This window comes from Pteropus vampyrus, unplaced genomic scaffold, assembly GCF_000151845.1.
Source record: "Pteropus vampyrus isolate Shadow unplaced genomic scaffold, Pvam_2.0 Scaffold8, whole genome shotgun sequence".
In the NCBI taxonomy this organism is placed as follows: domain Eukaryota; kingdom Metazoa; phylum Chordata; class Mammalia; order Chiroptera; family Pteropodidae; genus Pteropus; species Pteropus vampyrus.
Genome location: NW_011888789.1, coordinates 14496027 through 14568115, shown reverse-complemented (window position 1 = coordinate 14568115; position 72089 = coordinate 14496027). Strand labels below are relative to the sequence as shown.

The 72089-nt window shown below is 38.4% G+C and overlaps 3 protein-coding genes and 2 pseudogenes across 5 annotated transcripts in view; 2 read left to right on the top strand and 3 right to left on the bottom strand.

Moving 5' to 3' along the window:
• The window catches only part of GPAT4 (glycerol-3-phosphate acyltransferase 4), a 34090-nt gene extending 18999 nt beyond the window's left edge, over window positions 1-15091 (bottom strand). Inside the window, exons 1-2 of one of the 2 annotated variants that reach the window (XM_011372719.2) lie at window positions 14963-15091; window positions 1226-2238 (exon numbers count right to left, since the gene is read on the bottom strand). In XM_011372719.2, coding sequence (XP_011371021.1) covers window positions 1226-1390 — 165 coding nt within the window. In that variant the 5' untranslated portion in view covers window positions 1391-2238; window positions 14963-15091. Of the gene's footprint in view, window positions 1-1225; window positions 2239-14962 lie in introns of those variants that run through there. The other variant, XM_023519733.1, reaches the window with a different exon arrangement.
• Window positions 10708-10826, top strand: LOC111729248 (annotated as a pseudogene).
• A 14285-nt stretch (window positions 15092-29376) lies between the features above and the next one.
• On the bottom strand, window positions 29377-29946 carry MBD3L1 (methyl-CpG binding domain protein 3 like 1). Its single transcript, XM_011373473.1, has one exon. The coding sequence runs from the start codon at window positions 29944-29946 to the stop codon at window positions 29377-29379; it is 570 nt and encodes a 189-aa protein (XP_011371775.1).
• A 14808-nt stretch (window positions 29947-44754) lies between these two features.
• Window positions 44755-44873, top strand: LOC111729308 (annotated as a pseudogene).
• Window positions 44874-50023: 5150 nt separating this feature from the next.
• On the bottom strand, window positions 50024-63680 carry GINS4 (GINS complex subunit 4). 2 transcript variants are annotated; one of them, XM_011372708.2, is made up of 8 exons: window positions 63490-63680; window positions 62507-62621; window positions 57936-58022; window positions 56826-56939; window positions 54443-54540; window positions 54191-54279; window positions 51125-51215; window positions 50024-51030 (listed from the first exon to the last, which is right to left on the bottom strand). In XM_011372708.2, the coding sequence occupies exons 2-8, from the start codon at window positions 62600-62602 to the stop codon at window positions 50934-50936; spliced, it is 672 nt and encodes a 223-aa protein (XP_011371010.1). In that variant the 5' UTR covers window positions 62603-62621; window positions 63490-63680; the 3' UTR covers window positions 50024-50933. The 2 variants fall into 2 exon arrangements, with proteins under 2 accessions (XP_011371010.1, XP_023375496.1); XM_023519728.1 differs by lacking the exon at window positions 63490-63680 and adding an exon at window positions 60809-60948.
• Between the last annotated feature and the right edge of the window lie 8409 nt (window positions 63681-72089).

The following is a 72089-nucleotide window of genomic DNA, read 5'->3' as shown; positions in this document are numbered from 1 at the left end:
ATAAAACGGCGCTTTTCATATGATTCCATTTATATGAAATATCCAGAATAGGTAAATCCAGAGATAGAACATAGACTCCTGGCTGCCAGGGGCTGGTAGAGGGGGAAATGGGGGAGGGGAGGAACTGCGCAATGAGTATGGGGTTTCCTTTTGGAGTGATGAAAATGTGGAGCTATGTCCAGTTGGTGGTCATGTAACACTGAGTACAGTAATTGCCACCAAATTAACCACTTTAAAATGGTTAATTTTATGTAAATTTCACCTCAATTTTTTTAAATGTGAAAAAAATCATTCTTATAGGAATATTAAATATCAAAAGATAGCACCCAAGATTCAATAATATACATAAAAAATTTCCTACTGTAATATAACATTTCATATAGCTCACCATCTTTCTGAGTCTCTATTTCTTCATTGATAAAATGTAGATACCCTGTCCACTTCAGAATTATAACAAACCAAAGAAAAATGAATGAAATGATTCTGAAAACCATTAGATACTATATGAACAAATAATACTGTATTATTTTTACTATTATGAATGCATTTCTCAAATTATACATGGTCTCAATTGTGAAAAAGAATTCCTGAAGATTTGGTGGTAACTAAAAATATTGTTAATAAATTACTCGATCTTTGAATAGATATTAGGTTTTGGGGCACGGACCAACTTCCAGGAAATATCACTTCTCACGCATGCCTTTACATTACAACCAGTTCTGTTTAGCAGTATAAAATAGTTCAGTTCTAATGCATGTTAAGAAATGTATTCTCCTTCTCTATCTTTAAAAAAATAAAACGATTCATCGAATGCCCTTTTCTGTTCATTCTTTTTGTCTAAAATTCAAGAACCTATTTAAGATAAATGTCTGAAAGAGATAAAAGACTCTTCCATATTTCTCAGTGAGGGAATATTTCAGCAGCAGCTTTGTATTTCAATATCTGTTATGCAAGAATAAGGAGGGTCTTGTAGTGACTTTTTTTCAACTCTAAGCCCCTCTCTTTGAAATAAACAGGCAAAGTATGGAGTCATATAATAGGTTCCTTTGATGAGAATACTCAGACACACAAGTACCTTAGCTCAAAAAGATTGCTAAAGGCTTTCGCAAGTACACATTTAGTTATTCTTTGTACTCAAAATACCAATAAAGAGATAACAATCAACCAAAGAACGACTCTTCTCTCTCCTCTCTGAAGCAACCATTTTGTAAACAGAACAACTCACCGCAAAGATTTTTAACAAAGTTTTCATGTAGAGCTTTCGGATACCAAAGGAAACTCCAAAAATAGCAGGGACTATGATGAAAACAAGGAGGAGGGTGAAGAGGACAGTTAGGGAGATGCCCAGAAGGTTGACAATCAGGCTATCAAAAGGCAGCAATAGGAACATGGTGGAGGATCCAGGCAAGGCCAATGCCCTCCTCTCCCCAAGAACAAAGCACGGACGTCAGATGGTCCTCTCAGACAGCACCCCCCTGAGAAAGGAGGCAAGTTCCCAACAGAAAATAAACTCCATTCCAAAGTTCATATCATTCGACAGCCTCAACAGAAAGCCTGGGAGTAAAATGATAAAAAGGGCCACAGGAGGCAACCCGAAAACGTCGGATCTCCCCGGAATAGATGGACTTTGGAGGTAAATGAGGCAGGGTCAATCTTCAGTATGAGCATCAGAGTCCAGGCTGTTTCCGTGACAGTGAGCAGTGAGGCAGGGATCTCTGCTCCGCTACCCTTACACTGCTTCCAGAAGTTTTACTTTTTTTCCTGCCCAAGAACATTTAGCAGATAAATCTGTTCTGATTATCTGTCATTGCCAAAAATACCAAGAAGAGTTCAACTTGGTGCCAGAAAAATGCTGATAACTCCTGTAGAGGGTGGGGTGACTGCTGGCACTTCACTCAGAAGGCTACTGAACTTGAATATGTCGGAATTAAATAAGTGTTTTACTTAAAATTTCTTCATAAGCTGAAAATTGTGTTCATTGTAGAGAGTTCATATCTGGCCCCATTTTTCCTCTGGAGAGGCTCCTGGTGCATGATGCTTCCAGGACCCTCCTACCTGGAGAATTACAGTCTTTGCCAATAGGACACAGATGCTGGCACAGAATGTCTCATGCTGCCTGCAGTGAGTATAATTCCAGACACTCCTGGCATTGGTTTCCTCTGGATATTCTTCTCCCTAAGGACTCTTCTCAGTGGTGACCTGGGTTCTTGGCAAGAAGTTGCTTACATGCTGCCAAAGCTGGGGGTGGAAACAGAAACACCATTAGTCACACAAATTAAGAGAAGAGACATTAATATGCTTTGGGGGTGGGGGACTGTTTTAGGGTAAGTCTAGAGTCAGTGCCATCTTCACAAGTCATCAAGGTCAAGGGGACCAGGCAGAACTACAGGTAGCAGACACAGATGTGGGAGGAAAATACAGAGATCTTTCATAGTTTTCAACTCCAATGATATGATCTGTGGCAGCTCAACTTTTTAAACAGAAAATAAAAGAATATAAGATCTATCTCAAAAGACAGAGTATACTGTGAAAAGGAAATTTCCCTCCTACTTATCCCCTAGCTATCTAGTTCCTGTCCACAGGTGCAACCATATTATCAGCTTCATATTCTTCCCACTATTCCATGTTTATATATGTAAATCATAATTGATCTTTTCTAACGATTCCTGCCCCGCTCCAACCTGGCATACCAGGAACACTGCTCTTCGCCTTGCTTTTGGTTTGGTTTGGTTTTGTTTAGCTTGACATATCATGGAAGAGGGTTCAATCAGCAATATATACTCCCTCACTTTTTCGGGTGCATAGTTTTCAACTGTAAGAATGTACCATGATTTATTTAGTTAACTGGTTTCCTGAATTTGGACACCAATATTTTCCACTTTTTTGTTGTTAGAAATAATATAATGAATAACCATATACATACATGATTTAGCATACAAAATGAACAAGCAAACATATTTTCAGGATAAATTCCTAGAAAGAGAATTGTAGGGGAAAAGGAAATATACAGTTTTAACTTTATAAGACATTGTCGCATTTTCTACAGAGAGATTAAACTCCTCCAGCCTATCTCCCTAAATGGGCCACTCTTTTAAAAAATTTTTAAGACTATTTTTTTTTTAGAGCAGTTTTTGGTTCACAGCAAAATAAAGAGGGAGGTACAGAGATTTCCCATATACTCCTTGACTCCCCAATTCACTACAATTCATTCTTGGTGCTGTACATTCTATGGGTTTGGACAAATGTAGAATGACATGTAACCACCATTACTGTAACATACAAAATATTTTCACTGCCCTATAAATCCTCTGTGCTCCGATTATTCCTCTCCCCCTGCCCCCAAACCCTGGCACTCAATAATCTTTTTACTATTTCCACAGTTTTCCTTTCCAGAATGTCATATCTGGAATCATACAGTATGTAGCCTTTTTAGATTGGCTTTTTTTCACTTAATGTGGCCACTCATTTTTTAAATTCTACTATTTCAAATATCTTACAAAAGCATTCCAGTTTTTTATTACTCATTCCTAACCACAAGTTTCCAGTTCAACTGGTGAACTTGGGAGCATCTTATCAAGTCTTTCTGGCAAACATTTTGGCTTCACACCAATCATCTTCTGGCTCTATTCTAATACACTCAGAAGTTTAAGAAACTGAACAAATGAACAGGTTACTGACGTTACCTTAAATTTTGTCCAATGCTTTATAGAACTTGAAGCCCTTCACATGTGGTCTCACAACCTGTCAACATATTTTATTTCCATCTGACCACTTTGGAAACCAAGCAAGGTAGACACAGACTCAGTTCTTCTGACTCCTAACCCATTAATGCTCCTTTTACATTCCCATACGACTAGTGATTAAGACATGATAGTTCAGTGGCACTGAGTCACAAATACTAGTTCCTGTATTTGATCTTTCATATCTTCCACTTTCACATTATCATGATTATTGCTAACATTTACTGAATGCTAACATGACTGACATTGAGTTATATAAGAAGCATTTTATCTGTACTATCCTCACTTAATTCTACAACAACCCTATGGTGGAGTTATCATCCTCAATGCTATTTACAGGTAAGGAAACTGAGGCTCAGAGGATAAAGTAAGTTACCCAGGATCACACAGCTATTAAGTGGTAGAGTAGGAATTTGACAAATACATTCTTCTCGCAGCCCATGCTCTTTAACCACCACTATGCCCTCCTATCTTCCAGACTACCTTGAAATAAACTAACACTTCCTTCACGCCAGTTCTGCTCTACAGTACTTCTTGTGACCAGAGAAAAACCACAGGGAAAATCTGGACTCATGTATCAGAATTGGTGTTTTTCTCAGAATTCAAGGTACAAACCTGCTCTTTCATTTTTTATAAACTGGCCAAACTGATTGCATATGCCAGATTTCTAACTATATCCCAACAGAGGTTCAGGAAATTAGATGTAGTTCTAAGATTTCATAAATTTAATTTGCTGAGTCACGGTATTCCTTAAATCTGTCTAATTCCAGCCTAATTCTAGGGCCACAGCTCCATTCCACTTTTCCGTCCCCATCACCTTTGGCCAGCACTTCTACGGGAAAAGGCAGCAAGATCCCTCTGTCCCACAGGACAGCTGCTGCCACACTGGCCAAGGTTACTTTTAGTCCCAAGGTGACTGACAGTGGGGTTACTTTGACTTTCCATGCCAGAGTTTCCTTGGATCACAATTAACTGAGAATTCCCGAGGTTATTACAGGTTCATGTCCCCAAAACGTTAAAGCAAACACATTTAGCAATACACTAATTTCTTTTCTAGTTCAGGGGTTGGCAAACTATCATGATCTATGGGCCAAATCTGGCTATGGCCTGTTTTTATAAGGCTCATGACCTAGGAATGGCTTTTACATCTTTGAAGAGCTTTGAAAAACAAAGAATAACAGGTGACAGAAACCAATGCCCCACAAACCTTAAAATATTTACTACCTGACCCTTTATAAAAGACAGGGTTTGCTACACTACGGACCCAGCTTCTCTTTCTCCCCTCAGAGGCAGTGAACTTCTCCTTGTTGTCCCGCCCCACCCTATTGCTCTGGTTTCCGAGTGCCAGACTCCAGGGCAGAGAACAGTAAACTAGCAAAGCAAGTTATCTGACCAAACTAAACAATCATCCTCATAGAAATTCTAAGTAGAGAAAAAGTGAGCAAGCTGCGGTTGTCAAACAGCGTTCCAAACATCCTGCTAGATGAACAGAGTAGTCATTAAAGCCAGAGGCGACTGTGTCTTAAGGCTCCCTTAACACAGACTCTGATCTCTGGAAATGTTGGGAAATTGCTTAGGTCATAACTCAATTACACCACAATTTCTAGATACCTGCTCATTTAAGAGAGGCTATCACTTTGCCTCAAGTAAACATAACCATGACTCCTTAAGCATGAAGCAGGGGAAGCCATTAACTCAGAGGAATATTACTCATTCTCTTCCACAAGTTTCAGCCAAACTCCTGAAGAGTCATCTGGACCGGCAGCCCAAACTGTCCAGAGAAAAACATAAAAACTAATTAGTTCTGACCCTTTTATGAGAGAAGATGACTTCATCCAAGGAATGTGACAGAACCCATTGCTGAGCTAACTAAACTCTTCAACCCTCTGAATGGCAGATCTGGGCTCTTAGGCCCCCAAATAACCCAATTTCCAATGTGCCTCAGTTCTTAGAGTAGTTCATTCATTCAACAAATATCACTGGGCACATATTGTATACCACACATTATGTTAGGTGTTTGATATTTAGTGAACAAATATGCCTAGAGACAAGTATTAAGCAAAGTATACACAAAGTCATAATTTCACACGTCAAATAATTAAAGAAAATAAGAGAGTCCTGGAAGAGAAAATAACAGAGGGAACTTACAAATTTAAATTGGGACAGCTAAACCAATTCTGATCCAATCACATGGCAGGAACTATTATGACTCCTAATTGCAGAATTAAATACTTTTTTCAGCTAGTTCTCTGTGACACATCCTACTTCAGGAGACCATGACTACCCGAATATGTCCAGAGATGCCATATACCAACTCAAAAGGATAAGATACGGCATTTTATTACAAATAAATGCTTAGGTTACACAGGGATAATAGATTTTTAAAGCACAAGCAGCACAATGTATATCACATATGAAATCTCAATAAATGGTATGTGTTGTCATTTCTTTATGATCAGAAGAAACTCAGAGTACCGTCCACAGTTCTAGCTACTAGACTTTAAGAGGGCTAGATAGAGAGGAAGGCATTTCAAAGTATGTCACAAAAACTCAAAGCCAAAAAATACTACATGCCTCGCAAGCACTAAGTGCTCAATAATAAAGAATAGTTGTAAAGCACAGAACTATGAATTAAAACTATGGTAAGATGGCAAAAATATAATTTTTATAAACCACCATTCTGGTGAAAATGAGAAAATACCTTCCATTACTGCTGGAGTGTAAAATGGTACAACCTCTACGGAGAACAATTTAGCAATAACCATCACAATTCTAAATGCACATAACCTTACATCCAGTAATTCTACCTCTAAAAATTCATTCTAAAGATAAATTAAAAGTGGTTCTCAAGCAGAGGCAATTTTTTTACTCCCTAGAGGAACGTTTGGTAATGTCCACAGATCTTTTGGTTGTTACAACTTGGACTGGGGGTGCTGCCGGCATCTATTACAAAGAAGTCAGATATGTGCTAAACATCCTATAATGCACAAGCCAGCTCCTACAACAAAGAATTATACAGCCCCAAATGACAAAGTCCTGAGGAGGAGATAACCTATACTGAAGCATGTGCAAAATGATATATGTGCAAGGTTACTGACTGCAGCACTGTTTGTGGTATCAAAAGAAATATCAATGTCCATTAACAGAGGATATAATGGAACACTATTCATCTGTTAAAAAAGAGACACATCTACATATGCACTGATAAGAAACAATCTTCCAGTTAGATGCAGAACAATGTCCACAATAACCAACCACTTGTGAAGGAGGGAGGAAAAGGAAAAGTATATAGTTCATTATGTACTCCAAAAGATAAATGTGTCTGGAAAGATGCAGATGTGACTGGTTAAGTAGCTGCCTCTAGGAGTGAAAGGGAAAGGCAAGTCATGTTTATTTTTTGGTATCTTTAAAAATCTATTTATTATTTTGAATAAGTAATGGTCATGTGGTTCCAAGATCAAAAGAAACACCAGGTAAATCTCTTTATGTTCAACAATACCTACTAAAAGTAATGTTCAAAAGATTACAAAATAACAAACGTTATGTAAAGCACTTTTCCAGTGCCTAGAGCAAGGTAAATGCTCAAAAAATATTTACTATTATTGTTACTTTTTCCTGTTACTAGGAATAAGGAGGAGCATCTGAAGGTATTTCCCAAGAAGTCATAACATTGCACTAATGATAAATCTGTTTTCAACTACTATCTGCCTAAAGGCGTTTATAATCCCCTAAAATGGCTAGAGCATGCTGATCCCATTCAGAAATTGCATGTGCCCTTCTTGACAGGGAGGCAAAACAGCCACAGCCAGCGTCAGCAAAGCACACTGAGGGGAAACAAGACCTCTGCAGAAATCAGAAAAAATGTTTGATGCTTAAAGATGGCACCCTGTGTGAGTGCTCCAAAAAAGACTAAGACTGTTACAGTAATTTTGAGTCAATAAAATTGATATGCACACCAGAAGGCTGGGATGTGAGCTGTGTGGGCCCTCAGAAGACCCAGCCAGGCCCATTCCCATGGCCAGTGCACTGGTTGCACTGATTCTCCACCCAGGATGCACATTTGGCTCCCCGAGGCCTTAGCTCTGGTAAAATCAACCAGAATCTCTGTGCATTTGTTTTTAAGAGGCATGAGTGGTTCTAATGTGTAGCCAGAGTTGTGAACTACTGGGATAAGGGTTTTTACCAGTTAACTCGGCAAAGAACTGGAACCTGAGAAGACAACCCACTATCTATCTTTGATTACAAATTATCCACGTCTCAGGCATATACCTTCTTTAGTAAAAGCTTTATTTAGCCCTGTCCATTATATTTATGCATCTAGGTTAACAGCCTTCTTAAATGCCCCCTTTCAGATCCCTCCTCTAAAGCGTGACCACCTTCGAGAAAGCACACAATCTTAACTACTCTGTTATCAGATCCCTGCCTTGTTTTCTCCGACCATCATTCAATCTTCATGTTCCCTCCTTAACCTCAAAGGCATAAAAGAAATTGCAAACTATTATTCTCTGAAGAATTTGTCTCAGTCTGTTGAGATCTTGCTTCCAGGTATATCCTCTGCTTGACTCAAACAAATTTTTATAAAAATTTTCAACAGGTTTAGACATTCTTATGTTGACAAATGGAATATTATTTGGCCATAAAAATGAAGTATTTATCATGCTACAATATGGATGAACCTTGAAAACATCATGCTAAATGAAAGAAGTCAATTATAAAAGACCACATATCACGTGATTCCACCATATAAATTTTAATCTTGAAGGATGGAAAGTAAGTAAATTAGTGGTTATTTAGGGCTGAGGAAAATGGGGGAGGTAGGGAAGGAAGTAATAACAAAAGAGTATGTATGAGGTTTCTTTTTGAGTTGGTAAAAACATTCTAAAATTGACTGTGGTGATGGTTACATTATCTGTGAATATAATAAAAACCATTGAATTGTACACTTTAAACGGGTGTATTATATGCAGTACATGAATTTTATCTCAATAAAGCTGTTTAAAAAAAGAATCTAAGACTGAGTTGTTCAAACAAGAATAAACTGTTTAGGGAGGTTAGAATAAATGTCCAATCCAAGATATCTGCCTATATGTCTTTACTTAGAATGTCCGAAGCAGTGAAGCATGATGGTTCAACATATAGGGAATCAGACAAACTGCATTCAAAACCAGTCTCCATTACTTTCTAGCTGTGTGACCTCTGGAAAATAAATAAACTTTCATGTTTGTTTTCGCATATTGCAGATACATATTTCTAATATGTATCCTGTGGTACTGTTGTGAAGACTGAATACAATGTATATCAAGCGATCCCTTTAGTGCTTGACACAAAGTGCTCAATAAACTGAAGTTACTATTAATTAGTCATCATTACAAAGCAGAGGCAATAATAAAATGATAAACTACAACTTTAGTAGTCAATCATTGAGAATTCTAGCCCAACTTTTTTTTTTTCATGGCTCAAATAACTGAACTTTGCTTGGAAGAGTTAAATAACTGCGAGAGGTTACGAAATTGGCCAGTAACAGAGGCAGAACTGTAACTCAGATCTGCTCCCCTGTCTAGTGGTCTTTCTGCTTCCCAGGCAGATCTCTTATTTGCTTTGGGGTAGGTTATATTTCAGAGGAAAGCTATCCATTTTTCCTAGTGTACTCTGTCAGGACACAGACCCCCCAAACGTCCCAATCCTGGTATGATGGTAAATAAATGTGCACAAACAACACAACAGAAATGTGTGCTGGGATGAATTTAACGTCAAGTGTTTCAGAGTAGGGGATTATAAGAAATTTGCTTGAATAGGATGTAGTTTAGGAGGAAAAGTGTACAAATGTTTCCAAGGAGATACAGAGCTATTAGGTTGAAGTAAAGCTAAAGTGCTGAAAACCCAAGAAAACACATACAGCCGACATCAATCCTGGATAAAATAAATGGTCCAAAACAAAGCCCAGATATGGTAGGCTAAAGGATGACTCAATCCATTAGGAAGAAGTCAGAAATATGTTAGTTTCAGGGTTTTGGTTTTAACTAAGGTCATTTGACCTTAAGTATTTTCCCCTTGCCTAGAAAGGCCTAACCTGAGTTAGAACTAGGTAATAATTGTAACATGGTATCAAGTTCGCCCAGAGCAAAATAAATCTTCCAAGCTGGGAAAGTAAAAAAAAAAAAAGACAAAGGGTATAGGATATTTTGATATTCTGCGGCCATCAGTTTAAGGAAGGACAATTTGAGTTGCTGGAGCTGTAAAATCCAAGACATTTCATTACCAAACCTGAACACTGCTCTGAGTTTAATTTTAAAATCTGTGCTTTTACATTTTGAGTATTACATATGTAATTAAAAGCAACTTCCCGGCCTTTTTCTTTAAAAATCTTTTTGTCTGGTTTATTTCGCTCATAATTTTTCTGAGAATCATTCAAGTTCCTACACATGTCAACAGTTCATCCTGGAGCTGTATTCTATTGTGTGGAAATACTACAATTTTTATCTATTCAACTACTGATGGACATTTGGGTTGTTCCAGTTTGAGACTGTTACAAATAAAGCTATCAACAAGGCTTTGTATGGACAAATGCTTTCATTTCTCTTGGGTAAATATCTAGGAGTGGAATGACTGAGTCTAAGGTAGGTACATGTTTAGCTTTTTATGAAATTGCCAAACTGCTTTCTAAACTGGTTGTACCATTTTGCATTCTTGCCAGCAGTGTATGAAAGTTCCATTTGCTCTACAACTTCACCAACACTTGACATGATCAGTATTTTAATTTTAAACATACTAATGGATGTGAGGTGGTATCTCATAGTTTTATTTTACATTTCCCTAATGACCAATAATATTGAGCATCTTTTCATGTGCTAATTTGCCATCTGTATATCTTCCTTGGTGGAGTGTTCAAATCTTTTGCCTATTTTTTAATAGGCTATTTTCTTATTGCGTTTTGTTACTAGCCACTTTTTAAAAATCAAGTTTTTTAGTCTATGGCCATGCTACCCTGAACAAGTCCGATCCCATCTGAGCTCGGAAGCTAAGCAAGGTCAGGCCCGGTTAGTACTTGGATAGGAGACTACCTAGGAAGACCAGGTGCTGTAGGTATAAAAAATTAAAAAATAGAGGATTGTAAGCTGATAAGGTCCTTGCAATCTGTGAGGTCAACCAAGGGTTGCCCCATCTAAAAAATAAATAAAAACTTAAAAAATAAAATAAAGTTTTTTTTCCCAATGACTAAGCAGTCTTATTTAAAATTAGAAAGCATTACTACTGAACTATATACTTAAAAATGGTTAAGATGATTAAAAAAGAGACTGATCCCACAAACAAAAGGATGAGAACGTATTTCATCATAAAAGCACAAAATTTATGAAACAGATTTCTTTGTTCAACTTGAAACTTGAAATAATCCTAATTGTGCAGAGAAAAATCACTAAGACATGAAAGAAAAAAAAATCAATGACCACAACCACAAACTCTAACCTCAGAGCTGAGCAACATAAAACGCTCCTTCATCTTTATGTTCAGCTGACAGAGTTTCTGTGCTGTCCAACGCAGCAGCCACAACCACATGTGACTCTTAGAGTCCTTGAAATGTGGCTGGTCCAAGCTAAAATGTGCTATAAACTACACATTGGATTTCAAAGACTTAGGATGATAAAATGAATGTAAAGATTTCATTAATAATGTATATACTGATTATATGTTGAAGTGATATTCTGGATAATTTGGATGAAATAAAATATAAAGTTATTTTCACCTGTTCCTTTTCACCTTTTTAAAAAGTGGTTACTATAAAATTTAAAATTATATATGTTGCTTATATTTCTATTGGATAGCACTGATCAAAGACACTTAAAGCAAGACCCTGAAAATAATATATTTCCAACCAGTAAGGAAAAATATATAAACGTTTTCCCTCCTTATTCCTCTGAGGTGTGAAAAAATGGTACAATGGAAGGGGCTTACACTTGGAACTCAGGAGTTGTCTTAAGTTTGAGCCACAGCTCTGTTACTATCTGGTCTATTAATTCGGCTTCCCTGGATTTGAGTTTCCTCACCAGTTTTTTGTTTTTTAATTCAAAAAGTCAACAAAAATGGATTATCCTCCTACTTTTTACAAAACATTATTCCAGTATTACAGAGCTTGAGCTTCTGGTTTAATAGGTGGTGCAATCCGAAAATACTAACAACCATTATACAAGACAAAATAAAAAGAGCCCCAAAGAGACTAAGCCCCTGTGATTGTGTGGCATGTGCATGTTGTATGCATGTGTTTTAAAGGAGAAAAAGCACCCTGAAGGTTAAGTCCAAGAACGTAACCTTCCTAACTCTAAAATTCTGTGCTCTTAAAAAGCATTCATCATGCTATAGTAAGCATTATGTTGTAGCTTAGTGATACATAATGTTTGTTCAAGTCCCCTCCATCAGCATGACATAGTAAGTAAATGATATGCCATGAGGTTCTTTATTTGAATAATTCCACAGTTCAGTTCAACTTAACCACGACCTAGCTTCTATCTCCAGAAAGTAAGAGATTTTTTAAAAAGGTAACCTTCTGTGACGTGCGTGCACACGGATCAGAAAAGTGGTTTACTCTTTAGCAGAAACTAATTAATAAGTTAGGCTAGAATCCTGAGACTAACTATAAAACTCTTTCTGACACCACAAAAACCACCACATAAAACACACGCCTTCAAGGGTGATTTACCGAAACAAAACATACACATGCTGTTATTTCAGTGGTACTTCTATAATCTAGATGTGCATTACAACTACTGTATTTACGTCATAAACTCACAAAAGTCCATCCTGAAAGTAAATTTATAAACAACTATGTCATGTGATATAAAGTGAACTTATATAAGTAAACTCAACTCTATATACAAAGATTCTCTTGATTACAGCATTCCTTGGAAGCAGACTATCACCATTTTAAGGGTAAGAAAACTGAGGCACAGGTACAGAATTTACCGGTCTTTTTTGAGATAGGAAAATTTAATAGCATAAAATGTGTTAGGAAATGCATTCCACAATTTTGTATTAAAAAAAAAAAGGCCCAGCCCACAATTCGTCCAGCCCAGGATTCTTATCTGTTAATGATGAGAAAATGTTTTATGGGAGAATGCAATTGTTCTTCCTGCTATCAGGAACAAAACTTCAGGGGTGTACTCCAAATTATTCCAGTTTTCTTTAGTAACTACTAAATAGCTGTCAATGTGATCTAAATCTTTTAAAAGCGTGTTCTTAATCTTAGTCTGGTATTCTACTTCTGGGGTCACAATTTCCCCATGCTTCCTAAAAGCTATGATTAGAGATTTGTCCCAAATGTAGTTTAAGGAATAATTTAAGGCATATTCTCTAGCTGTATTCCAGAATTTGGTGGAAAAGTTCATCCAAACCCTTCATTTAAGAGTTTTCAGTAATAGCCCATCCACACATTTTTTTTTCCTGAAGATGACCTAAAACAACGGTCCCCAACCTTTTGGGCACCAAGGACCAGTGCTCCTATAAGTATCTAATGCCTGCTGATCTGAGGTGGAGCTGAGGCACTGGAGAGGGGCTGCAAATACAGAAGATGATTCTCTCACTTGCCTGTCACTCACTCAACTCTTGCTGTGCCGCCTCGTTCCTGACAGGCCACAGACCAGCACCAGTCCACTGCCTGGGGGTTGGAGACCCCTGACCTAAAGACAAGCATTAAGGTACAGGAGAAAGACTGGACTTGAAGTTGGACGATTTCTCCCTAGTCTCTGTTCAGCCTCTTATTCCTTGTAGACCTAAACAAGTCACTGAATCTCACTGAACCCTGAGGGCTCATTAAAAATGAAAAAGTTAGACAAGGTGTTCTGGAAGTTCTCATTCAGATCTGAATGAGATCTGAATGTTTTAACTGTTCTCCAGCAGCTTGATCATTTCAGACACCCTTTTCTGGTCCTTCTCCAACATTATTATGTGTTTCTTAGTTGAAGGATTTACAATAGTATACTGTGTCCCCAAAAAAGTTCATGATGACTTTATTCAATAGTAGGATTTTTAAGCTACTTTTAACATCAAAGATTTATCCCAGAGATATAGGGGATTGGGTAATGGATGGGATGTGGATGGGACAGGCTTAGCCATAAGGTGAATTGTTGAGGAGGGATGATGGGTATCTGCTGGTTCACTATTCTACTTTGTATGTCTGAAATTCTCCATAACCAAAGTTGAAAAAAAAAACCAAAACTTCACTGTCAAAGTGAGAAAAGAATACAGAATTGGCATTATTTCAGGGCTCTTTTCTACAGAGCCCTTGGCATAAGAATAATTGCTTTTCACACCATTTCCCTTGGGTTGAGATAGAATCTACAAGACATGAAACTAAGCAGAGCTACTCAAAGTTCGGCCTAAATTAAGGAAAATGAACCAGAAAGGAAATTCTTCAACTGATCTGAAGGTTATCATTAAGATGATCCATATCATTAAGATGATCCATAGGGCCGGAGGGGGGCGGGGGGAAGGAGTGCGGGGCGATAATGAGAAGTGACAGGCACTGACATCTAGAACAGCATGGAACTACTTCCACTGAGCTATGCTGTTTCCTACGGCATGTTTTCCTTAACTTTTCAATTCCAGCAGTTAAAGCCCTATGTGAAACGGAAAGCGAGGAAATAAACAAGACTCTAGTAAGAGGATGCCTCGCAGAGCGTGAAATCAATAGGAAAGGCACGGAATTTCGGGAGAGAAGAAATCCTAGAGAAAGAAAAGAATGAGGCTCCTGTGGAGAACGAGAAGAGAAAATGCATCCCAAGGAAACCAAAAGACATAAGAAAAGAAATTAGAGGTGAAGGCGCTTCCTCGTGATGTCTAATACCCCTTCAGCCCTCATGAGCTGCATTCCTTGGCTCTAGAGACGGGAGGGCTGCAGAGACCCTAGGATTTGGGAAGATCGAGGAGTCCATCTCTAGAGGGGCCGGCCAGAGCCGGGAAGCGGGGACGGGGACGGGCGCCGAGCTGGGGTACCAGGCTCCCGGCACTGCGGCGGCGGGAGGGGCGAGGACTGTTCCACTGCGGCCGAGGGGGCGGAACGGCCGGGCAACCCCAGGAAGCAGCAATGGTGTCTCCTGACGCCGGCACGGCGTAGGGAGGGCGTCCCCGGACCGCAGGCCTTTCGCTGGGCGCCTGGCCCCGACCCCGCGCCCCGCTCCCGGCTCTCTTGAGGCCTGTAACCTTCAGGAAGGGGTCGACTCGGGCATACTCACCGACCGCGAAACTCCAGGGCTCCAAATCCCTCCGGTGCTGGTCCCTCCCGTCCTGGCCCGCCGCCTCCAGCCGAGGCGTGCGTAAGGACGTGCGCGCGCCCGCCCTTTGTCTACGCCGCTTTGACGTGACCCCTCGCGTCCCATCCCCACCCCTCCCGCCGTGTAATCTCAGGCCCCGCACTCTCGCTCCGGGCGCGCGCCGGGCTGGGCGCGAGCCCTGAGGGGCGAGGCGGAGTGGGGAGGCAGCGTAGCGGCAGCTGCCGCGGCTGGGCGCGCGGGGAACCGCCGTGTCGCCCCTCGGTAGGCCTGGCGTTGCAGAGACTGGAACTGCGCATCTTTGGCCCTAGTTGCCTCTTCTTCGTGGCACGTGGCCCTGGGATTCCTGCTTTGCTAAAGGGAGCTCTTCCTAAGGAGGAGTCTCCACATTTCTGAGCTGTACCAGGGCCCGAATACTGGCTACTCCCCATAGGTTCTGGAGAGCGTGAAATCAGCCCTTATTAGCGAGAAGAGGCTTAAGTCACTAAATTACCTGTCATCTTGGGGCTGTTGTGACTGTGCACTGAGATGCAATTCTGCATGTAAACTCATCCACCACCACCATGATCCGAGTCCAAAGAGTTGGTTTACACAATCTCTGTGTTCCCTTGAAGCTGCAGCTTTACAACATCTTCCTCAATTTGGAACCAATCTCTCCACTAAACTCTCTCTGGTGCTTGCTGGAGTTTCCATGTGAATTTCTCACCATCTCTTCCAACTTCAAACGCCTATCCCAAGCTTATAGGTACTTCTTTGAAACAAAATCAGCCCTTCTTCTTGTTCCTAAAGGACATTTTTTGTCACCAGTACCAAGCCCTATCCCCCTAGTTTATTTACATACTGTTGTGAGATTGCCATTCCATGTTAAATAATCTGATAAATTTTGAGGGTAAAGTCTACATTCTTAGATCTCAAAATCTGACTGTAAGAATGATGGCTGTACTCCAAAACACTGGACCACTCACTCCACGCTAAATGTTACCACACCTATTTGGGACTTAACCACATGTACATGAATTCCATTTATCCATCAGTTTAACGAACCTTCAAGCCTTTAATGTGTGGCTAGTTTCTACCAAGGTCTCAATGACACAAAGTTGAATAATGAGTGTATGGGTAGGTCTAATCTTGATCTAGATTAAATTCCATAAATGTAGAAATTGGACATCATATATTTTTGTATAGGGATGGTTTTTAAACTGGCTACCACCATCTTAAATGTTCTTTGGGTTCTTAAATCTGGTCTTTTTTTTCCTGTTCCATAGCCAGTGGAAACTTAGTAGTAGTTCATCATCTGCTCTTTTGTCCTTGTATATTCATGTTTACATTTTTTTTCACAATTTTTAGCATAGATTACAGTTCTTTGGATATAATAATTTTGAAATTAATAATTATTTCACATTTATTAGAAACTCAGCAAAAATAATGTGGGTTCTTTGCCCAACCAAATAGTATGCTCAGTTGTGGTGAACACACACACACACACACACACACACACACACACACACACACAGTATGCATGCATTCACTAGCACATTCTCTAAACTTTAGTACAGGAAGGCAAACTTCCCTCTGAAGAGTAAGCCAATGAGAACTGGGTTAATATAGTTCCTTTAGACTCCCGAGTTTTATTTGCAAAGATCAATGATCTGGGCGATCTCTGTCATATTCCTTCAAAGGCACGAATAATTTAAATAGGAGAGAAAATAAGTTAGACACAAAGTAGGTTTATCTATAAAGAAGGCCTACTGCCTAAAGCATAATGAGGCTTACAACCTACACCAAATTCTTGTCACTGTGAGCTTGGACTGTCTTTAGATTATTGTTGAAGGTATTTTCACATTCTGGAATAAAAATATTCTTGTACTACAAAAACTATGTGAATAATTTTTAAAGCCCAATGAAGGATGGTCCCTATAGAGAAGGGGATCACAGTGTTTAAGGCCTCAGTAAAAGGTTTAAAAACCCCATCTCATCCTAACTTTGAGCTCATTTCCCAAAATGTGCCTCTGCAATCATTGTGTTTGCTGTGTATGTGGCACACAGCGCCATGAACCTGGAAAGAGATTCCTTTAAATCTACTCCTTTCTCCAATAGAATACCACAAGTATGCTGTATAACTTCTTTCCCTTCCATACATCACCTTTTACATACACAAAGCCTTTGACGTTCATAAAGAGATGAATCCACAACTATTTACTACACAACTGGCAACACCAATGCTCATTTCCAAGCACCAAGAAGAAAAAACTAAATTAAGCAAAGCAAAGGTGTGTTCTTTTTTAAATAAATTAATTGTGGTAAAATACACATAAAATTTACCATCTAAACCATTTCTAGGTGTACAGTTCAGTTGGGTTAAGTATATTCAAATTGTTGTGCAACCAATCTCTAAAACTATTTCATCCTGAAAAGTGAAAACTCTACGCCCACTTAGCAGAAATTCCCCATTCCTCCTTCCCCCACACCAGGCAACCACAATTCTACTTTTTGTTTCTATGATTTTGACTACTATGACCTCATATTCATATCTTATATAAGTAAAATCATACCATATTTGTCTTTCTGTGACTAGCTTATTTTACTTAACATAATGTCCTTCAGGTTTATCCGTGTCATAGCATGTGTCAGAATTTCCTTCCTTTTCAAGGCTGAAAATATTCCATTGTATACATATACCACATTTTTTTTTACCCATTCATCCACCGATGGGCATTTGAGTTGCTTCCACCTTTTGGTTATTGTGAATAATGCTGCTATGGATGTGAATGTACAAATATCTGAGATCCTGCTTTCAATTCTTTTGGATATGTATCTCAAAGTGAGATTGTTGGATCATATGGTAATTCTATTTTTAATATTTTGGAGAACTGCCTTTTGAGATGCTATTCTTTGATATATGAGTTAGGAGGAGAGATCTGGGCTAGTGATATAAAATTGAGAGTCATCAGAATATGGATGATACACATGTTGGATCAGATTAATATAAGAACATTTAGACTTAAGAAGAGACTTTGCAGTTAAGAGCGAAATGGAGGAGATAAGTTTTTCAGTCTGTATCCACACTGTGGTTCTCAGTTTGAAAGAATACAACTCAATTTTGCCAGTTCACAGCAGGATGATCTGATGCTGGGACTGATTTTAGGTAATCAAACCTACAGGAGACCAATGAAAAGAGAGGGCTCAATTGATCATTTAAGAGGATAATGGAAAATGCAAAATTAACAGGAATAATAGAATCCATAGGTCAGCTCATACCCTTAGCAATGGAAAAGTCTACTTGGGAAACTAAATCAACATCAATAACTTGTTTGTTGACTATAAAGTTTTCAAAAAAAGAAAAAAGAAATGTACGACTGTAAGGACTCTGGCAATCTGATATACCCCCAAAGTTCTACTTGTACAGGATTCTGCCTACCTAGCAGTCAGAAAACACTCAGCTGAGCAGCACACCCTCTTGGATTAATATGGTAAACTAATTCTCTTTGCCCAGCTCTCCATTTTCTAAAATTCATTCCTACCTACCATTATCACCTCTCTTAAAACAATGGTTGCCTTCCTGGGATTCTCAAGGAAAGAAATGGGGGACTTCCAGTTACTTTAATAATAATTCAAAATCTCTAGTGGAAATTACAGATATGAAAAGGCCACTTAAACTAACTAAAATGTAATTTTATTCTTTTTTTGTTTGTGTTGAGGTAACATTGGTTTATCACATAAATTTCAGATGTACAACATTACAATTCGACATTTGTATCCACTACAGTGTGCTCACCACCTAAGGTCTAGTTTCCACCTGTCACCATACAATTGACCTCCTTTACCCATTTTGCCCTCCCCCTATTCTCTTCTCCTCTGGTAACCATCAGTCTGTTGTCTGCATCTATGAGTTTGTTTTTGTTTGTTTTGTTTGTTCTTTAAAAAAAAAAATTGCACATATGAGTGAAATCATACAATATTTGTCTTTACCCATCTGACTTATAAACTGTAATTTTTGGCAAACATGCACTCATCTTTTAGAAACTCACTTCAGGGTTTAATTCTACCAGGAAGTCTTCTCTGATTTCCCCTTAGGGGCTCATTCTTCATGTTTCCCTAACACTCTCTGGGGGACTCTAACATTATTTTTATGGATTACTTATTTATATGTTTGGCTCCCTTCACTGGACTGTGAGCTTTGTTTTATTCATCTTTCTATCCCCAATAATAGTTATCATAATGTCTGTCACATAGTGATTGCTCAAAAAATCTTTGTCGATGAATGAAACCTACAGATGACTACCAGAAACCTGACAAATTATGTATGTATTTAATAAAATCATGAAATGAACTAGTACTTAATTAGTATGAAATTTAGTAGACAATACATGGGGTATGTGAGAAAAATAGTAAAAGAGGTTCTTAACAGCAAAATTGGTATCAGAGGTCACTGAATGAAAACATTATCTAGATAAGGAAAATGTCATAAATTAGACCAGTTTATATTAGTCTGATGTTTCAGAGGTCAAGGGAGTCTTGGGCCACTTTTGTCTTTTTGAGATTATCACTATAAAAAAAGTTACAGGATTACAACTGTGGCATATAGTACACGTGTGTATTTCCAAAATTAATAATTTTAACAGAAAAAGAGGCAATAAACACTGTTGTGCTATTTACAAGATAAGTTTTATAAAAATATAAACTATTACTTCAAAGTGCACTACAGATAATGTGGTCTGACAATGAGACATAAGTGTGAAATTCAAAGATGACTAATGAACAGCATCTTTTTTCAATCCTGTTAGCTATCTCTGTGGTTGTACATGTAAACTTCATCATTGGAGATAATATCCAAAGTTTAGATTTCAGTCTTTGTGAGACCTGACCCATGTGGTCTTCCAGGACTTCCCCTTTCCAGGGGTAGGCCCTGACCTGAGTTGCATTTTTTTTCAGAGGCTCATCGAGATTTTAGAAACCCCAGTTTCATTAGAACTGCATTACGACTCACTCTAGGGGTAAGTCATCTTTACAGCTGATGACTCATGTTTTCTGTTGATTTTTATCAGCTTTAACTTTAGAGAGTGACCCCAAATCCTGACAGCATATCCTGTGGGGACCGCCCACCCTGTTCATGATCATCTCTTGATGGGGTCAGGACTAGAATGTGGGACACGGCTGGAGAGGAAACAGGAGTGGTTTCAATAGCATCCTTTTCAGATGAGGAAGCTGCCCTGTGCTCACGTTGTCCTTGGAAGCAGGTGTGTTTGGCTCCTTCTGTCTTTACCCCATTAACCATCTGGCAACACAGAGGGAGTTAGCTGGGACAGTCTCTTTAGGGAAAAATGAAATAAAGCAATGTTGCTTGTTTATCCACTGTGATTGCATTTATATAGCCTGCCACTTGCACAAACAAATGTAACCCAAGAAGTTGAGAATCCGAAGATACCAGACAGAAAAGGTTGAAAATCACATGATATCACTTATATGTGGGATATAAACTTAAAAGCAACAAATGAACAGAACAAACAGAGACTCATAGACATGGACAATGGACTAGTGGTTACCAGAGGGGAGGGGGAAAAGGAGAGGGGAAAAAATAAAAAAATAAAATGTTAAAATAATAATAATAATAATAATAATAATAATAATAAATTTTTAAGAAAAGAATCCGAAGAGATTTGAAAAGACAATTTTAAGCAACACTTTCATTTAAAATTTATCACCCATAAATAATAATCTCTTATTATTATTGAGATTATGAACAATCTATGAAAAGAGGTTAAAATTTTCCAAAGATTAAAGGTCTCAGAACATTGCAAAAAGATAGAGGCATACTTGGCACAAACACTCATGTTATTATTCCAACCCACAGGTTCTGTAGATCCCAAGGGTGACCAGCCTAGGGGCCAGCAGCATACATGTCAAGTCTTTGTCCCAGCCTTCCCAGGCCCGAGGGAGGCAAACTTCAATATGCAGTTTCAATACAGGGTGATAAATACAACAGGGAAAGTGTGGGGTCATAGGAACAAAGGTCTGGCTTCTGGGTCTAGGTAAATTACGCAAAAACAAAAATGTACCTGTAGACAGAGTTTTTCCAGACTCTTATCTGAAGAAGAAGGGAAAAAGTCAAGTGTTTGCAACATGAATTGTTGAAGATGTTTTAGCAAACATTTCTTTGGGTCAAAGTTGAAGACGCAAGTAACAAGAAGACTAGCTCTTTCCAGATAGAGAGGAAAGTAAAAGAGCACATTTCTAGGCTGCCTCTCTCCTATTTTAAATGTAAAGAAGCCCTCTGGACCTCTCCCACACGCCCACATAGTCCTTGTTGACACTCTGACAGGCCTTTTAAATAATCACACATAAAAGCTTTTTTTTTACCTTTCTTCTGTTTCCATGCTCCACAGGCTTCCCTGTAAACGATAAGGGTGCCATTTCTAAAGTAAAGAAGTGAGCCTGCCCATGTGCAAGGAGAAAGCAAGGCATTCAAGGCCTTCCGAGTTGCCTCAATCCTGTCTTCCCACGATGAATTCAGGAGCAAGAAGAGTCTGAACAAAGTTCTAGGAGGGAGGAAAAAATACGTACACTCTGGACAAGAAATTCAAGCGCTTGCCTATGCACAAAGAGTAACCCCAGAGAGTTCGCTCTATCTAGACCCTTATAGAGTTCAGTTTCACTCTGATGAGCAGGACTGTGAACTGTGTACCAAGCAATAGTTTTGTCTTTAATTATTGTCCCCCAAAAGCTGCTGAGCACACCCTAGAGAGAACAGAATTGGATGGTGCCCGCTGGGCCTGGCAACACCCCTGGAAAGGCAACACCCCTGGAAGGCAAAGCAGTCAGTCTCACCTCCGCAAGGACCTGGCATGAGAACACACTTCTTGGAAGGAGCCCCAGACGTCAAATGTGGTGTGCATGTGCACTGTCTTCTAGACTCCCAGCCCGTGTCTGCATCATGCCTTGCAAGAAGACCATCTGCACAGCACACTGCTCCAGGCACAAGCTTGGAGTCCCCTTGGGGTGTAGAGAAGCCCAGCGGGTAGGTGGTTGGCTCTGGTCAGTCGGGTGGCGTTGAGCCTGGGAAGCTGAACATGGGACAGAATCTTTGCCCACAGCATCTTCAAACCTGTGCACAGATGTCAATGCAAGCCCCTTCCTATCTGTGAACACCACTTGCTTCTTGGGTCTCTGGGGTTCAGGAGGTCATGCCACAGCTCCCCTGGGCCAGACTGCAGGAGCTGCCACAGGGATGAGCTGTGGATGAGGTGGAGGTGCATGGGGTGGTGCACAGGAGATATGCTGACAGCACTGGGACCTTTGACAAAAGGGAAGGAAGTTCTGACGACAGGGTAAAAAGAGCAGGATTCCCAACCGCAGCCTGCCACCTCACTGTACTTCCCCTCCCCTGGGGTCCCCTGCTTACAGGTGTCTAAAGAAAAGATAAAAAGCAGCACAGGCAAGAAGTCACAGTGGGTTGGGCGCCAAGGGAGAGCTGTCAACTCCTGGAGACAGGAGCACTGCCCCACTCAGGTCCAGGCAGCAGTGTGTGGCAGAGTAGTCAGCTCCTCTTGGCTGAGACCAAAGTCCCAAACAGGAATTATTTATATGCTCCTGACCCCCAGAGGTCCAGCAGCTGGAGGAACTTTCATATCTTAAACACTTGGTTGGGGAAATGGAAAAGATATGACAGGAAGTGTGACTCAGATGCTTTGCCCCAGGCCACCAGCTCTCTACCCTTGGCCAGGTATCTTCAGGGATCACTCCTGGGTTACCTGTGGTGCAGATCTATGATAAGGAGAAGAACAATGATGAAATGGAAAATCCTATCAGCTGTGAAACAGACTGTCTTCAAGGAATGAGAAGGTTCCCAACACACTGCGGGTAGTTTCCCCAGAGATTCTCAGAATATCTTTCTCTGCTTGTCTTGTGAAGGAATCTGCTTTGCTGCTTTTCCTTATACTATTACATGCTGCCCACTTTCTGTCTTCTTATCTCCACCTCGTGGGTTCTTCTAAGACTTCTGTTACTGCCTTCTCTCTGTTTCTGTCTCTGTATTATTACTCAGTATCCGTGTGTGTGTGTGTGTGTGTGTGTGTGTGTGTGTGTGTGTGTGTGGTGTGATCAAAAGTGGTCATTGGGTATGGCACTCACTGACCAATATAGGAGCTCCCATAGGTCCTTGGGTATGGCTCTCTGGTTCAATCAGTTGTGGCCAAAATGACAGGGTCACAGGATACAAAGTCCATCCATAAGGAATCCTGTCTGGTATGAGTACCTGGATGCACCCCACGGCTCGGTAGCCTGTGCTGGACATGATCGGATTGTCTCAGGAAGTGGACAACTTTCATGGTGCTCTTACTTCTGGCATCCTTCTCGGTCTCCTGTGCAGACCCAGTTTTCTCTATCCTTTAAATCTTAAGGCACCCCAGCCCTCAGCCCTCTGCATTTTTCACTTTATACTTTTTCCTTGGATACCCTTATCCAATGTTGACAATTATTTACTTACTTTCATATGCTAACTTTCAAGTCTGTATCTGTAGCCTAGACTTTTCTCTTGCCCTCCAGACTCCTAGATATTGTTTCTATTTCTTGATCTTGGTGGTGGTAACATGAGTGTGTTCCCTATGTAATTTTCCGTATGTATATTTTACATCAATCAAAAGCTTATTTCAAAGAGTAGCAAGGGGGTAAAATTGGGAATTATATAGTGATTTGGATATTTTATTCTTATAAAAATGGTTTCAGAAAACAAAATATATCGTGCATTTTTCACTTAATATGTAGTGGACATCTTTTTATGTAAGTATAGATATAGCTTATTTTTCATCATGGTGCATAGTAGTCTATCATATGGGTCGATTATATTCTGTATAGGCATTTAGGTGATTCTCAATTTTTTTTGCTAGTAAAATAGTGCAACTAACATTCTTGTATAAATATATTTGTGTACTGATGTGAGAATTTCTCCATGACAGATATTTAGAATGAGGACTGTTAAAATTCTGATAGGTATATATAGTGGGAAACCTTTGGAAGGTTTTACACTAGTGAATGATAATATCTGAATTTCCTCTGATTTCAACCCATTAAAGGTGTGGAGCCCCTCAATTCACCATGTGAAGACATGGGACAAGTTTTCAGGTGGGTAGGACTCTCCATATCAGAGCACCAAGCTAGACCAGGAACCCTCTATAGGACTGGCATTGTCCTCTAGTCACGTGAGACCTCCTAGGAGGCAAGAGACCCTGGGAACTGGGACTGACCTGGTGAATAGGTCTCTGATCCTCCCTGGGACCTTAGGCCAGTGATTCCACTGCAGGAATCAGTTTCCTTAATGTCAGATCCTGGGTTGAGCCAAATTGGAGATTTTCAAGTGTTTCCTTGATAGCAATGGAACTCTTTGTCAAATGGAAACCAGACTGGTCAAAGCAGATCTACTTAGTGGAAATGGGAATAAAGGATCCAGGTAACAACATGAGAGTCCCTCTCCCCAGTTCCATGGAAATCTCAGGGCTCAGGGGATCTAGTAAAAACACTCATCCAGTCCATTTGGATCTTTTGGGATCTCAAATAAAAGGTATTTGCACTCAACCCCCTTCACATTATTCCCAATTTTTTCTCCTCCTTTCTGCTCCCTTCAGGAAGAGCTCCTGAAAAGAATAATAATAATAAAAAAGCTGAGCACTAAAGACCAGTGGGTAAGCAGGAGGTCTGGAAGGAGGGGAAGAGAGACAGGGAAGGGCATGGTTTGGTTAGTTTCTCACTTAAAATTTCTATGAAAAATTCTAGTCTAGCTTGTCCCAAATGACAGAAAGAGGGTAATAGTTGGTACATGGAAAGGTGGGAGCAGTTTGTGGGGGCAGGCCCTGGTCATGGGAAATAGGGGTGTTGCTGGGCTGTTCTAGTGGGGTGAGAAGCTGCCAGAATTAGCTAGTCCAACAACTGGCACTCATATTCCTCCACGCTATTAGGGGCTCTCCAGCCCAGGGTTAAAGTGCCAGGAAGAAGAGTCCCCACAACTTCTGGCTGTGAAAACCAGCAGAGATTGTGGCTGAGTGAGACAAAGAATGGCTGGAGTTGCAGATGTTCCTCTTAAGGGGCCTAAGACGGGACTTGCTTGCTGATGGACTCATTTCCTCTGAGCTCCAGTGCTGAAAAGCACCAGGGACATACTGGGAGAAACTGAATTGTCTGGCTTCAGGGTGAGGACTAGAGAGATAGCTTTCTCCCAGACAGAAGTGCTGGCAGAATCCACTGTCTCTTTGTTGAGCGCTCCCTCCTCTCAGCATGTAGGTGCAAGTGGCCACCATATCTGAATCTCCATCAGCCTGGCTAATACTAGTTGCCCTACCCTGGTAATTCCTGGACACCCTGCCCAACCTAATTTGTGGTCCCATCCCAAGTGCCTCCCGTGCCTTTCCCACACGAATGGCCTGTTTTGGCTCATGTTGCAGGCCTTCCTAAAATCTCTTAAAGATTCACAAAACCCAAACAAGCAGCATCTGGCTTTGGCGTGCTCTGTATCTCTTTCTGAGAAGCCCCAAGCCTGGCACTAGTGGCAGTTTGCCTTGGTTCACAGCTTGGCCTCTTAAGGCACCTCTAATCCCAGAATGGGTGGTGGCCATCTGCAGATCATTTGTTGACTCTTGCCAGATGGTAGACAGGGCACAGGCTGCAGTTGAACTTGGCCTTTGGCAGGGACCTTTTCAGAGGGCACTGGGGCCAGCATGCCTGGTGGCTAGATTCAGAGAGAGCTTAAGTACTACCTGGGCTGTATCCAAGGACAACACGCCAGAGCCCTGCTAAAGAGAATTCTGCTCCATAAGGTCAGCCCCTCACTGACCAGTTCTCACAACCAATCCGCCATGGGTAAATCCCTCCCACTGATGTGCAAACAGTAACAAAGGCTCAACTATAATAGGAGGGCACATGCAACTCACACAAGAGACACATTTGGAGCACCCGGCTCAGGTGACCAGGGGAGATTGTGTCACTGGGCCTCACAGGACACTTACTAAATAAGAAAACTCTACTAAGACCAGGTGACAGCTGTTCTATCTAATACATAGAAACAAACACAGGGAGGTGGTCAAAACTGGGAGACAAAAAAACATGTCCCAAATGAAAGAACAGAACAAAGCTCTAGAAAAGGAACTCAACAAAATGGAGATGAACAATCTACAAGATGCAGAATTCAAAACACAGGTTATAAGGATGCTCAATAAACTTAGAGGAAGAATAGATGAATTCAGTGAGAACAAAGAGATAGAAACCATAAAAAAGAACCAGTCAGAAATAAAGAATGCAATAATTGAAATGAAGAATACATTAGAGGGAATCAACAATAGATTATGTGAAGCAGAGAATCAAATCAGTGTTTTAGAAATAAGGTAGCAGAAAATACCTAATCAGAACAGCAAAAAGAAAAAAGAATCCAAAAAAATCAGGATAGCTTAAGGGGCATCTAGGACAACATCGAGCCAAACAACATTCGCATCATAGGTGTACCAGAAAGAGAAGAGAGAGAGCAAGGACTTTAAAACCTATTTGAAGAAATAATGACAGAAAACTTCCCTATTATGGTGAAGAAAACAGACATACAAGCCCAGGAAGCACAGAGAATCCCAAGCAAGATGAACCCATAGAGGCCCACACCAAGACACATCGTAATTAAAACACCAAAGGTTAATGACAAAGAGAGAATCTTAAAAGCAGCAAGAAAAAAGCAGTTAGTTACCTACAAGGGAGCTCCCATAAGACTGTCAGCTGATTTCTTTACAGAAACTTTGCTGGCCAGAAGGGATTGACAGGAAATAGCCAAAGTGCTGAAAACCAAGGACCTACAGCCGAAATTATTCTAACCAGTTAAGCTATCATTTAGAATCAAAGGACAGACAAACAGCTTCTCAGACAAGAAAAGGCTAAAGGAGTTTATCATTACCAAGCCAGTATTACAGGAAATGTTAGAGGGACTTCTTTCAGAAGAAGAAAAAAATATATCAAAAATATGAATAATGTAAATAACTACATATCTATCAACAATTACTTTAAATGTAAATGGATTAAATGCTCCAATCAAAAGATAGGGTAGCTGAATGGATAAGCAAACAAGACCTTTACATATGCTGACTACAAGAGACTCACTTCAGATTGAAAGACACACACAGACTGAAAGTAAAGGAACAGAAAGATATTTCACAAAATTGAAAACAAATAAACATAAAAAACTAAGGTAACAATACTTAAATCAGATGAAATAGACTTTAAAACAAAGGCTATAACAAGAGGCAAAGAAAGACCCAGTAATTCTATTTCTGGGTATTTATCCAAAGAAACCCAAAACACTACTTTAATGGAACGTGTGAATCCGTATGTGCTTTGCACCTGACTGATCATCTCTGAGCATGCATGGACATAGTCCTCACCAACTAAAATATTGAATGTTTTCAGTCTGGGTGAAAAACAGACACTGCTCTGAGCTTATCCCCAGGCTTATCTCTGAGCTTATACCCGCCCCATGATTAGGAGCTAAAGGGTTACCACCTGCATTTTGAACATCATCCGTTGGAAACATCCTGTAAGAACAAGGGGGACTCCAAATGGGTCTGAGCCATTAGTCATCCTGCCTGGATTGGTTTCATGTACTTTTCCCTTGATATTAATCACAGGGCATAGTGACATTAAGAAATGTGGTAGTAAAGAATCTCTTGAATTCCAGACATGGTCTTTCTAACTTCCATTGCAGAGTAGGAGAAGGAAGCCTGAATCCCCAAGTAATACCAATGCTATAAATACAATGTCTCTTTTGGATATAAAGATGAATAAAACTCAGGGAAAAATATCTGAGGGAAAAACAGTTCAGTCTTTTTTTCACCTTTCTCTGCACTAAATCCTACTAGACAGTTCTAGCAGAGGCTCTCCAACAAGTAGCCCAAAGCATCTCAGGCATGAGACAGGTGTACTGTTCTGCTTTGGGTTTGAGGGAATAAATTGTATGATTTCTATACATTTTGCAAATGACCACAGATGAAGATATCAAAGGGCTAAGAACTAAAATTACGCTAATGCTTCCCATTCAAACATTTTTGGTGTGAGCTTCACATCCTCAGTCTTAAGCATTCTCCAAAAATATACTCTCTAAAGACTGTAAGAATGATAACAATAGCTACCATAATTGACTACTTAATATCTGCTAAGCAACATGATTGGCAAGCTCTGCATGCATTATCTCAGTTATATGCACTATCCTTGAGTGCTTTATTCATATTTTATAACTAAAGATATAGAGGCTCAGAAGTATTAAATAACTTAATGAGGAAGGAAAAAAAATTACTAAGAACCTACATTAAATACCTAACTATTGTCGAAGAAAGAGTTAAAGACATCTTTAGACAGAAAGACAGACTCAAAGTTTACCTCCCAGTAAAGGACCAGTAAAGAATAAATATCAGGAAGAAGAAATGTGAAATCAGAAAAACACAACAGGAAGAAAAAAATAGTGTATCTAAATTAGTATTAGTTTTAAAGCAAGACAAGAAAATACATTCTGACTAAAATTCCACATGATTACCACATGGGAGAACACAAAAGATCCAATTAAAAACAACTCTTTTTTACGTAAGATATAAATACCATAGATGCTCTGTTATTGTTTAATGCTTCGTTCTCAGAAACTGATAGATATGCTAGACAAAAGTAAGTAAAAACAAAGAGGATTTGATAATACGACACGCTTGATCAGGCAAATAGGCAAATCAATTCCAACAAGCAGTAACTTATTGTTAAATAGATGATGCTGAAAATGGTTTGTCTTGATATCATGATCCTCTGAATGGCATGTGAACCTTCATGAGTCATATTTCAAAACACATATAAATCTAAAAAAATGAAGGAAAGTATGGCATTTCATTATATGCAACTCTGAATTAACATGCAACAAAGAACAGAAAATAAAAGGCCTAGAAGTATATGTCTTATTTGAGAATATAGATATAAAAGCTATTTAATAAAATATTACTTTAGGGACTACTGGAATATTACACAAGAAGAATAATCCATTCTAACTAGGTAGGTCTGATTCTGTGACTGTGAGGTAAAACACTAAATAATTCCATGACTTTGATGACTCTCTGTTGACTTTAAAATACAAACAAATAACATACATATAAAGGAAAGTGCGAGTTCAACATGAAGAGGAAAGATCTCCTCACCTAAAACCAAATTTCTCACCTCAAAAAGATCACTGTCTATATATTCTGTCATGCAAAGACGTTTAATGAAGAAAAGCATTGGTATATTTTCAAGTTTCAAGAGCTCAAATCAAGAAAATATTATGGACACCACAGAGAGACACTGACAAAGTACAACGTACCATTTCATCTGCACCATCTTCTCTTTATTCCCTAGTGTTTTTCAGGATGTCCTTCTTGGCCCCTCACTTTCTCTGCCTCACTAGCAAGTTTGTCTGCAATCAATGCAATGGCCAGTCTCTCTCTTGCCATCTTCATTTTCTTTTCCTGTTTCCTGATATCTTTCTCAGTCACCAGAAATTGTTTGCAGAGGAGCTGTGGGATACCCAGACCAGCTCCTGGAATCATCTCTGCCAGTTGTGAGGACCCAGCAGGGGTGGGCATGGAGCCACCTGTGAAAACACCTGGCAGGGATTCACCTGTGCAACTAGGCACAAGTTTTTGCAAGGCTTTGGCAAGATCGAAAGGACTTAACAGTTGTCCTGTGCTACTGCAGGCCTGGAGTCCTTGCAGTCTCTTCTGCCAGCACACCTGTTGGGGCTTGTCCAAAGTTTCCTCCCAGTGATAGCATCTGACCTCATTGCCAGGGTGGGATGTGATTCTAGTAACTGGTCTCTTGAATATGTAACTGGACATCCTCAAAGGGATGGAGATGCTTAAACCCAGCTTTGGTTTAGATGGATTTACCCAATCATGATGCTTCCTCTGTGGAGTCTTGACCATTCTTTTACTTTTACTCTATAAAAATAAATCATGAAATTGAATCCAAATGATAAATAAAGCCTGCCTTCTTAGGACAATTACCTTGACTGTCTTGTACTTCCACCCTCTCTGTTTCTCTGGGGCTAGACCTGACCTGAATCCTGGGATATCATCAAGCCAATTTAGGTCAATGACAGAAAGCTCAAGATCAAAACACAGAACCCACTCCAGATAATTTTTCCTCCAAAATTTTGTAAGACCTTCTCCTTTAGAATATGATTTTATTCTCTTTTTGTCCTTGTCACTCTTAATTGTACAAGTCTTGGTACTCTCTCATGACGCACAGTCCCCAGTCTTTTTCTAAATCCCAAATCCTACCATTCTTCTGTGTTATGTGGTTAACCCACTGACCATTTGGTTTTTATAGCTTCTTTAGAGCTTAAATCAACAGTGATATTATCAACTGACCCACTCTTAGTGACTCACTGCAAATTCCCAGAAGTTTACATCAACTCAAATGGTTATGTTCAAAATAAATAATTCAGAAAATATATTCACCCACTACAAATTTCTGATTTTTGACATTTTTCCCTAAACACTCATATATTAGATACCTGTTCCTCAAGATTACAAGTTATGCCAGATCACCATATTCTTATCTTAATTTCTCCCCTCTTAGTTCTATCAATGAGAAGGCAAGGTTCTTTGGAAAAGATAGTCATTCTGGGAAAAATACAAGGCAGCAGGAAAAGAGGAAGGCCAAATATGAGATAACTGACTCCATAAAAGAAGCCATAGGCTCCTGTCTATAGTAGCTGAGCAGGGCTGTTGAGGACAGGCCTTTATGGATATTACTCATTCACAGGGTTGCCAGGAGATGACTCAATAGCACATAATGCACACATTCCTGTAAATTCTAGATTCTATGGACTATGATCTCAATAATTCCCTGGAATAATCCGAAATTCCTTACCATTCATCATATCTGCCTTGTAAAACTTCAAAACAAACAATCCTGATTATTTGCCATGCCATAACCACTGCTGGTCTTATGATAACTACATGATATTTTGGTACCACTGTAAACACAAAATCATCTGCATCCACTGGGAAGTATCTATACTGCCTGGAAAATTTCCCTTCTTTTTATGTGTTGACATGTTTACTCCTTGATTTTTCCCAAAGCCTGTTTCAAATTTTCTCTACTTTCTTTTTCTTTCATATATATTCAATACCCCTTAATTTTGCTGATATGTCAGAAAAATTGTGAAATTCTTCTAGATTGAAATTTTACTGCTGTAGTTGCCAAATCTGCAAATTTCTCTGAAAAGCTTCCATCGATTCCCAATTTCCTCTAATTGTTTTTTAAAAATTATTTTACCTTCTAATGGTGATCTTGACCTCATTTTTCTTTCTTATTAAGGTAATTACCCCAATATTCTCACATTGCCCTGTATTTTCAAACTCTCTTTGTGAACTGAATCCTTCCTTTAGCATTTATGCATTCGCAAGTCTTTCCTAACAGAACTCCCTCACCTGCCCTTCCTGGACGGACTCCTCCTCAACACTGCTCTTTCTACTCCCTCCCCTTAGTCATGAACCATTGAAAAAGGTTATCTATATCATGTGTCTCTGGTCCTCACCTCCAACCGCCTCCTCAGACCATCCCACACTTCCATCTGCCTTCGTCATTCTAGGGTAAGGTCACAATGACTTCTTTGTTACTAAACCCAACAGGAACTTTTCATTGTTCATCTCACATGATCTTTAAGAGGAAGACTTTTAAATATATTTGGACAACTTATTTATTTGACAATTATTTTACAGTTGTGAATATTATAAAATCCAAATACTGATCAGATATATTTGATAATATTCAACTTACAAAGTGAGAGTGAGTTGTAAGTGGAAAGTACAAACTGAATTTCTGGAACTCAGTACAAAAAAAAAGAATGTAAAATAACTCATTAATTTTTACATTGACCATATTAAAAAATGATAATAACTTGGTTGTAATGGGTTAAAATATACAATTAAAATTACTTTCGCCTGTTTGTTTTTACTTTATTTAATGTGTCTACATTAAATTCTATAATATAGAAAATTAAAAAATTAAATTCTATAACATAGAGTGCTTAATGCTACTATTGGACAGTGCTGGTCAGGCCAAATGAAAATAGAGCGCACAGATAGTGGTCAGGAAAAATTTTTCCCAAGGCAAAGAGTCTTCCCTGACCCCCACCACAAGATGAAGTAAACACTCGTGCTCTCCTCCTCCAATGTCTCCTCTCCCCCTTTTCCCCCACCACACTCTAGCAAAACCATACATACTAAGATCATCCCAGAGTCCCACCAATATTTCTCAAATGTCATGAGGTTGCACTTGTACATTGTCTTAACTAGACTGATATCAAGAGAGAAGTCAGAAGTCAAGATGATTTACCAAGTAGGAAGAGCCAAAACTAGAGACTAAGGGTCAAGATTTTTTTGTGAATTCCCCTCTCCTTAGTTTCTGTTAAACATTCAATATGTTTGGAAAACTTTTGCAGGAAAGGTCATTTTAAAATTACTTTATCTTTACTTTGTAAAAATATATAAAATATGTAAAGGATAATTACTCTAGCCAATAAATGCAAAGGAGATGATAGAACACGAATATCATTATTACTAAACATTATTATTACATTATTATGGATTAGTGAGTCAGTCAGGATACAGATGATATTAATTTGGACCTTATTAGGCCGATCCCAATAAGAGTATCATCATACTGATTGCTTTATGCTACGATCTCTGAAACCTGCTGGCCCCTCCTACTATTTATCTATCAAGACCCATCAATCAGACTAGTCTTTGCTGACAAATCCCCTGGCTCCACCCCTTCTGATGACACCTGGAGAATCTTCCCAAATCCTACTTTGCCAGGGCACTCTTCTACCTGCCACTGGCCAGGAAAACATTTTCCCCAAGGCTCGTGCTCTGTGTGTGTCCAGCTCTGGGGGCGACACTTCTCCCTCAAGTAAAGAAAAATTGGGGTGCAGACCCTGTGGTCTTCAGGAATTAGCACAGGACTGGGGTTTGCTGACAAAGAGACAAGAATCTTTAGTGTGCACAGCTACCATGGTCCATGAAGCCCCAGTGATTCCTAGATAGCATCGAAGAGGAGGATGTAGGACAGAGAAGGTATGTTTGCGTGTGACTGTGCTTGAGAAAGCCTGTAACATGACACATGTGACACTCGTTATGCATTCAACAATGTTCATTCGCCTATTCTATCTTGTGAAATGTTTTCTATATACATTCGGGAACTAGTTACCCACACTTTGAAGCTAACAGTGTCAGAAGAATTTAAAAATTTTATTTGTAATATATGGATATAGCACCTGTGATATGTCAAGTGTTCCAAGCATTTTTCAAACATTAATATCTCCATAACCTTACAAAGTAGGTATGCTTATTATTATTGTCAATTGACAGATGGAAAAATTGAGATACTGGAAAGGGAAATAACTTGCCCAAGGTGAAATATCTAGGAAGTGGTTGAGATGTAATTTGAATGTCAGCTGTGAGCTCCATATTTTATGCCTTTAACTATTATATTCGCTCTCTAAAGACTTCACTTCAGTTTGGACTCAGAATCTGCGTTCTTTTCTGTCTGTTGGATGGGAACTCCCTCCGTGCTCTCCTACAGTGCCTCTACATAGGACAGCTCAAAATATCAGCACCTGCTCTCCCAGTTTCAGCAATATGGGGGAGAGAGGGAGAAGAAAAAGGAAGGGAAGGAGAGGGAAAAAACAGATGGGGAATAGGAGAGCGAACACAAAGTGAGTAAGATGAAAGTGACAGGCTTTTGTTAATTAAAACTTTGGTGTGATATCCCAACACTTGGCTGTATTCTGTTATTCAGAAGCCAGTTACTATGTAGTGGCTACACAAGAATGTGCACACCAGGAAGCAGGGACCACTGGGAACCATTGTGAAGGCTGCCATCACATAGACTGACATGATGCACTTGGGTCTGATTCTAGGTATAATAGTAGGCCACTGGAAGGTTTTATGCCAGTGGATGAAAATATCTGAATTTCCTTTCATTTCAACTCCTTAAAGGTGCAGACCTAAAAATGAGGCCAAGAGGAGCAGTGACTTTCCCAAGATCACATGGCTGGAACTCAGGCCCAATTTGAGTGGTATTCCATGCTACGTCCCATCCACCACTTTTTTGTGATTCATTCATCTTTGAGTTTGTGCATCAGATACGTGACGCCAGCCCACAGGTATTGTAGGTATTCTCATATATAGTAGTCCCCCCGTTATCCATGGTTTTGCTTTCCACTGTTTCAGTTACTCATGGTCAATCAAGGTCCAAAAATATTAAATAGAAAATTTCGGAAATAATAAGTTTTAAATTTCATGCTATTCTGTGCCACGTGACGAAATCTCCTGCTGTCCCATTCTGCTCCATCCCTCCCAGGACGCGACCTCTCCCTCAGTCCAGCATATCCATGCTCTGTATGTTCCCTGCCCATTAGTAACTTGGTAGCTGTCTTGTTTATCAGATCCACTGTGGTATCACAGTGCTTGTGTTCAGGTAACCCTTAGTTCCTTAATAATGGCCCCAAAGTGCAAGAATAGTGATGCTGGCACTTTGAATATGTCAAAGAGAAGCTGTGAAGTGTTTCCTTTAAGTGAAAATGTATGTATGTATAGGAAAAAACATAGGATGTATATAGGATTCAGCACTATCTGTGGTTTTAGGCCTCCACTGTGGATAAGGGCAAACAACTCTACTGCCAAATGGTCCCCAGAAAGGCCATACAAATTTATAATTTCGCCAATAACTTTTAAGAGTCGCCTTTTTTCCATCCCTTCACTACTATCACTACAAATGATCAAACTTGAAATTACCTGTCAATAAGACAGGTGAAAAACAGTATCTCATGATTGTTTTCATTATATTTTTTAACAAAAATAGTATGTAATTTTAAAAATATATTTATTGGCCATTTCCACTTCTTTCTCAATAAGATGCATATTCAAACTTTTTGCCAATTTTTAAAGTAAGCTATTGTCATTTTTTAATGAAGCAGTAGGAGCTCTTAGGTTAATAAATCATACTGGCACAGTGGGCTATCTATCTGAAAGAAAATAAAGGTAGACCCCTACCTGACACCAAAAATAACTGAAGAATTTAATTTAAAAAAAAAAAACCTATAAATCATAAGGAAGAATTATAAGAGAATATATGTATGATTTCAGGGTGAGAGAAATTTTGTATGGCTAAAGACACCGTAAACAATATCAACAAATGAAAGACTGGGAAGTATGTTTGTAAATATTTGAGCAACCAAGGTGATGTTACTTCTTGAGTCTGTTTTGATTCTTTGTACTTTCTTAAAAAAAAAAAAATCAGCCATTTCCTCTAAACTTTAAATTTAATGATACAGAGTTAAGCATAGTTTTTCTTAATTTTTAAAAAGCTCCATGTCATCTGCAGTTATTTTATTATTCCTAGTATTCTTTATTTTTGTGTTTTCTATTTTTTTTCATGGTCAGACTTGAGGTTTTCTTTTTTAATATGTTAGGTATACTGATTTTATTATTGTCCGATTCATTATTTTCTACTTTGATTTTCTGCTGCCTGCTTTTCATTTTTCTTTCTATTTCTACCGTGGAATGCTGTATTTCATTTATTTTAAATCTTTTGTGTTTTGCAAGAAATGCATTTAAGATCATAAATTTTCCACAAAGAAAACCTGTACATTTTAATACATAGTGCTCCTTTGCCATTTATTTCTAAATATATTCTCGTTTCCATTTCAGTTTTCTCTTTGACACAAGAATTATTTTTAAAAGTGTAATTGAAAATTATAAGGAATTATATTGTGAGAAGGATGTAATTTTCATGGGTAATCCTCCTTCCTTATATAACAAATACTTATGAATCCCTACTATGTGCTGAACAATGTGTTAGGTGCTCAGTTGGGCAGAGGTGCATAAAACTAGCAAGGTTGCTGACCATACGGGGTTTAATTTCTAGCATTTAGAAAATGTGATCTTTATTGCTTCTATTTAAAGGAATTTATTGAGATTTTCTTTGTTGGCTAGGATGTAAACAAATTTTCTTTAAAAAGGAAGCATTTTCTCGGTTTGTTGAAATTCTCTCACTTGACCTTCATATCCTAAGAAAGTATTCAAGTCTCCTATGATTGTGTTTTTCTCAAGTTTGTATCTTCTCTAACAGTTTATGCTTTATATTATTGTGACACTGTCTTATTTTTGGTGTGTGAAGGCTGAGAACTGTTCTATCTTCCTGGTGATTTCATTTTATAGTAACAGATGGTAAACTTCTGTATTCTATTTAATCTTTTTGCCTAGAAGTCTATGTTGATAATTCTATTGATACCCATATTTTGCTTTGTTAATATTTATTATATTTGTGTCTATTTCTCTATTATCCACTTTTCTATTATTTTAAGTGTGAAGTCATTTGGGGAAAACAGAAAGTAGCTGGATTGTGTTTTTCTAGATTTCTCCTTTTTCTTTTGTTCTTGGTACTTTCAATTAGCTCTAGGTTTTCAATTGGCCTACATTGTATAAGAGTTTGTTCTCTCTATTTGTATTGGCTAATGCCAAGCATCTAGTTCAGCGTGATACTGGCACTAATATCAAGACTAATGTAGACTGAAAAGACCAATTTCTCAGGCAATTATTTAGACTTCTTTTAATCAGGATTGTGTGCATTTATCCTGCACATCTAAACTCCCAAACCTGTTAAATACAAAAACATATATATGCATGTATACGTATACAAAAGTTTCAAAGATTCTAAGAACTTTTCACCCACAAAGAGACCCTGAGTGGGAAGAACATATTCAACCAAAGTTAGAACTGGAAAAGATCTCCTACAGATTAAGCAACCTACCACTTAACACAGTTGGAAGTCGGGCAGTTGGGCGGGCATAACCTGCGTAGATGCCATCTGAAGAGTGCAAGGCCAGAACATATTTCTGCTTGACAAGCAGTGTGGGGTCGGGGACAGAAAATCTATTTTCTGAGTTAGAAGTGCTAGGTTCCAATCTTGGTCAAATCACTTACCGGTGATTATGAAGAAGCCATGATACATCTGCAGATGGGATAGTGGTACATCAGAGTTGTACGATATACTCTGTTTATACCAGAGTATTGTGGAATAAGAAAATAATGAATAAATGATTTAAATATGCAAAATATTTTAGAATTCACAAAAACATTTTCATACCTCATCTCACTTTTTCCTAACAACAACCCTGTTATGTTGGTATTGTTAGTATCCCTGTTTCACGGAAAAGGAATTAATTTCTCCAAGGTTCCTGAGTTAATAAAAACACAGATTCAGGACTTGAACCTAGTTTTCTGACTCTAAATCCCAGATTATTTCATGGTACCCCGCTTCTCATGAAAACATTTTGAAAAACAAAAAGCACTTTGCAAATGTAAGGAACTAGTGTTAATTTTCTGGGACTGTGCATCAATCTGCAGAAGACTTCTGGGCTGTAAGCAGACTGAAAACTGAAAAGACACCTTAGAGATTTTGTGGTCCAGTCCTATTCAATAAACAATACTGGGACAATTGGCTATCCACATGGGGAAAGGTTTCGCTTCCTACATTACACCATATCATCAAATTAATTTTAGGTGGATTAACTATCTAAATATGAAAAGCAAAACTTTAAAGTTTTAGAAGAAAATACTGGAAAACATATTTACGTCTTTGGGATAAGAAAAGACTCTTAAGTAATGCAGTAGAAGCACAAACCATAAAGAAAGCTGACGACATTTAGTTGACTACTTCTCATGATAAAGGACACAATAAGAAAAGCCAAAAGTCACAGCATAGACTAGAAGATATTTGTAATATATATAGCTAACAAAAGATTAATATATACAATATAGGAGCTATTACTACAATACTACTTATTTTATGATATCCCTGTATATGAAATGACATGGATATAAGGCTATTCAATGTAGTAGTTTTGGTAGTAGTAAAAATTGGAAACAATCTAAGTAATCATTTCTAGGGGACTGGTTAAGTAAACCATGGTATATCCATGCAACAAGATTCTATGTGGCTGAAAAAGAGATCCAGAATCTTATTTATGTACTGAAATGGAAAAATCTCCAAGGTGCATTTGTTAGGTTAAAAAAAAAAAAAAAAGGCTATCTGTTATGTTTTCTGTGCTTTCCTATGTATTTGAAATATTTTATAAATAAAGATGAAATAGGTTGTTATGAATAATAGATTTTCTCCACTGCACAAAGAATTAAGAAGTCACTTAATGAAGTCCTGTGAGAGTGATATAGCCCAGCAATGATAATCAAATGGTGCAGGAAGTGGGCAAAAGGTGATTCCCCATAAGGCTTAGGAGTTGTTCAAGGATGGTAGGACTGCTTGGGAATTCTCGTCCCCCGTTCCCATAAATGGTAGTAGAGTGGGGGGAAACGGAGTCTGTCAAGCTCTTGTGTCACTGAAGGAAATGAATAATGATAACAACCACCCCCATTGGATTTAACTTTATAAAAAATGCAAGCAGTACTCCTTAGAGCTATAGTGGCTATTGTCTCTGTCTGCCCAGCCCTTTCCCATTTGCATCTCTGATTACAGATTGTATTCCCTACCCTGGTTGGACCAATCTTAATCGAAGTGTTTGGTTCAAGGGGTAGACACATGGCCCAGTCACTGAGGTTTTAAAACACAAAGCTGGGACCAAGATGCTATCATTCTATGCTAAGCTGGAGTTGGGTAACTACGAAGCTTCCTGCAGCTCTATTTCCTGCCACTAGGAGAAACCCCATCTGTAGGAGAGAATAAGGCCAAAGGACACAGAGAAGAAAAAGGAGAGAGTGGGCCACACACACACCTCTCAAAGTAGTGCTGGAATCTGTGGACCTAGCTGGTCATTGGAGGGTAGTGCCGTTTTCAGTTATAGAAGCCTGATGAATTCCATGCTATATTCCAGACAAGATCTTCTTCCTGAGTTTCAGACATTCGAGCTTCCTATAGGAATTTTCACCATCGTGTTCCATGAATACATCAAACTCAGTATGTCCATGACATCCTCTTCACTCCACTTCCACCTAACAAAAATTTTCTACATCTCTTGGACCAGTTAATGTAATTATCTTTTCCACAATTATCTGGATCAGATGTCATTCTAGACTTCTTGGTCTTTTACTCTAATTCCTATCCACCTGCAATCTAAATGGTCATCCCTTCTCTCAGACATGCTCATTGCTAACATTCTTTTTAAAATCTGCAATGTTATTTTGTATTGCTCCTAGTTCCTCACTGAAATTTTTGAGTTCACCTTTTATCCCCATCAGTGTGGTTGTCTGTTAAATCCACCATCTGGAGTACCTGTGTTACTGTTATCTGTTGCTTCTATTGGTTCTCATTCATATTATCTTGTATTCTTATGTGCCTAGTTATCTTTCTGCTAAGGATTGTATTTAAAAATTATGTATAGAAATAATTTGAGGTCTAGGATGTTATCTTTCCTCAGAGATGATTTTAGTTCTGCCAGGTGCCTGGAGGCTCAGGCAATCTGATTATTCTAATCCAACTTATAAGTTTGAGATTTTTAGGAATGTCCACATGATTCGAAGCTGGCCTAAATAAAATCTGTGTGTGAGGGGTTGGTTTACTTCTAATTCACTTTTACTACTAGAGCCCCAATCCTAAATGCAGGTTATTTACCAGAATGCTCACCCTTCAAGGGCACTGAACTCTCAACTTTTGTCCCACTGGTCCCACCAGGCCAGTGGTGCTTAACTGTTTTTATTCCACAAGTCTCTTTGGCAATCTGATGAAGCTATGGACTTCTTTTCAGAACATTGTTTTTAAAAGCACAAACTAAAATATATGGCTTTATAAAGAAAATGTATTATATTGAAATACAATGATCGAAACATTTAAAAAAATTTTGTGATATGGTAATTTCTGTGCTTCTTTATTAATGCATTAAATAGAGAGTTCTAGCAGCAGGTCCAATATTGACTGCAATTTAGAAAGTGATGAATGTAAATGACATTTTGAGATATCTGCAACTGTAAATGTGGTAAGAAAATATCTGATTTCTGTCAGTGACGAAAAGTCACAAGTAGTACTGCTAATATTACTCTGGCTTCTGGCCTAGATTCATAATAGAACGTAAGTCTAAGCTTCATTTAGAGGTTAGTGAAAAGATGTAACTTTTTTCTTAACCAAGTTCACAAACACCCTGAATTGAACGGTCTGTGAATCTAGATTTAGGGTTGCTGGATTTAGCTGTTGGAGGTGCTGCTCAGTCTCAGCTACCACTTTGCCTGGGCAAATGTTGGATTCTCCTTTCTTTATCTCTGTCTTCTCCTAGATTTTCGTGCCACAGTTCCTCAGTAGCTTGTCAGCTCTTTGATGTTTTTAGAAAAATGCTTTTTACATTTCATCCAATTTTTTAACTGTCTCCAGTGTGAGTAGACAGGAAGCAGAGGTGCCTGCCAGCTCCATTTAATCTCTGCCTTTATGTACACAAGGTCATTATTTTTTTTCACCTAGATTGCCTGAATAGCCACTAGTTTCTGACCCTCTAGTCTGACCTCCATTCTCCAGTCACTGGAGGGATTTTTCTAGATGCAAACCAGATTTCTAAAATGTAAATCTGACCTTATTAGATCTTAGCTTAGTCATTCGGAGGCTCTCAAATGTTTTAGGGCAAAATCCAAATCCTTTAGTAAACCTGACTCTTGTAAGACTTATATGTAATATCTTTTTTTTTTGTATTCCTTTTTTTGTAATTTTTGTTTTTAATTATAGTTGACATTCAATAGTATTTTATATGAGATGTATGAAATAGTGGTTAGAAATTTACATAATTTATGATGTGATCCCCTGATTAGTCTAGTACCCACCTGGCACTATACGTAGTTATTACAATATCATTGACTGTATTCCCTATGCTGTACTTCACATCCCTATAACTCTTTTGTAACTACCAATTTTTAGTTCTTTATCCCCTCACCTTTTTCACTCAGCACCCCAACCCCATTCCCATCTGGCAACCATCAGTTTGTTCGCCGTTATCTATGAGTCTGTTTCTGTTTTATTTGTTTATTTTGTTCTTTAAATTACACAATAAGTGAGATCATATGGTATTTGTCTTTCTCTGGCTTATTTCATTTAGCATAATACCCTCTAGGTCCATCCACAATGTCGGAAATGGCAAGATTTTATTTAATTTTTTTATGGCCAAGTACATTCCATTATCTATATGTACCATATCTTCTTTATCCAATTGTCTATTGATGGGCACTTAATTTGCTTCCATATCTTGGCTATTGTAAATAGTGCAGCAGTGAACATAGAAGTGCATATACCTTTTCAAATTAGTGTTTTGGATTTCTTCATATGTCTTATAAGTCTCCTATAAAACTTAGAGAAAATTCGTAAAAGATGAGAAGCGGCTGTCCCATACCCCAACTCTCATCCTATGCTCCTGCCTTGCCCAATATCTTGGGGTGTCCATAATGTTGTATGTGAGGTATAGCCTCTGTGCCTTTGCACACAGTACTTCTGCCCCAAACAGCCATCTCTACTTCTCTCCCTGGCCTGGTAAACTCTAGTGTTTCAAGTCTCAGCTCAGGCACCACCCACTTCTGAGTAGCTTTTGTGATTTCTTTGTCTTTGGAGTCCTTCCTAGGTTCTTTCATAATACCCCATGCCCATTCTTACTTTTATAAAAGCATATTATTCTGTGATTTGTGATCTTGTTCGTTTCTTTCAGTAAATCATACACTGCTTCAAGTCAGGGACTTTCTTCCTCTGAATGCACAGCACATACCACAATTTCTTACCCATGTTTGCCAAATTGAGTGGAGTTATACTTGGCATGCTACTATTTTTTTTATATAAAGAATAAAAAGCATTCATTTGAGCAAAAGGAGTTGCTGCCCAGGAGTCACAGATTTGGATAGTAATCTAAACTGTGTTCCCACTACTATTGTTATTGTGTCATTTACTTGACCTATTCATTCTTTCTTAAGTGCTGCAACTCTTGCCATCATTTCCACTTTTGCTTATGTGTCTCACTTAGAAATCTGTATTCTATGAAATGGCTCATTCCCAAAAATGTTTTAAAAACTGGGAACTCCAGATTATTAATATATGCCCATGTTACTACTATGTACTTATGTATCCTTTACTTAATTCTTCCCCAAATTTGGGGCGATTTTTTAAATTAAGATAAAATAAAATAGTAAACTTGTTGGATAAAAAAGAGATCAGAGACTATTTAAGGAAAGACCCAGGGCAAAGTTATAGGAGGCTGGGGTGAGGCAGTAAACATAGTAATTGGCTCAGAGCTCCCTCATAGAAGCTATAAAAGGGAACCAACAGTCCTCATCTACCTGAGAAAACGAATCATAATAGTCAGAAGAGACAAACTTTTACTTGCACTAAATTCTAAGAAGGGTTTATTACATGGATCCTTATAAAGAAAATGACTAGTAATTTAATTGATAATGTCTTCAACTGTAATTTTTGGAAGACATAGAGATGTTATTCACCTGGCTGTGTTTTTGCTAAAAGGAAGGAACTAATATATTAGTCCAGGGATACTGCCTTCTGGTATCAAGTTTGATACAGAAGTAAAACTTGGGGAAATAAGAGAAATGAACTGATGATACACTCTTAGTTTCTCTCATTTCATTTACTAAACTGGTAACTTGTTGTGATTAGAAGCCTATACGACTAAGTTCACTAAAGTGTAGATATATGATGTTGTCTGGAGATTAGAAAGCTTTACATACCACAAGATGGCAAAATTGATAATCTATTATAAAAATGAAGGATGTGAACTACAGTTTGACTTAGACTGAAGGCCAACCAACTTGTCTGGAGGTTCAGGGGAGCCATGACTGCCAACATAGCAGAGTGGGCATCAAAAATGCTGTGTTCGTTAACAAATATAGATGAGGCATATGCCGTTTTTCACTGTTATTTTCATGATCTACTTTGGAAGTTAGATTGTAGGCATACCCAAATCATCGTTTGCTCCAGTGTTACAAATATAAAATTATGTAGACTTTACTTTCCCAATGAATTTTGGTGGGATTTTAGTAAAGATAAAAGAGTAAATCTATAAGTATAAAAAGGAGATTAGAAACCATTTAGGGAAAGAGGAAAAACAATTTGGCCAGGAAATGGTAAATGGTGAAACCAGTGCTTACCTCCTAGGGTTGTTATGAGGATTAAACATGGTAATTCATGGAGAGCAATTTGACCATTGTCCAGGACAGATGCTCAATGAATATTAATCTCTTTTACCCCTTCCTTTTCTGTAGACAATGGATGGCCACTGAAGCTTAAGAGAGGCAATGAAATGGTTGGAAATACACTTGAAGAAAATTATAGGTTCAGAGATAACAGAAGCAACAATTTGAAGTTTTAAATAATTTGCGTTTGAGCTGGAACAACTTTGGGTCCCAAGGAGTACCCCACTGAAGATTCTTAAAACATTCTCTCATACACAAAGGTTTGAAACCAAGAAAATAATTTCCTTCTTAGTCCTTACTGTTCAAAGAAAACTTTTTCCTGAGCCAAACAATTTCATATTTTTAGATTTATTCTTAGGGAGTCTTCTTAGGATTCACTGTAAATTCCTTGGGTGCAGAAGTAGTTTTACTTTTGCTCTTATTCTCATAGAACCTAATAGAACTGGACAAGAAGGAAGGCTTAGGTAAATGTGTGCTGAATTCATTTTGAATGGTTTTCCTTGTCTGCACAAGTTAGGTAGCATTTGTAAGCACTGAGGTATGTAGAACATGATTTGCTTAAAGCAGAAAATACTCCTATGTTAAGGAAAATGCCACCTCCTCTAAAGTAGTAGCTCTAAGATAGTAGCAGTGGTTACTTCCTCTAAGGAGTCTTTTTGGAAGACTGAACTTAACTCCAGTGAAGCTATCATTACTCAAAACATTTCTGGATCTTTTTTTCCTTTTGTGGTACTTACTTGCAGAGTACTGCCAGGTAATCAAGAGGAGGGACTCTGGAGCTCTGGGCTCACTGGGTTTTGAACCCCATACCTCCTCTACCTAGTAGCTATGTGACCTTCAGTAGATTAGTCTGTTTTCTCATCTATAAAATGAGGATGTTAATATAATCTATATTATAATTACATAAAAAAATTAAAAATTGATTTGTAAACACCTATATGGTTGGAACTGTTAACTCTCATACAGACATAAAATGAACATGTACCAAAGATTTTATTTAACTTACTGTTTAATGAAAGAACCAGGAAAATTAAAAGTAGCTCAAATGAAAATTTGGCTTTATTCTCTGCAGGACAAAATTCATTTTCATTGCCATGGATAGGAATTATTTACACAGCAACAGTCAGGAAACATTCTCATTATTATCAGTTTTCTATCAATTAATTTCTACCTCTAAAGAGTTGTAAAATAGCCTATTCAAAGACACACGTGCATACTCTATAAGGATGAAACATCTCATTGAAAGGACAATAATCTTCTTCACTCATTCCAGGTCTTTCATTTTTCCTTGCATCAGGTTGTTGTGAAGATTTACAAATTTATCTACTTAAAATATAGAACAGTTGGATTCATAGTAAAATACTCAGTAAATATTAGACATTATTATGCCTTCAGAATCTATAGTACATTCCTTTGAATATCTTCAGTAGTTGTTTTTCAGCCATGAAAGGGATATTCAATTTTTAAATAAGTAAGTTATTTGAAATCAAATTTGTTAAATAAGGAATGCTGATTTTGCTTTTTAAAAAATGAAGGTTTTTAGTGTATGGCCATGCCACCCTGAACAAGCCCAGTCCCGTTTGATCTTGGAAGATAAGCAGGGTCAGGCCTGGTTAGTACTTGGATGGGAGACCACCTAGGAAGACCAGGTGTTGTAGGCATAAAAAATAAAAATAAAAAAGAAGGGACTGTAAACTGATAAGGTCCTTGCAATCTGTGAGGTCAACCAAGGGTTGCCTCACCTAAAAATATAAATAAAAATAAAAAATGAAGTTTTTTGACAAGATGAGAGCACTTTCAGAGTTAGTTGACTAGATACATTTTAAAAATTAACTCTTAGAGGATTCTGGGAAGATGTCAGAATAGCAAGCACCAGGAATCTGCCTCTCTACCTATACAACAATTACACTGGCAGAATCTGTCAGACATAACTGTTTGAACTCTGGAGTCTGTTGAAGGCTTACAACTTCCAAGGGAAGATCTAGATGGCCAATTGCAGCTAATTTTGGTCAATTTTAGCTCTTAAGAACAGGAGCAGCTACCAATCCACCAGCCCTATCATATGGCAAGTGTTCCTGGCATAGCTTGCACACAGCTTGTGGGAGCCATGGTAGGCAAAAAGAACCCTGTCCTCCAAATATTGGGGAACTATCTGTGCTCTGATTGCTGACTGCTTTTGATCACAGAGGTAGCAGCCATTATTGTTGTGCCTCCCCCAAGTATTGCAAGCCCTTTCCCCTCTAGTTGAAGTGACTTTCAAGTGATTTAAAGGCTGGTGCCCTTTCTTTTCCTCTGTATTTTTCACTTTTTCCCCATTCAGGAGCCAGACTGAAAGACTAGGACATTCAAAAATAACTTCATATACAGAAAAAAATTAGAAAGTGATTGCGTATGCCCAGAGAAAGGCTCAGAAAAGACCTGAGACGATTTAAGTTTACACCTAAAGCTGACCTTTGGACTAAGACAGTTTATAATCATCATCATCATCATCATCATCATCATCATCATCATCATCATCATCATCCCTCAAAAACAATAAACAGAAAAATAGCAAATCCTGGACAAGGGGGAGAATCTGATTTCCAGAGTTACCATATTATTAGATTCAAATGCCCAATGTTCAACACAAAATCACAAGGCATACAAAGAAACAGCAAAGTGCAACCCATTTGAAGGAAAAAAAATCAATAGAAACTGTCCCTGAAAAAGACCTAATGGTAGGTATACCAGACAAAAACTTTAAAACTTTATTAAAGGTGCTCAAAGAACTAAAGAAAGATGTGAAAAAAGTCAAGAAAATGATGTGAGAACAAAATAGCAACATCAATAAAGATATAGAAAACCTAATAAGAAACAAACAAAAATTCTGTCTTATACTATATACAAGAATAAACTCAAAATGGATTAAAGACTTAAATTTAAGACCTGAAACCATATATATTCTAGAAGAAAAGATAGGCAGTAAACTCTCTGATATTGCTCTAGTAATATTTTTTCTGATATATTTTCTCAAGTAAGGGAAACAAAAGAAAAAATAAACAAATGGAACTATACAGCAAAGGAAACTATTAACGAAATGAAAAGCAACCTACTAAATGGGAGAATATATTTGCCAATGATACCCATGATAAGGGTTTAATACCCAAAATTTATTAAGAACTCATATAACTCAACATCAAAAAAAAAAAAATCCAATTAAAAAATGGGCAGAGGACCTGAACAGACATTTCTCCAGAGACATATGAAAAGATGCTCAAAGTCACTAATCATCAGAAAAATGCAAATTACAACCACAATAAGACATTACCTCACACCTGTCAGAATGGCTATCATCAATAAGTCAAAAACAAGTGCTGGCAAGGATGTGGAGAAAAGGGAACCCTTGTGCACTGTTGGTTGGATTACAAATTAGAGCAGCCACTATGGAAAACAGTTTGGAGGGTCCACAAAAAGTTAAAAATAGAACTACCTTAGGACCTAGCAATTCCACTGCTAGGTATTTATCCAAAAAATCCAAAATACTAATTTGAAAGATATATGCACTCCTGTATTCACTGTAGCGCTACTGACAATTGCCAAGATATGGAAGCAACCTAAGTTTCCATCAGTAGACAATTGGATAAAGAAAATGTGGCATTTATATACAATGAACTATTACTCGGCCATTAAAAAAAATAATAAAATCTTACCATTTGTGGCAACATTGATGGACCTAGAGGGTATTATGCTAAGGGAAGTAAGACAGAGAAAGAAAATACCATATGATCACTAATATGTGAAATCTTAAGAACGAAATAAACAAAACAGACTCATAGATAACAGAGAACAAACTGATGGTTGCCAGATGGGAATGGGGTTGGGGTGCTGGGCAAAAACGTTAAAGGCATTTATAAGTACAAACTGGTAGTTACAAAATAATCACGGGGATGTGAAGTACAGCATAGGGAATATAGTCAATAATATTGTAATAACTATGTATAGTGCCAGGTGGGTACTAATCAGGGGAGATTACTCTGTAAATTATCTAAATGTCTAACCACTATGCCGTATACCTGAAACTAATATAAAATACATGTCAACTGTAATTGAAAAAAATTTTAAATTATTCAGGTTATAATTATTTTAAAAATGTATCCTTTTTATTTGCTTAAGGCACAAGCAGCATCTCAAGAAAACAGAGCAGTTAAGAGACAAAAATAATGCTTCAATCAGAAGTCAAGTGGAACTCAGAATTAAAGATCTAGAGCTTGAACTCTCCAAATGGAAACTTCTCAAGGAGATTCTAATAAGCTAAAATTGGAAAAATATAAGCAACTCTACCTAGAGGAATTAAAAGTTAGAAAATCACTGGCAAATAAACTAAACAAGGCTAATGAAAGGCTAGCAGAGACCAGTATCAAACTTCTTGTGAAGAGCAGAACAGATCTTTACCCAGCACCCTTATTATGAGGTGGATCCTTGGAGATTCATCCAACTAAGATGAATTCAAAGAGATCCACATTTAGATACATTATAATCACACTTCCAAAAGCCAGACAGAGAATCTTGAAAGAGAAAATGAGAAAAGAATCATTACATACAAAGGATCCTCAAAAAGTGAGAATGTAAAATGATACAGTTGTTGTGGAAAACAATATGGTGGTTCCTGAAAAAATTAAAAATAGAATTACCAAATGATCCAGCAATTCCACTTCTGGGGATAGATTTAAAAGAATTGAAAACAGTCTTGAAGAGACAGTTGTGCACCATGTGTATGGTAGCATTATTCACAATAGCCAAAACGCGGATGCAAACCAAGTTTCCATCGATGGATGAATGGATACACAAAATGTGGTATATACATACAATGGAATATTATTGAGCTTTAAAAAGGAAATTCTGACACATGCTACAATATGAATGAACCGTGAAGGCATTGTGCTAAGGGAAATAAACTAGTCACAAAAAGAGAAATATTGTATGATTCCAATTATATGAGGTATTTGGAGTAGTCAAAATCATAAAGACAGAAAGTAGAAGGGTGGTTTCCAGGGGATGGGGGCAGAGGGAATGGAGAATTGTTTAATAGGTAAAGTTTCAGATTTACAAGATGAAAAGAGTTATGGGGATGGATAGTGGTTGCATAACTGTCAATGTATTTAATACCATTGAATTGTACACTTAAACATGGTTAAGATGGCAATTGTTATGTCACATGTATTTTACCACGACACAAAAAAAAAAAAAAGGAAAAGAAATTCCTGAAGAATTCCAAATGTTTGGAATGTTTAGCCTCCCATGATAAATTAAAGAACATCTTATGAAGAATTGGTAACACACTTGCTTAACAACTGACTCTGAAAGCTTTGTGTACATAACAGAAGAAAGTCAATGCATACAAAGATGGCACTAAAGCCTCATTGCCTGTTTTAGTGAGCACGAAGTAAACCTTGGCAGGCATCTTGGTGCAAAGTCACAGCTGATACATGATTGCTACAGTGGAGAAAACCACTTGCAAGCATTTCTCAGGAATAGCCATTTGCTGGTGACAAGCTTATGATAAACTATGATGCAATTATTTGAAGAAAATGTTCTGTCATGCTTCCAGTATTGTTTTTAACAATAAAGCAAAATACCACAAACTAAAAAAGTTAAAGTCAACATCACACTAAGTCATATTATTTCCCTTTCTACTTGGTTTTGAAATTCAACTTCCCCTTTATGTTAAAAACACGTATTTAAATCAGTCTTCCTTTGAAGAGGTGACTAGCAAATGGAACAATTTACTCTGTGGCTTTAGTAGAGACCTTAAACTCCTCCAGGTGGCCTCGCATGCACAGGACAGAAGCTGGTGACAGGAAGATATAAGAGCCCTGCCACACAAAATGTGGTCCCTGGGTCAGCAGCAACTGCACAGCCGAGGATCTCCTGACTCCTGGACCCCACCCCAGAACTCTTGAATCAGAATCTACATCTGAACAAGATCTCCAGGCAATTGGTGTGCATATTAAGGCTTAGGAAGCACTTATAATAGTGTAACATGATAGCCCATGTCCCTCTACTGGCTGCTTAGTACAACAATGAAAGCAATGGTGAGTGAGCATGACGCTTGTGACTAGGAGAAAGAAGACTTAGGTTCTAGTCTCAGACTTATCACTGAACATCCACTTTGTTTCCCACCTATTTCATACTACCAGACCTGCCTACTTCTCAGGACTGCTGTGAGGACCGAAAGGGATGCTTCCTAACAAAGCCATAAGTGAGCTGGGCCCGGCCTGTCAGACCTTATTCTGCACCATTTTCCATGTTGCACATTGCATTCTAGCCACACTGACAGCAGGCAGAGCTTGTTTCTACTGCAGGGCTTTGCGCGAGCTGCCTTTTCTGCATGGAATGCTCTTCCTTTAAGTTCTGTGTCTGGCTCCTTCTGATTATTCAGATCTCAGCCTAATACTGTGAGATTCATTGTACTCAGTGAGAACCTCTCAGACTACCCAATCTAGTTACTCTCCAGTGAGTCACCTTGTGTGAATTCTCTTCATGGCACTTATCAGCATGTGAGCAGGGACAGTTACTATATTATCCTAGGCTGGAGCTTCAGTGCCTTGAACTGTCTCTGTCACTGAATGCTCAGTACACATCTGTTAAATGAATAGCTAAAGAAGGTAAAAACACTCTGGAAAAAATAAGGTACTATATGAAATATAAAATGCATATAACCTTCCTTGCTTTTACCTAGTGATTTCTCCTAGAAATGACAGCAATGTTACAGCGATTACTCTAAGAGCCTATATCATGTAAATGAAAATCTCCTTTTCATTAAATAAGAAAAGACTGGAACAAAGGCTGTTTTTTATTATGTTTCAAAGAAAGACGATTCATTCATTGTTCGCATCTCTCTTTCATATATCATGGTGATAGTCTCCATTCACATTAGTTTAATTTCATCCATTTTCCTTGAGAAATGTGAAGAGCTTAAAAAAGAAAAGCTGCCACTAAGGTCATAATATATTAATGTTGCTCTGCTAACAGAGCCTTGGCCAAGGATGGCCAGATGGTCTGCAGGCTGGCTTGGCGAAGCTGCCTGAGACACAGGGAGGCTGCAGGTCAGCAGCAGGGAGAACATACTGCATTAGACTACAAACTGAGAACTGTCCGACGTTTCTTTTTCCACAAAACCAAAACTTAATAATGGATATTGGTTTGGTTGTGACTCTTGGTTAAGAATGACAGAAACTGGTCTTAAATTCCACGTTAGAGGTTCCAAAAAGTCAGTTTACACAATTTTAGTGACATATCAGAAGACGACCACAGTTGTTTTCTTTAATCTATTTACACTCTTCCTACTAGGAAGGTTAAATGGATTCTCCTACCAGTATCAGGTCAGGGCTAACTATGGTCCCCTAATAGTGATGCCTTTTTAGGAACTATCTTTGCCTCATTTTCCTTAGTCAAAAACATACCACAAAGGGAAAAGGTGCACAAAGTGAGAGTCTCCATGAACTTGCCCAGTGTGCAGAATCAACAGAGCAATGGCCCCATCTGCTGATTCTGGTTAAAATGGCAAAAAAGTTCAGATATGCAGCAAGTTAGGGATCCTGCCATGAGCACCTCTCTCAGTGCCCAAGTGATCCACAGCACTGTTGAGAAAAGTCTGTCTTTAGGCACAAAGTGATATGAGGAGTGTATAAGTATTTTCTCTAATGTTCCATGTCTTCGTTCTTGCTTATTTATTTTTGGTTTTAAATTAGCTGTACTGCTCCAGAAGCGACCAGGGGTGCAATGGTTTTATATCGGATCAAGTGCTGTGAGCCTTCCTCCAAGTCAATCACATAGTCCCTGAAAAGGAAGAAGAAAACATATCTGCAGAGCTTAGCTGGTGCTCTATCCGGAGGAATTATTTCTCACTGTCAAAGACACATACGTCACTCACCTCTGTTCATCTGTTTCTGGTTCTACCATTATGTTTTCTTGTCGTTCTTTCACTCTTAGAAACACATATGAATCTAGATCCGGTTTGGGAACTGCCAGAAAAACAATAATATAATCAGAAAATGCTCAGTTAATGAGATCAATATGGGAAAGGTCACTATAATTAATGATACTGAGTATTGAGGGACCTGATGTAAAAGCATTTTGGGAGTAGGGTGATTTGAGGAGAGATCTGGCTCCTCCTAGAAACAGCATGCTTCCTACCCAAGGTTTCACACAGCAACCACTCTTTCAACAAATGATGGGTATTTCAGACATGCGGGGAATTCTGCTACACACTGTGGAGGATACAAACAGAACACATGGTCTCTGGTAACAACGGCATTTGACGAAGCCTTACCTGAGTGGCACATTCATTCAATTATGTGGGGAGAAAGAAGTCGATGTAAGCTTTAAAGAAAAGGGTAGGACTTAAAGAGAAAAGAGTGAACCTGGGAGGTAATGGCAAAGGCCACATAAAATATGCATGACATTTTGGGAGGACAGAGTATATAAATCTGGTTAGATATTTTTATATAAAGGAGTAGGAGAAGAAAGTACAGTAAGTTCTCACTTAATGTTGTTGATAAATGCTGCGATTTTAAGTGAAATGGTGTATAACTAAACCAATTTTAACATACGCTAATTGATGTAAACAAGAGTTAAGGTCCTTTGGCAGCTCATCAATGTTATAATGAAAAAATGCTGAACAAAACCATGTTATTCAAGGACCTGCTGTATTAGAAAGATCGGATCCTATGGTAATAGTCTTGAGCGTTGGACTAAGGAAAACAGGTTTTACCTGTAAGTCCCTCACTCATCAGCCCCAGATTAAATAGCTATTGCCATCCCTCCTCTTCTACCACCGGCCAACACTTCAAGTGAGTGCTCTAAGCTGGTCTGCTCCTCGATAGCTCTTCACTTCCTGGCGCTCCACTTGTACCTGGAGGACTCTATCAACTGCAGGGTCCAAAGAACCTACTGGATAACTCTCAGTTCTAAGAGCCCAGCTCAGATTTCATTTTGCCCTTGATTCCCTCATCTGTAGGAGAGGGTTCTGGATAACTGGTTCCGAAGGTCTAAGGAGGGTCCCTAGGTTGCTCCTGGGTTTTGGGCCTCTCAAAGAGACTCTAACTTCAGGGTCAGTTGACTCCACTGGGCAGGTACTGATCCCAGGAAACTCAGCTTAGATTTCAACATGCCTCCCCTACCCTGCCATTGGGTCTACAGGGCTGCAGAGGTCAGAAGGGTATTCACACATTTGGACTAAGCAAGACTCAGATTTCACCAGGGCGGGCTCGTCTTCCCCTCCTCAAAACATTCCTCCCCCAGCAGCTTCCAATTCCAGGAGCCTGGATCTAGTCCTTGAAAGGGATCCAGGACAAGAGATATGTGAGTGTTTTAGGAGGTATCCACCAATGTTTAGGAACTCTGGAACAATGGCTTAGATCTAGTTTCAGGAATTTGGATGCATGCCCATCAGTGGTTCTGTGAGTGCTTTAATCAACTGGATGCAATAGCAGTGGACAATGATTAGGCATATGGTCCTTGCTCCGCTCCTAAGATACAGATGAAACTGGCAGAACTGGACATGGATTGGGCCTTCTGTTTCCATCAGGAAGGTTCACCAAGATGACTAATTCAGAGTTCCACAAATCTGGTATGGGTCTGGCTTGCTCCTGGTGTTATAGGCTTCATTGTGTCCTACCCCCCGTCCCCTAGATTCATATGCTGAAGCCCTAACTCCTAGTATTTCAGAATGTATTTGGAAACAGGACCTTTACAAAGGTAATTAAGTTAAAATGAGGTTATTAAGGTAGGGGTTAATCTAATCTGACTGGTGTCCTTATAAGAAAAGATACTGAGGGGCTTGTGTGCAGAGGGACGACCATGTGAAAAGGCAGCAAGAGAGTAGCCATCTGCAAGCCAAGGAGAGGCCCTGGAGGAAACCAACCCTGCCAGCACCTTGATCACAGACTTCTGTCCTCCAGATCTGTGGAAAAACAAATGTCTGTCGTTTGAGCCCCCTAGCATATAGTAGTTTGTTAGGGCAGCCTGAGCTGACTAAGACCCCTGGTGAACCATGCCTCCGCCATCCTGTTCTAGTTCTTCCACCTGTCACATGGGTCACAGTGTAGACACTAGCACAGGCTGTGGGGAAAAATGAACTCTCAGGGTTCAGTTGTACTTTAACTTGTGACTTCAGCACACTAAGCTTAGCTTGTGAACAAGGTGGATTCCAGTCCCTGGAGCATTGTTGGAATTGGTCTGGCAATTCTGCCTGATAAGGTCCTGCTTAGATATGGCAAGCTATGAAAGTTTGAGGCATATGGACTTTAACTTACATGCTAGGGGTCCCAAGTTAGTGGATCCAAGGTTAGGAGTTACTACCATAACTCTTCTCTCCTCTCAGCTCAGCAGAATTATAAGGGGACTCTGGGAGGAGGGTGAGAGGTAGAAGGACTGGCCATGCTTCTCTTCTCTTACCCGCCTTCTCTTTCAACCCCAAATACTCTCAGTCCTGCTCCCCCTTTTCCATAATGAGAGAAACGTCTCACAACAAAAAGGTGAGGAGCCATTATTATTTGTTACGAGGAATCACTGAAGGTTTCCATAGCCTCCTATTCAAGTCCTTCTTGGTAGCTAGATAGTCCCTGCTCAGTCTGGAATCTGTGAAGAAAAGACTGCTGGCTCCTTGAGCGCAGAGACTAGCGAGAGGAGCTTGGCACTGTGCAGATGCCCCGTAGATAGCAGCTGAAAGAATGAACGACTGAATACAGGAATAAGTCTAATATACAATGGCAGTCACAAGAATTTCAGCCAGACCTGAAGAATCCATGGCTATCTTTGTACCTGCTTTCAATAATTTTTTGTTTTTAATTCCTCTCTTTTCCTTTCTGCTTATCTACATGCTTATATTTCCATGTTTGAGAGGAAACAAGTAAAGAAAAAGATCTTTTCTAAATCATCTGAAGAATGTTGGATGTAAACTACAGCCCTTTGGGATGTTTAAAAAAAGAATGCTTACCTGATCTCAAGAAGTCCACCTTCTGTAAATTAGGAGGCATATGCCTTAAGGCAACATTCTTTAGATAGGTCTCTGTGTTAGCCATGTACCTGAAATATCCAAATTCAAATCACTGTAACAACATGGCTGGTAGAGGCCATCAGGATTATCACACAGACAACACTGGCTCTGAGACTGGCTTCGTGAACCACCAAAGCTCATGCTCGTGAGCCAGGGAATGGAAGGCAGTTCCCACACTTACTGCTTACTCACTCTTTGGCAAAGGCAAACTCTTCTGGAGAAAGGCTAGAAGGCTCCCCCTCATGGCGTGTTTTCTCCTTTTCAAGGATATGAGGGAAAAACTTCTCTATCTGTGAGGATATATAAAAATCACAATGAAATCATCTGTCAAGATTCAAATGTCAAACATAATAGTTTTCTGAAAACTATTGAGGTTGAGGTTAATATAGCAATTGACTTCAAAAATGGCAAGTCTTCGTGGTCAAGACTATTTTTAATAATAACCTTCTTCAAGAAGGCAAGTTTCAAAGAATTCAGGGGAAGGATAAGGGCTCTAAAAAGGAAGTCAGTTTAAAAAGGATGAGGCATTCATAAAAAATAATCTAAAAATACAATTGTAAATGATATTTAAGAGGAAGAGAAGGGACTATTATTTAATACATTTATGTAACTGTACAGAGTGCTTTTCTATGAGATGAAACATAAAAAAGCTGGAAAGATGCACACAGAATACAGAAGCAGACAGAATAGTGACATTTAATTATATGAATGTAACTAGCAAAGATAAAGTCCACAATGAGATGAGGCTTAGAAAAATGCTAAGAATTATCAGGGGGGGAAAAAAGCGACAAAAAGGCATGTGGTCAAGTACCTGGAAGGGATCGCTCTGTTGTTTGAAGTCAAGGGCTACGGTTATCTCTGTCAAGGAAATGCTCCTTGTAAGCAGGGAAATGACAATGGTAAGAAGGAACTGAAGGCCAAGATAAAGGAACACTCAACTATTTAAAGGAGTTTGTCTTCTGGCTTGGATCAATAATGTTCCAGATAAATTAAATTAAATTAACATTTGTATGGAGTTTAAGTGTATGAAGCACTTTCTCCCGCTATATGTAAATTGCTGCTGCTACTACTACTACTATATCATTTAGTGTACTAAAAATATATGTAGTTTCATAATCTCAGAAAAATTAGCTAAAAAGAGGTGTGAAAGATTAGGGATAGGCAAATTTCCCAATTTTCAAAAATATACAAAGTGGGAAATTCTATACAGATTAGTATTCTTAACACTGAATAGTGTTAAGATAATTTAAAAGATGGTTTGTGAACTCAAAGAAAAGTAAATGGTTAATATGAAGAGAATTTACCCAAACAACAACAAAAAAGTGTGTGGCCTAATAGTCGAGGGTGGGTTGAAAGGCATATTGTTTGTTTCAATACAATATGTTTTCCAAAATATTGATAGTGTCTTTATAACACCTTTGTGGTCAAACCGTAAACCTGGAGTTGGGTGATAATATAGACTGGGTGACTCATAAACAGTTGAAAAAAGAATACTGATTTGATGGACAGATGTCAATCCGTAGGGAAGTTTCTGGTAGAATATTCAATTATTGGCCTAGTCTTATTAACAAGTCAGATAAGACTTTTGATGATGACATACTTGTCAAACTTGCTGATGACATAAAGTGTTAGGAGATAGCTAATATGTTAGATGACAAGATCAGGAGCCAGAGACCAGGGAAACAGCTCAGTTTAATAAAATGAAGTTTAAGAGGGGTAAGTATCAGGTCCTACACATAGGGGCTAAAACCCAGCCATATATATACAGGATGGTGAGAGGATGGGGTAATGGTAACTTAAATACTTCAGATAAAGTTAGATTAACAGTGAGGGCAGAATGAGTTAGTGTGAGGTCTCTGTCAGATACACTAATGTGATACTAGGTGGCATTACTACTATTTTAATATCTAGAATAAGAGAGGTGATCGTCCTGTTATTCACAAACATGACCAGACCACAACTGGAATATTGTACTGGGTTGAGGTGGTATAATTAAAGAAGGATACTGATAAACCAGAATCTTTGTAGGGAGGAGACCAGGAGAGTAAATGGAAATAAATGGTTGAAATGTTTAGCTGAGAGGACTTCAATGAGATTCATGAGCTGTCTTCAGATATTCAGATATGAGAATTCACATAGAAGATTATATTTGTTTTGTAATAACTAAGGGGACAAGTGGAGTCAAATGAGAAGAAACTTCAAGGAAGTAAGAACTTTCTGGGGTTAAAAGAGATATCATACAAAATAAGAATGCTTGCAATTTCATTTTTATAAGTTAGATAGATGGCCACAGAGCTACAGCTGAATGTCAAGTCAGCACTGCCATGCTGTAACTCCAGGGGGCACCATTCAAGTAGCAAATAAATAGACAAAAAATGTGTTCCCAGAGGTGTGCAACGCACGTTCCATCTATGCTTCTCCAGAACAATCTCTCGCCCTCCTTACTCTTTAGCTACCCTGATACTGGGCCTTAGTAGCATCTTCAGGCCCTGGACCCTCCCAGGCCCCAGCCCAGTTTCTCCCCAAGACGCTCGTATTATATTACAGACTGCACTGCCTTAATGCCATGTCAAACCTTCATGAGCCGACACCGCAAGTAGCTGCTCAGGACATAGCGGATCCTCTCCATCTCCATTCGATGGATACTGACCTTCAGGTCCCCCTTCTTTGCTCTCCTGAGATTTTCTTCCTATTAAAAGAGAAAATGAAGTTTATAAAAAGCATGATATTCAAAGACTAAGAACCTTTTTTTGCGTAATCTGTACATAGCCAAAAAAGACCATCATCACTGGCAATACTCAGAACGCAAACACTACATTTACGTCAAAGGAGAACAAAATACTCATTATATGAGTTCTCGTTTTCCTTTAATTTCATAATTACACAAATATATGACTACAGTCTCATTATAAAAAGTTCAAACAAAACTCATTTATAGGCATACCTCAAATATGTTGCGGGTTTTGTTCCAGACCACCACAAGTAAGAGAATAGTAACCTTTTTGGTGGTGGAGGGTCTTGCCTTCAATTTCTAAAAAAACGCAACATCTGTGAAGCACAATAAATTAAAGCGTAATAAAAGGAAGTATGCCTGTACTTTTAGAAAATGACCATTTAAACAGAATCTGAATATGATTGGTCAGAAGGGCCTAGAAGAACTCCAACCCAATTATAAAGGAGATAATACAGCAGACAGAAATGTCTAAAGGGTTTAAAAAGTAGTATTAAATCACCAGTTGAGAAACTGTCAAATATCAATGTTTTAAAGCTACTCTGAGGCTGATAATGACTAAGACCCAGCTCATCTAAGACAGGGCCCCAAAACTCAAATGTCTATAGGGGCCAAGCAGGTAAGATACATGAGAAAGGTGGGTAGTTAGGGACTGTAGGGAACTGGAAAGTACATTGAAAGGGGATGCCCTTTACCCTGCTCTGGTCAGCTGTTATCATGTAAAAATACGGAGCTGGTGATGACAGGTTTTTAGACTGTTTATCGGAAGTGATATTCCGATATCACAGGAAATCTCATGCTTTATAAATGTGGATAACTAATTCAATACTAAAAAGAATCAAAACGAAACTAGACTGGGCCAAATGAAACATGTTTGCTATCAGACCTCTCACTATACTGATAAACCCCTATAATGTTCTCTTCCTTGGTAACCTTGGGATAAGCAACTCTTACCATGTGATCTAGCTGTTCCATCACACACTCTACAATTTCAGGCTTGCTTTCCAGCAGGTCAGGGGCAAACTTTTCATTCATCCAGGCCTAAAAATATATATATATATCACTCACAATGGAGGAAAATAACCGTATAAGTCCGTACATACCCCATGAAAATTACAGCTGTTTCAGTCAAAGAAAACTGTCTACCAGTTGGAAATACAAGTTATATTTAATAGTGGCTTTTCTATTTCTTTTAGTAGTAAAGCTGTGTTTACAAACATATTTGACGAACATTATAAAAAAATCACTGTTCACTTCAAAAATATGTCAGTTATGATACCTGTTGCTGAGAGTAACACCATCTAGTATTGAAACAGTACTTTTTACCAAGTAGCATTAACACATTTCTACTTGTTCACCTGCTATTTCCCACCAGGGGACACCAGCATCTTTCAATTTTGAGAGTCGAAGTAACACTACATCAATCTATACATCTCTTCATTCCTGAAGCTCAGAGTACTTTACAAATATTTTCATTCATCATTGTAACATTTGAGGGAAAATGGATATAGTTATCCTCATTGCATTGATGAAAAAACATATTAAATTATTTGCTAACTGCCCTAGAATATAAAAGATCACAATAGAAGTGGATATTTATCTATTAAACAGTTTTGAAATAAGAGGTTAAATTCCTAATATATGACTCAGGCTCAAATGCTTGGTACATTTCAGAAACTATCAAGATTTAGAAAATTGAAATATCTACACGTGACTGAGGAAAACTACACTTATCTTTCAGTTATAGGAAATTTAGTTTTAACATAGCTCAGAATTACATGCCAGTCAGGCTCAATTTACTCTTTTTGATGTCCTTGAGTCTCTGCTTCTCCAATTATCACCATCAACAAGCCACATTATTAAATATTGTGTACTTCTACTTGAATTTTTTCAAGTGCTCAAGCTTCTGTACTAGTGTTACAGAAGTTAACCAGAAAGACAACCTGTATTTTCAAGTAGCATAAGTGAGAAAAGATGAAATTCTCATAGCGAACTTATAAAGTTTTTCTTTTTAACTTATTTTATTAAATATTAATAGGTACAAAAATATTTATAAAATACATATTAACGTGAAGAACAGTGATATTAATGCCTGTGTATATATAACTTCATTAACAAATATCATCATTAGTTTAAAAGTCCCTGTGTCCTTCTCTCCTCAGACATAATCATTAGTTTGAATTTAGTGTTTAATTTTCTGTACAGTTTCAGTACATTTGTTTGTGTCTCTATACAGTGCTTCCTAATCTTTTAATGACAGGGCATTCAAAGAAAATGATAGTGTTTATATAGTACACTGGGATAAAATAGAGTAGATTTTGGGAGGGGGGGATATCTCATTTATATTATGAAACTATGTAATACAATATAAAACATTAGGGAAAAATTTATATTAATATAAAACTTTCAAATAAAATCTTTTCAAAATTTTTAGTGAGAAACTTGCTTATATTTAAATCCATGGTCTTTTTTAGATAATCAGGTTCCATGTTTGAAATGGCTACATCTGGGTCCTGATCAAAATTTTTAATGACAATCTGTTTATCACATTATGGGCTAAACTGTGCCCTCCCCTCCAATCCCCAATTCATAAGTTGAAGTTCTAATTCCTAGTACCTCAGAATGTGACTGTATTTGGAGACAGCGTTTTTAAAAAGGAGATTAAGTTAAAATGAGATCATTAGGTGGGCCCTAATCCAATATGACTGGTGTCATTTTAAGAGGAAATCTGAATGCAGACACACAGAGGGAAGACCATGTGAAGACATAGGGAGAAGACGTTCATCTACAAGCCCAAAAAAAGCCTAGGAAGAAACCAAACTGTGTCAGTACCTTGATTTCAGACTTCTAGCCTCCAGAGTTGAGAAAATAAATTTGTTCTTTAAGCCACTCAATCTGATATGTAGCCTTAGCAAACTAATATAATCATTAAAATGAGAAACTTTGCACTGTAGGTAATAACTTTTAAATCATTTTTCATAAGCATTGAAGACTATCCTATATGTGCTTTTGGAGCTGTGTTCCATGTTTGAAATGGAACACAGTGGACCTTGGCAGGTCCTCCTTAGGTAATCAATGCCATGCAGCCTGAGTCTGTGTCCTGCTGCAGTAGCTGTCCAGGTGGCAGACCAACTCCTTGGCTGCATTGCAAGAGAGCATCAGGCCCGAGATGTAACTCATGGTCACCCACTGCCAAGCTGAGGCTGTGCTGTCAGACCCTACTATCCTTAGACTGCCTTCCTGATGTCACCCACAAGAGGCAATCAGCCTGGATGCTCTGGCTGCCCAGATGGTGGAGGGTAAAATGAATCATGGAGGCATATGCAGCACACCAGTGTGTGCCATATCACCCAAGCTGGCAAGCTCTGCCTTAAATAATAGTTTTACAAGTGTTTGAACTTTACATAAATGATTTTCCAACAACTTAATTTTTGTTGTTCTGTGTTACGTTCTTGAGAGTTAGTTATCCATGCTGTTTCAAGAGTTATCTTCTACTCATTTTATTGCTGTTTGTTTTTCCTATTGTATGTATATGCCATAATTTTTTACATAGTCTATTGTGGAAGGATATCTGGGTATTTGCAGTTTTTAACTACCGCAAGCAATGCTGTGAATATTTTGTGCATGTCTTCTGGAGTACATGTGCACATTTTCTCTAGGGTATGTACCAGGAAGTAGAATGATTGGGCCACAAGATATGTGTGCCTTTAACTTGACCAGATAATAACAAATTATTTTCCAAAATGACTGTACCAATTTGCACGGCCACTACAGTATACAGGTGTCCAAACTGTTCTACATTCTTGCCAATACTTTATAATGTTCACCTTTTTCGTTTCCGCCAATCTGATGGGTATGAAGTGATATCTCATTTGGATTTAAATTTTCATTTTCCTGATTACTAAAAAGGTTGAACATCTGTTTGATATGATTCTTGGCCATCCTGGTTTCCACTTCTGGGAGAAGCCTATTAAGACTTCATTTTTCTACTGGTCTGTTTGTGAAGTTTATTTGTGTATTATGGATACTACATAACTTTTGTCAGTTACATAGTTTGCGAATATTTTCTCCCAGTTTTGTGGCATGTCTTTTCACTCTCATGAAGGTGTAAAAAGAGTTCTTAATTTTAATGTAGTTGAATGTATCAGTTTGGTCCTTTATGCTTTGTGGTTTTTTAAACTTCCATTTAATGAATCCCTTTCTAATAAAAGCAGGGGCTCTTAAACTGGGGCCTCCAGACTACTAGGTAGGCAGGTTTCAGGGTAAATTATATGAAAAATTCTGCATGGGTGGTATTATTATTTGCTGAAGAAGGGCCAGAGTTTTCACCAGATTTTCAAAAAAGTCTGTGATGTAAAAACAAATTAAGAATCACTGTTATATAGTAAGGATTATCATATAAGTATAATTTAAAAATTATGTTCCCTTGATTTTGTTACTCAAGATGGCATGTATGGTAGGAAAGAATGAAGAACACTAACGTAATTACTGTGAGAAAGTTCTGGAATGGGGCAGTTAAAAGGAGAAGAATAAGGCAGCAGGTGTACTGGATTAAGAGCATGTGTTTTGGAGTCAGAGACCTGGTTTATATCCTGGCTCTGCTGTCATTGTGCGACCATAGGCAAATTACTTTACATCTTTAAGCTCCAGTTTCCTCAACTGTAAAATAGAGATAACAATAATATCTACCTCGCTGTGTTGTTGTAAGGATTATTACTACTCACAGCTAACATTCAGTGAGTGTTTATCATGAGTCAGACAATATGCTAAGTGCTTTATAGATATTATCTCATTTAATCTACTCAAAAACTTTGTGAGGTAGCCACTATTATTAACTCCATTTTGCAGTCAAGGAAATATTTGAGACAAGCTATATAACCTGCCTAAGGTCACATAATAGACTAGCGGCATGAAGGGATTTAAATACAGATAGTCTGAATTCCTATCTATCAGAGCTTCACGAGATAGTAATTATAAATAAAATTGTTACTGGCACATAGGAAATGCTCAAATCATAGCTATTATGACTAAAAAGAGAGATAGCCTAGGAATAATTTTAGATAAGGATTGAAAACATAGAGAACAGTTGACAGAAGTACATGAGAGAAAAAGGAATAAGACCAGTTTTCTCCTAAAAAAGATGTTTCAGCCCTTTCTTGCTAACCCAAGTATTCTACAGGGAAACAGAGATGTTTAAGAGACTAAGGTATAAAACTTCCACGTTTCCACACAACACCTCCGTAGTCCCTGAAAATATCAAGTAGCAAATCCTTGCTCTGTGAACTGTTCTATTAAATGTACTCAAAGCTGTCCCTGCCTGGCCCCATTTGAGGGCTTTGTGTTTAAGATGAGGTTTCTAACAGAGGCTGTCCCTGCTACTTCCTATTTCTGTGTAGATGGTAAGATCCACTCCCTCTTCTCATGAAATAAGCCTTGAATCTCATTTCTTCATTTCCTGATTCCTGACATTTGCACAGTTTGACTAAATAAAAAGACTAAGATTGGATTCTATTTGAGATGCTTACCTGCTCCAGCCTTTCAATGAGCTCTGCAGGAGTTAGGACCACTTCCTCACTACCCCCATCGGAGTCCTGTCCCATGAGATCCAGTTCCTCTGTCATCTTCTCTGAAATTAGGAGCCTATTGAGAATAAAAGAATCCGTATCCTTCAATGTGTTTTCCATTTCTTGGCAAGAATAGGGAACTAAGTGTCTGCATCTGCAACTGGGTTGTAGAGGCTCACTGGCAGTGGCTAGAGAATTCACAGGCTTGATTTTTTTTTTTAAATTAAGTTTATTGGGGTAACATTGGTTAATACAATTATGTAATTTTCAGTTGTACATTATAATTTGACATTTATATATTCCATTGTGTGATTACCACCCAAAGTCCAGTTTCTTTCAGTTACCATATATCTGATCCCCTTTATTCACTTCACCCTCCCCTACCCCCTTATATTTGAGGCTTGATTTTTCAATTCTTTGCCTCTTCCTTGAACCCTTAGATCAGGTATCAGTTAATCAAAGAGCTCACCCCTTATGTTTCCACGTACACCTTAAATTGAGCACCTATCACACCACCATGTAATAATTATTTGTCTTCCGGATTGAAGTCCTCTCCTCGGGGCCTTTGTTCACTTCAGTTCAAATATGAATCACTCATCTGCTCTGTGCCTGCCACTTCTAAGTACCTGTAACATAATTACCTGTGTAGTCCCTGAGCATAGCACAGTACTTAACTCATAGCAGGCACTTAAAATTGTTTGGAAAACTAATCGATGCCTAATTTCGTAGAATCGCAAGACTCAGCAACATCAGACCAGTCAGTGATCCCTAAGGCGTAAGAAGGAAGATTCCCGGAGCCTCAAGAAAACTGAGAACATATTCCTCTCGCTTCTCTCCTCTCTCGTGCCACGAGCAGAGTAGCTGTTCCCTCCCTAACACACACACACACACACACACACACACACACACACACACACACACAGAGGCCCCACTCGGATGCTCACCTGGGCACGTGGGAGGCAGGGAGGCACTGCGAGGTAGCAGGCGGTTAGGACAGGAAGCTCGTGGGGAAGCAGCTCCCGGTCTCCCAACGAGAACCTGAGAGCGTAACAAATCTAGGCCTCTCGGGGACTTAACCGACCCTCCACTTCTCAGCTCCCGCGCTCCTCTTAGAAGCGTTCCGCCTAAGCATAACGTCACTGCGCACGGGCAACGCTGACCAATTACGATCCGGCGCCCCACCCCCGCTCTAAGGGGCGGGGACTCGCGTCACTGCGGCTTGTTTTCCCAGTGGGTCCGGTTTAGCCCCGCCCACCTCGACCCGCTACTCTTGTGTGCGGTTCCGGCGAACACTGCCCGCGGACCGTCGGGAGGGGGCGCCTCGTTACCATGCCTGAGAGGACGCGGCGGTGTCTGCCTCCTGGCCACCGGAGCATAAACTCTTGAGTATCCCCTGGCCAGTAGGGGGGGCCCACAGAGAAATGGACCCTGTTAAAATCAGGCCACTTCGTCTCTTGGGTCATCTTCTCCAGCCTTCTGGTCCCTTTATCTTTGCCAGGGCTTCAGCTGCGGCCACTACTTCCAGATCTAAAAACCTTTAGGCTGGTGGTTCTTAAAGCCTAGGATCGGACCACCAGCAACAGAGTCGGCTGAGAATTCGTGAGAAATGCAGATTTTCAGGCCCACCAAGACCTGCTGAATCAAAAACTCTGGGGGTGGTTCAACAGACTCTTCAGGTGAGTCTGAAACAGGTGAGGTTGGAGAACCACTGCTTTCAGCAATGCTTCCATCTCAGCCGCTTGCCTTTCTAGGTTATTATGACATTTACTGCTTGTGCCTTCAATCTTTAATATAAGGCAAAAATATATACTATATATTTCTGTGTGTATGATGTCAGTTTTTCTCTTCTTAATCGCTGATGCTTTTCTTCCTGCTCTGCTTTCTGTGCAAAGTGTCACTTCTGGCTCCCCTAGAAATGTGTTTTTCCTATCAGTCTGAAGCCTTTTCTTTGTGGTGTTTCCTATGCCATATTGATTGATTAGAAGAAAATGCCTGGCTAATTGACAGGTCGATGGTACCTGCCTGACTGCGATCATGTTTTAAAAATAATTACAGTAGAATATACTGAGTGAGAGAGTAGGCATATTTACAGAGGGCTATTGTAGCTGGTGGACTTCAAAGAGGGATTCCAAAAGGAAGAAACCTGTGAGCTGTGTCCTACAGAATGAGTTTTGTTAATGACAAATGGTCTTTTCAAGGTCTATTTCAACTCTGTGTTTCAGCGTTTTGGTAATCCAGTGGTCGTTAGTTGTGGCAGATATCTTTTCCAAAGATAGCTGCTCTGATGTAGACCTCATCTCAGTGCTCTTACAATACAGGAAGACCTTTGTAACTGCCTCCACCAAGGGAATGTGGCAGAAGTGGTGCTGTTTGAGTTCCAGAGCTAAGTCATAGAAGGTGGTACAGTTTCTATCTTACTCTCTTTCTTGAGCCACGTCCATGGGAGCAATGAGCTGATATGTGACAAGTTTGGCTAATCTGCAGCTGCCATGCCGAAGAGTCCATGTAGAGATAGAGCGTGATGTCCAAGGAGCCCCAGCAGCCCCAGATGTTCTGTCCTCCATGTGTCTGAGTTGAATGAGCCTTCAGATGATTCTAGCTCTCAGACTTTAAGCAGTCAACCAGCTGTCCCGGCAGAACTCTGCCCAGATTGCAGATTTGTGAGCACAATATTCTTGTTTTAAGCCCCTAAGATTGGGGATGGTTTATTATGCAACATTAAGTGACTGGAACATTAGTATGTGAGCACAGTTTATTCTTCTATAATTCTCATTACTACGTAGCTTTTCAATGGTCTTTATTAATATTCTTTATGTATTGTAGATTTGAGTCCAAGCACCAATAACTTCTCCACACAAGTACTAATCACTTAGTTCTCTTACTCAGAGACTTTCTCCGGTGCCAGCTTCCTTCTCCAATTTCCCACTACAACTCTTTTAGGAAGGTGGAGGCCAGTTACTGCTTCCTAACTTAACAGAGGTGTGACCTTACACAAGTCATTTCTCTGGGCTTTGGTTGCACTGTCTGTTAAGTGAGAATAGTATGTGTGTTCCTACAGGGAAAAGGGGTAGATCAAAAATTCTGTTGGTGGGAGGTCCCCTTTTCACTTCTAAGATCATTGATTCAAACTAACACTCATCAGATAAAACCACTTTACAATAAAATGAGTTGGTAGAGAAAGGTTTCTGCTGGGTAAGGAAAGAGAATTTAAGGAGATATCCAAAGAGAATATATAGAGCTACCTGGGTGGGGAAGGCAGCTCAGACTTTTGGTGAAACTGGTGAAATGACACTGTAAAGTTCAGGAAGGTAAGAGAAAGGACAGGTTATAAGTTACATTATATAGAATGAAGAGAAAAATCAGGACTACCTCGTTGATGTGTGCCCACTATCAAGAAGTTTTAAAAAATAATTACATAGCAAAAAAAAAAATGGAATGCTGTTTATTAAAATAATGACATAGGAAAGAGATTTACATAGGTTATGATAGCAAGAAGATGAAGTTTGATGGTGATGAATGAAACTATAGGAGAGAATTTGTAGGCAAGTTGTAATGGTTAAAAGAGCAAAATGAACATGCTAAAATGAGTTCAGACAAGTGAAACATGAAGCTACAAACAGCAAAACTGCCCAAGTTGAAGAAGATACAGAAAATAGGAGCCTATGCAATAAAGAAAGTGAAAAGTCAATGTAATTTCCAGATATTTCTCAATGAGGAAATTAGTTGCAGTTAAAGACGCAGCAAATAGAAACAGCCAAAATATTTGTGGATAACTGTGGAAATATACATTAATATGAATGAACCTATTTTTTTCAATCACCAAGGATAAAATATAAAATATACATACCCATCAATATGGTGAAACTTTTTGGAGAAACATGCTTTTGAAATACAAGGTAATATCATCATTATTGTTTTCATATCGTCACTGCTCTTGCTCATTTGGTCAACAGCTGTTTCTTACTGTTTCCTTCCTTTGAATATCATCACATTTTGGGTCTCCTAGCCTAAGAACCAAAAAATTAAGTTTTGGGGAATGTGCTACTTAAGCAAAGTTTAATCCCCAGTTGTTCTGAATGAATGAAGATTTGACCTAAAGATGGAAAGTAAGAGGGCAACTTGGATTTTTAAGGAAGGCAGAAAAGTACTCTCGGAATATATATTTTTTATCCTCACAAGGAAAGCTATTGACTGGTGAATTTACAAGTATTTTTCTGGTTAGTGATAAAACCTATACCTGCTTATGTGGCTGAGAAAGTGGAAAAACTCAGGAGGCCAGAGCTGGGTTTGGGTCTCCCTAACAAATGTAAAATCTGGGCAATTCATGATATTCCTAATTCCCTCCCCCACCCCCCAGACTTTAGCTCCTCATCCCTTACTCAAATCTCATCTTGATTTTAAGCCTATTAAATTAACCCATATAAGTCCCCAATAAAGAAACAAACTTTTCAAATCTTTTCTAAGTTTTCAGATCATAGTTTCAACAGTTTTTACAGGTAAAGGTGAATTATGTGGCTTGTAATATTGTTTAACTAAAAAAAGCATGTCCAAACCTTTGATGCTATGTTCTCTATTTTCTTTACCTGCTCCTTTATAGGAATGTGGTTTGATTCCTTCCCTTGGTTTTGTCTTAATGTGTTGCTAGTTTCTGGCACAGACAAAAAACCTTCTACCTCCACCTCTGTATTTTGTCTTGTCATGGTTAACAGGAGCACGCTTTTCTCTCATATCTACAGAATCAGCCTTAGGAATAACAACAACAACAAAAAAGGTCAGTTCGCTATAGAGGGGTACTCACATCTTCTGAAAAGAAAGCTGACCCAGACACCCGGCTTCAAATTCAGCTCTAGCACAGGCTTCCCAAGCCTGGACAAAGACTTGTGGATGCCAGCTCCCCTTTTTGCCTCAACTTTGTCAATAAGGAAGCCGAGGCACTGATAACTGCCAAAGGCTGCTGCCTCCTCAAGCAAATAATAAGATGGTATTCTCTCATTCCAGGGTTACTGTTTTATACTGTTGAGATTTTCCTTGGTTTTATCTTTACAGGTAACCAACCTATAAGCTAATATCTCATTGCTCTTGCACTTAGACAGCTGCACTGAAGTAGGCTGTTGGAGAATGGAGTAAATTCCCTTTAGAGAAATAAGAGGGCATAAGGCGCTGGTGTGATTTTAGTCACTCTGAAAACAGTGCTGCCGATTATCTTGTGGTTCAGGGCTTCCTCCCTTACACTGTCTTTGTGCCAGTTGTGTTGAACTATTTAAGGACATGAGGTATTTTGTCTCCTTTCTTTGCAAATGCTGTTTCCTCTTTCTGGGCTTCTCTCATTCCATTTAACCACCTGATAAACTCCTATTCATCCTTCAAGACTCAGCTGAAGTAACTCTTCCTCTGTGAAACCATCCTGAATATACTACCTTTTATTTAGGTCATTGTTATACCCTGTATTATTCTGATATCACATTTATCATGCTATGTTACAGTTTTAACATGTCTGTTTTTCCTATTAGATTATGAATTCCCTAAAGGTATTCTCCAAATCTGTCACAGTGCCTAGTCGTGTACGCATTCATTTCTTAACAAATATTTCTTGAACATAGAGATTTTTGAGTATCTACTGTCAGGTCCTATGCAAGTGCTAAAGATAAAGCAGGGAATAGGAAACAGACCCTGTGATGGGAGACAGACAAAAAACAAATAACAATTCTCTGTCAGGTGGTGATAAAATAAGGTGGGTAACAGAAAATGTAGAGGTCGACATTTAAATGGTTGGAATAGGCATCTGTCTTAGTCTATTTGGGCTACTATAACAAAATATCAGAGGTTAGGTGACTTACTAACAACAGAAATTTACTTCTCACAGTCCTGGAGGCTAGGCTGTGCAAGATCATGGTGCTGACAGAATCAGTGTCTGGTGAGGGCCCCACGTCCTGGTGGCCATCTTTCTACTGTAACCTCACACAGTGAAAGGGGCAAGAGAGTTTTCTGGTCCGAGGTTATAAGGGCACTAATCTCATTCACAAGGGCTCCGCCTTCATGACTTAATCTCCTCACAAAGGCCCCACATCCTAATACTGAAAACATGTGACATAGTTTTCAGGAATAATAAATATTAGTTCCAAGAGAGGTAGATGTGAAACACTGTCATTCGCTCATTGCAGAATAAACAACCATGAATTTTCCTTTATTTAAAAAATTAATCTGAAAAACTATGGCCAATATAGCATTTAATAGGTTAAGTCAAATGATTTTCTTAATGATTTTCTGGGTAAGAGTCAAGCAAAGAGAAATGTGACCTTTCCATAAAGAAATTCATGTGCCTTCATTTCATGGGGCATCTGATGAAAAGCTCATATGTCTTAAGTACTGGGCAGAACTTCATATTTATTAGGGTCTATGTAATTTACTCTAGGGAACTATCTTTAGGTCTAACTGAAAATCAGGCCAAACTCACTATTTCTAAATGCTTACGGCTCTTTTTTGTTTTTAAATATGTACTGTAGGAAAGGGTTTGACTACAGTCATAGGAAAAGGATAAATGGTAGCCTTGCTCAAGAGTGTACCCTGTACCCAAATTCTACTTACTGCTTCTCATTTTAATGCCTTAACCTTTCTTTGTGTTAATGGATCATAGACATGGCACCATTTTGAGAATGTTGCATACTAATGAAATGGGTCATTCTACTTCAGACTAAAGTTTATTGAAATAACTTTTCTATGTAAGGACAGCTCTTAAAATACAGTCAAGATTCATCTGTGCATAGGTAATAGTTTCCTTGAATGACAAGATGCAGTAAGATTTATTTTTAAATTTCTTAAGTTCCAAGCTTCCTAATTAGAATTAGAGATGGAATTGCATTGTTAACTGTTACCATTTTATTTTCATTTCTACTTGGAGCATCTATAAATTATACATCCGTTTGAAGTGTCAATACTTGAAGTAATAAGAGGCATGGGTTAATTTAAAAATTTGAAATTAAAAACACTTTTGATACCTTAAGAACTTTTGGCATGTCTGGGCTTCTTCATTTGAACACTTGTTACAGGTTTCTCATGGGTAAAACTAAACATCTTAATTGAATTCAATATTCATCCTCTATCAGAAGGCTAAAGAATGGGATGATTAATTATGTTCTATGCCACATAACATTATTTGGGTATTTCACTATTAAATTAGCTAGAACAAATAATGTAATAATTCTACCTTTAGAATATCCCAAAGAGATAGAAACTGTTAGATTTTTTCAGCTTATGTTATGTTCAGTTGTTATGAAAATGTTTACAGTTCAAAATACTGAAATCTGATCACAAAATTGTGTTAATTGTTGGTCTTTGTTTAACCAAGAACCAGATGCCTTGGGTCATTTGGCCTATTATAGCTGATCTTGCTGTGAGCAGCTGTCATATTATGAGTCACTAACTCGTTAGAATCAGTAAGATTTGGATGTGACCCATGGAACTCTGTGAAGACTGAAATCACTTTGGACTTTCCCCTATTTGTGGGGAAGTGAGAGCATAAGTTTCCCAGTCATCCTCCCTTTGTTTCATCTTAGACATGTTTACTCTAAGTGAGAAATTCAGCTTGACCCTGAACTTTACCCTTGGCTATATGCTGCTTCTAGGATGGAAGTTTATTCATTTATTTTAGAGGTCTACTCACATACCTGTAGGCAGGAAAAAGCCATTTGTTCACTTTTTTTTTTTTTTTTTTTGTATAATGAGAACAAGCAGAGCTCAGAGGCTAGTACCTCTTGACAGTCAATGAGACCAATAAGACAAATAGGCCTGAAGGCTTAGAGGAAATTGAAAATAGAGACCTGAGTGAAATCCCAGGGGGTGGTGGGTAGTGTGTCCAAATTATCAAAGCCTGTCATGAAAATGTTAAGTGGTGTGCATACTATTTATATAGACTAATAATGTGATTGTTTTTATAATAAAATTTGGGGGGCATTTCAAAAAGTATGGAAAATAATACGTCATTTATTCAATCTAAGCCCTGTATTCCTCTTTCTGACTCTGTTTCTCTTCTCCTTTCTCCAGAGATAACTACGATTTGGATGTTTATTGTTCCCAGGCATATTTACATATTTTAGCACATATGTACAGGTCCAAAAATAATAAGATGGTAACATGTGAATTGTGTATATATGTGTGTATATATACCAATTAGGATAACTCATAGAATGTAATCATAAAGCAATTCTATTTTTGTCTACAATTTCATTTTGACCCTTTACATTTATTTATTGGGTCTAGTTCTTCCCCTGTCCCAGGATGAAAACTGAAGAAGGTCCAGGATTTTTCTTGTCACTCTTTGTTTGAAAAAAAGAAAACCCCATGATCCCTTTAAGTCGTAAAACACAGTCCCGATTCAGTAATTAAAATGTCCAGTTTTATTATAATCAAAAAACCCCTCTGGAGAATGGTACCATATTGGTTACAATACAGTTGCTGCTGGGAATTCCAGTTGCTTAAAAGATGATTTTTCCTATCCTGAAGTAGTCTCTGCATATCATTAGATATTAAGTAAAGCTCTCTTTCTGCAGTATTTTAAGATGCCCAAAACATGCTGTTAGGCCTTTCCTTTCTTAATTGTTGAACTCAAGCATTCTTCATTTTAAAATTAGACAATAACATCTACACTAATGTTCTTTTTCCAGCATATAATCCTTCAAACATCTAAATTAGGTACTGGACTAAATAAAACATTTGTACATTCTAAGAGATGCACAAAGGATTTGCAAAAGTTGCACACACCGATCTTTTAATTGGGAAGAAAAGGTCACATTACATCTGTTTCTGAGTCTCTGTATATCACAGAATCTGAGCTTCTACAGTTACATTGTTTGGCATTTGGTTGTTCCCAGACTAATTGCCAAAACATTTTGAATATAAATTAGTATGTTCATTTCCCGGCTATAAACTGGTCTGTAAAAATCGGAGGTAAGGAATATATACATGAATAGGAACATTAAGATCAAGAACAGATCTGGCAGTCAGTGGACTGATTTTTAGTCCCCCCCCCCCTTTAAAAAAAAGAACTCCTTGTAAGTGAAACAAAATTAAGAAAATTCTCAAATACAAGGCGATTTAATCTGAAGATTAAAGATTTCACTACCAAAGTAGAAAGTGGCATCACAAAGTTAGAAAAGTTCTGACAAAGTCAATACTTAATTGCTCAGATACTATTTTTTTAAAAATCAGAAAATTCTGCTGGCATAAAATTGTTTTAACTTGACAGTGACCCTTAACCAAAAACCTTTGGTTGTACCTGATTTATAAAATTATTTCTTGAGGCAAAATGGAGGCTTAAAAAAATTAAAGTAGGTATTAAGTTCCTATTGGGCTTCCTGGTTTTAGGCAGAATTTCACAGAACTTCACATCTACAGCATTTGAGGTAAATCGAAAGAACTTAGGATATAATACAGAAGACCTCTAACTTTTATTTTGGTTATGTAATTCTGTGTTTACTCATTTTGGAGCAAAAAACATGTACCTCTGTACTACTAAACTATCCTAGAACTTAAGTGGTCGAGAACCTAC

What these genes read in the sequence shown, in the direction of transcription:
- MBD3L1 (XM_011373473.1), bottom strand. Translation starts at nt 29,946, where the DNA reads ATGGTCAAGACTCCACAGAGGAAGCATCATGATTGGGTAAATCCATCT.
- GINS4 (XM_011372708.2), bottom strand. Translation starts at nt 62,602, where the DNA reads ATGACAGAGGAACTGGATCTCATGGGACAGGACTCCGATGGGGGTAGT. An exon ending in TGGAACAGCTAGATCACATG is followed by an intron (nt 56,940 to 57,935) that starts GTAAGAGTTGCT and finishes CTCTTTTAATAG; the next exon opens with GAAGAAAATCTCAGGAGAGC. An exon ending in TGCGGTGTCGGCTCATGAAG is followed by an intron (nt 54,541 to 56,825) that starts GTTTGACATGGC and finishes ATATCCTCACAG; the next exon opens with ATAGAGAAGTTTTTCCCTCA.